Source organism: Pleuronectes platessa, chromosome 23, assembly GCF_947347685.1.
Source record: "Pleuronectes platessa chromosome 23, fPlePla1.1, whole genome shotgun sequence".
NCBI lineage: Eukaryota > Metazoa > Chordata > Actinopteri > Pleuronectiformes > Pleuronectidae > Pleuronectes > Pleuronectes platessa.
The window spans coordinates 10,551,936-10,624,024 of record NC_070648.1 but is presented as its reverse complement, the minus strand read 5'-3'; positions in this window follow the sequence as shown (position 1 = coordinate 10,624,024).

The following is a 72,089-nucleotide window of genomic DNA, read 5'->3' as shown; positions in this document are numbered from 1 at the left end:
CTCGATATCCACTCATAGTGTGTTTTTTTTTGCTGAGTAATGGCGTTTTGCCCAATACATACAAACCAATTCCTTTAATCCATATTGCATTTTGCTGTTGGTCAAAATGGTCTTAAACAACCAAATCAACAAATGTTTTCTGTTCAATTTATCGCTTCAGAAACCAAACTGTTTGGTTTTCATTGCAACAAAGAGGATTTAATAGTTGTGAATTAAACCGTTTTCTTGGTCTTCATTCACCTAGGAAGTGTTCGCGGAGTAATTCTTTTTGCATGACTCTGCGCTCGGTGTGATAGCGGACACACTGTCAGCAGGACGCAATACATCCGTATAATCAAAACGGATTATTGAATTATTTTTTCCTCACATTAAACAAGTCAGGGTAACGCTGTGGGCGCTCCGGCTCAGATGTAACAATTAAAAATGGAAGTTTGTTGTTTCCTTCACAGAACTGACGGGCAGTTATTTCCGTGCCACTTGTTATGCAGCACCTGTCTTGTGTTCCCTGAGTGAGTGAGTGAGTGTGCGGTGTTTCTGTTCGGCGTGTTTGTGTGACTCCTGCCAGTCCCTCTGTGATGATCATCTGTCGTGAGCGCGGCGGCAGCCCGAACACTTGACTGCACCACTGTTAATTTCTCTCTCGCCGCATAAATTAATAGTTCATAAATAAGCAAATAAATTAAAGAGTGGATGGGAGGAGAGAGAGAGAGAGGGAGGGAGGGAGGGAGGAGAGAAACGAGGGCAGGAAAAACTTTCTCATCAGAAAAATTTAATTTCTCACTCCGACACCCACGAGAATGGGGGGTGGGCTTGGGGTGGGGGCTTGGGCGGCGGGTAATGGATGCGAGTGTGTGTTTGTGTGTGTGTATGTGTGTGTGTGTGCACATGTGTGTTTGTGCAAAAGGGATTCATTTTCAACCTTTCTATCACACCCCTCTGAGCACTGACGCGTTGCCATGTTTTTTTTCCCCTCTTTTCCCAAGATCGACATTCGACAAACATCTGTGCCTTTTACTGAACACACACACACACACACACACAAGAAGCCTGACAGAGTTGTTGTCTTTTTGCATTGTGAGGAGCCATGATGTCGATGCTGCAGAAGGGCACTTCACTCGTTAGCTTATTTCCCTGATAACAGTTAAAAGTCCACTGATGTATTATCATTACCACCAATGCACTAATGATAGTTTTGAGCAGGAAAAGGGACAGAGAAAAAAATACAATCATAATGCTATAGCAACTTTGTCATGTTCTTAATCTCTGAATGGAATTGCCAAATAGAAAATGACAAAATAAGATCATCACAGATACACAGTGACATTACTGTGACCAGGGTTTTCTGTGCCGTAAGCTATTTTTCTATTTTATTCGAAGCCAAAACTTGAACTAGAAAAAAAGCATCAATAATGTCACTGTATGAACTCGATAATATCTCACCTGACACCAAAGTACAAAGTTTCAAAAAGAAGGAAGAACACACACATAAGTCATCTTGTCCTCTGTCGTCCTTTCTCTGCTGCTGCTGAGGAGATGGAGGCCTGGTCGAGGAGGGAGCTGCTTTCTCAGTGTGTAGGTTTAATCCACGAGACTTTTAGAAGAATTTAAGGTACGATTGAAACTAAGCTAGCAGTTCCTCTACATAGAGAAGTCGTACCTCCCCCGAGGCTCAACAATCCCCCGATGAAACCACCTTTGAATTCACTAAATCTGGATTTCCATTTGGATCTGCCCCTGTGTAGCAGACTGACGCACAGGAGTGAAAACCTAACCTCCTTGGCTGAGTTAGATAAACCGGATGGGACACTGTGCTTTAACAGTTAAGAATAGGTGAGTGGTGCTGTTCTATATATAGAACTATATATTCTATAATGGTAGGAAAAACCCTGGCTTGTAGTTATGTGGAGCCTTAATGCACTATTGGAGTAATATGGATAAATCGGCCATATTAATTAATCAAAGTCATTTTTTGCTTTTGATATATAGCCAGTTTTAATTTCTTTACTATGATGTCTCCAGCGCTTTCTGGTTCATCTTGTTCTTTCCATAAGCGAGTCGCCGTAGAATCCAATCGGCCCTGAAGAATAAGTCTAGCTCAGTGGGCCTATTATAACCTCTTGTACACACGTTTACGTTCGGCACGCCCCCACCAGCCAGAGAGAACTTCAGTAGAGCATGTTTAAACTCATGTAACTACTGTCTCAAACACTGGGGGATGTGAGGCAGAACAGTTGCTGAAGGTGAACGATGCATTACAAACATCGGACGGGCTCCTTAGCGGTTGTAACAATGTTATTTCAGTCCTAAATTTCCCATTGTGGCAAATCCAGTTCACCTTGATGCAATAGCTCCATTCATAGCGGTTTTACAGTCGAGTCACTGGACTGTATCTTCCTTTAACAACAGCAGTCTCAGTTCCTTAAAGTGACTAAAATGGCTAGTAAAAAGGGTTTGGGGGAGTGGATGGATTTCTTTCTGTTTCAGTCGTACACTGTCTGACCAGAAGCAGAGCGTGTTTACATACCATAGGCTCATAGTTCTGATGAAAGTGATAACCAGCTGATTTCCCCCATGATTTCCCGTAATCACCTTCATCAGCTGATGATAAACCCGTGTGAGTGGTGCTAATGACCTCATGTTCCTGCCTGAGCCATTTTTGGCAGCCAGTCGGACTCCGATGCAAAGACGTCCAGCCTCATGCAACCCTTCCTCTCGAGTTAAAATCTCCTCCTCCGTCGCCCTTTCTTCCTTTCATTTTCAGTACGGCTAAAACTAAAAGCTTATCTGTTCCGTTGAAAATGTCACGTGATTAAATGCAGTGAACTTTAAGTGCAGTTAATAGCTGGTGACAACCTCGTCCAACGTTTCAATCCAGTTGCATCATTAAAGTAACTGTACTCCTGAATGGTCTTGACAACAGTGTCTCCAGAGTCCTGTCAGCTTGAGAGAGGGGGTTTTGGCTGATAATGTCATCTTAGATGGGGAGTGGGTTATGATACATTTTGTGCAAAGTCCTTTTGGATTTGTGTTGCCTGACCACTGTTTCCCGAGCCACACCATGCCCTAACCTTCTTGTTTCCGATGGTAGCTTTTGTATCAGAGGCCGAACGTCAAAGAAAAGCTGTTTGCTCTCGACTTTAATGAGAATAAGTGCTAACGTTTTGATTAGCTGCCTCTCCGAAAATAAATTGCTAGAGTCCGCAATGTGCGATAATATGCACGGCTCCGAATTTCTAATGTGCAAAAGCTGATTTCCTTTGCTAGTCATTAGTGTTTCCAATAAAGCACGGATTGGCCCTGTGCAGATACTTGGCCAGCCGGTTGGGCTTAAGGATGACTCCTTTGGGTTGGAACGTGGCCACGCTGGTGAACAGCTATGTTGGTCTGTTTGTTTTGATCCACTCCTCAGCACAGCATGCTGCTTGGAAGTCTTTCCCGAGGATTACATATACCATGGAAAGTAGATTACTCCTCTAACTGGATCCCGACCAACGACTGCTGGGAGATGAGGTCGGATGAGGTCTGCTAAGGCTGCTCCCATTCAATTATTTATTTTGGCGCCCTGCTTTTGGATGTAGGTCCTTGCGACTGAGTGCATTCCTGAGACGCCTCTTTGACTTTTCATTGTCCTGAACCAAAAATGACTGTATGCTCAGTGGGAAAGAACAGACCAAACTAAACACCTTGAATCAATTACAAAGGCAAAACAAAGGAACTGGATTACCCATTTAGCCAGTCAGCCGTGGAGGAAACAGAATCTAAAAATGCTTTTTTCTTATGGGTGTTCTGCAGCCACGGCTCGGGATGACCTCTCCGTCACACGGAGCTATCTTTGGGATATTTTCTCTGTGCTATGTTTCCAAACTCTTTTCTCTGTGTGATTGTCCTGGCTGTGCCCTTGAAGGGAGCCGCAGACACCACAGAGATCCTCCATGTAAAAGGGTTTTTAATTATTAATGCTGCTCCTCCATATTGGCAGAACTCCAGGCTGCCCCGTGGACGGCCACCATATTTCGTTCAATTGCCGCCATGAATTATTCTCACGGAACGCACTCACAGAAATACAGTACATGCCCGGACACAAACACACACATGCCAGAACGCACACGTTGAAGGTTGAGACCCGCAGTGGGCATACGCATGCAAGTGTGCTCACCTACTTAATAAAATATATACACACATGCACGTAGGTACACACACGCCTCCTGGTGATGAAATGCGTCCAGTATAACACAGGCCATTTGCAGCACTTACTCCTGTAGGTAAACACACAGAGTCACAGTAGTTGTGCAAGAATGTTACACCCACAAACCTGCATACAGAAGCAAGTGTACCCTCCCACACACTCCCATGTTCCTGCTGTATGTTATCTGACACATGGCACACACACACACCACCAGACGCACAATGGATCCCTGAGCACACACGGGCCATTTGCAGTATTTCTTCTATTCAGTTGGTTCTGTCCAGCTGTCAGCGGGCTGTCACTGGGCTCAGTTGCCAGGCAAACGGCCCCGCCCCCTCCCGATAATAAAAAATGCCTTTAAAATGTCACTCGCTCCCGAAAGAGCAAAAGCAGAGGCAACAAATCGATTCACATTAGTTGTTCAATTGACTTTGGCCCCAACTCCCCCCTTTGTCTCCCCTCTTTATTTTTTTTCCGTCAGTCTTTCGCTCTTTATTTATGTCTTTCCCCTCTTGTTTTCTGTCTTTCTTTCAGTCTTTCTCCCTTCTTTCCCTCTTTTCCTTCCTTCATCAAATTTGGTTCTGTTTGTCTGTCTTATTTTCTCTCGGCCTTTCTTTCTAACCCTATGTCCCCCTACAACCGGCTCTTGCTTTGTCCCCTCCCTCCTTGTCACCTACTTCCCCCTGTAGCTGTTTCAATCTACAGGTTCCCAGATATTCCCCCTCTCCCCCATTTTCTCCCCCCAGCTAATCTAAGCGAATGAAAGCGTCGGCGGCAGCTCCGGCACGACTCCTTTTCACTCTCCCCGCCGACCACCGGCGCGGCAGCACTCATTTCAATTTTCACCTCGTTTGAGACTTATCACATTGACATCATTAAGGCTCCCTCTCAGCAGCGCACTCATTCGTTATCCTCTCCATTTTACACCTTTCCATCTCTCTCTCTCCCTCTGTTTATGTACGTCTCCTTTTCTCCCGCTCTCCCATTTCTCTCTCGCTCTCTCGCTCCCCTTATCGCTCTCGCTCATTGTCAGAGGATTTAAAAGGCTCTTTATTTGAGACCAGCGAGTGTCGAGGCTTGGTTTTTCATCCCGGCGACAGAAACCTGTTGGAGTCGCCTTATTCAGAATGAAAGAGTTGGACATTTTCCCCCTTTTTACCGGGGATAGCAGGGAGCAGGGTTTGTCCTTGTAAATCTGAAAAAGTGACACGCGGCTCATTCTGTTTGCTCATTTCAGAAGTGATATTTCTCTTCCCAGTGCAACCTTGGAGGGGGATATTTTTCATTTCAATTTCAAGGGGAACCCAGCAAAGGATTTTGTCAGGGGAAGAAAATGAAAGGAATGATAATTCAGCTTCAGTCTAATATAATCAGTCTGAACTAGCAAACTGTACGCCTATACCACTGTGTTTATACAAGGTGGCCTCCATCAGCTAATGACTGTGACATGTTGCTGGTATCAAAACAGCATTTACTGCTTCTCTCGCTTTTTCCTTGTAAACAGAATATATTCTAACTTTGGTGACATTAAAGAAACACTGGGCCTCATGCAAGAACTCGTATGAAATGTTTTGTTTCTTGAGTGCATAAGAGTCACATTCACAGATTTTGCTAATTTATTTTTCTTACAGATCCGAACAGACCTGTCTGAGTTACGAGAAATTAGTCTGCTGTTATTCAGACGAAATTTTCACTCATGGTTCGTCTATTTCATTAGTTTGGAGCAATTATACACAGATATGTAAATTACATCTCACAATTATGGCCCTATATGGCATTATTGGGGCGTTAATTACACTAATTTGCTGTCCTCGTGCACAATCACTAACATAAAGAGGTGGCATTCATCATGAGGAGGTGTTTTTTGAATCCGATGTGTTGTATGAACTCACCGTACGAACGAATGCAATAGAAATTAAGCATGAGAATACAAATACATGTTCGTGAGGCCCAATGTGAGGACAGCGTCTTTCGGAGACTTAATAATAAACATTATCAGAGATAGTCTTTGACCTGGGGACAGAAAGTGCTTGAAGTGCTCACAAGAAGGGACATTTAAAGCCTAAGCCGAATCCTTCCATCGCTGGGCAAACTCCAGCTACTTCTGATGAAAGCTTGAGATTATTTAATCGACACAATAATCCTCAATTTCAGCTGTGCACAGTTTGAACGGTAGAGACATTGTTTCATCCCGGTTTGGCGAAATCCCCCTTTTAAGCAAAACAATGAACGGAAATTGAAAATGTTGGTTAATCTCTGTAACGATGTGTGTTGTGTCATGTGACAGGTTTAGAGCTCCTCCCGCAGCACTTTACAGTACTCTGTGTTTATGCACACGGGCTTGGAGCTATACAGTATGTTTGCTTGGCTGCTTGCACCAGCTTATCTTCCAGCCGGCAGCATCTTGTTATCTACAACTTGGAAAGAAACGCAGTCATAATGTGTGGTACTTTATTCCTCTTATCTTTGCGTAATGTTTTCTCAACACGCTCTCGCCACAGTGTTGATTCTTGACTCGCCGCGTCCCCTTGTGTTGTCCACATCGGAGGGTGGTTGTCTCCGAGCCCCGCCGCACTTTGCTACACCCGAATGTTGTTGCTTGTTTGGCCCGGCTCTCGCTTCTTTAGCTTATCTGAGCTGCAGTGTTTTCACAGACGGCGTTTGACACGGAGGACCCTACCACTGGCTGGGTGGAGCTGGCAGGTCGGGGGTCAAGTGAAGTGAAACCAGCACAGGCAGAGGTCAGGGGAGTGGAGAGAAGAGAATACAAGGAAGGGAGCTAGAGGTGGAGGGAGGTTAAGACCCCAATGAGAAAGAGCCCATAGCTAATATCCCGCGTCATCCCCTGTGCATTAGCCCAGGACTAAACTAATATGGCCTCTCCTAATGAACAAAAGCCGCCCACATCTGCATTGTTAGTTAGGAATCTGCACTGACATCTTGGATCAATTTAAGGGTAAATAAAATCAGAGTGCCAGGGCCATTTCTGGGTCTCCAGTGTCCCGCTTGCTCCACCGCAGGTTTTCACAAGCTGGGAGTGACAATGTCGGACTGCGTCCCATGGGAAGAAAGGGAAAACTTTTCCACACACACACACACGTGCAGAAAAACACACACAGCGCTCACCTCCCCTCTATAAACAGAGGCCCAGGGTAGGGTGCGGCCCTGTGGCCAGCGTCGGGGTGGTGTTTTGAGGGGGAGAAGGTACAGGTTGGAGGCTGGTGGCGACAGTGGCAGCGCCGCGGTGAAGCCTTACGAGCTTGGCGTCGTGCACCTAGCGTGTCGCACCTCCCTGCCACCGGAGACTGTAAAGACCTTTTTTAAATCCTGCAGCCCTTCTCAACAGGAAACTGAGGTTTGCTGATGGGTTTTGTATTCTTTTTATAAACATCAAAACGAGCGTGTCTTGATTGGCATCCAGTTTGCGCATGCATGGCGGACTGTGCGTGCATGCAAATGTATCCGTCTCGGGGATGTCTCTCCGCGTGTCCAGCGTACGTCCCCACACGTGCACGGCTGCCCACTCAAACCACTGTGTTTTGATTGTGCACGTGTGGGTGTGACGCGGTGATAAAAATCCAAATAAGGGCGCCACATGGGAGCGTTTATCTCGCGACAGACCACTTCTGTCTAATTAGGGTGAAACACAGTAAAGAAATATAGGCAACTGTAATTAAAGCAGGGGATCAAGATGTGTGTGTGTGTGTGTGTGTGTGTGTTGCACATATGGTGGCGTATGTGCGTTTGTCTCGCAGGATGTCTGAGTCCCTGTGGTTTTTCAGGTAAAGCTATCACTCCTGTCAGCGTTAGCGTGCATATGTTCAACCGTTTCATTCGCAGCCCTCGTCTTCTGTATGGAGTAAACTGAAAGATTCGAGATTTTCTGTTTTGGGAGCGAGCCTTAAGCCTTGTTCTCAGACGGGACGATTCAGGGTACGTTCCCATAGAACACACTCGCAGTAGTTTTCACGAACTCCTGAACTCTCTCCCTTCGGTCATCTGTCCAGGTGAGGTCAAAGCTGCTTCACGGCGATTTAACGCAGCTCTCTCTGCGACCCTCCCAGACAACTGCAGCATGTTGTGGTAGCAGCGAGAACATAATATGAACAGGAAATTGCTCCGAAACGCAAGGGTTTATGGGTATATGGAGACAGATTATAACGTCTTAAAGCCAAGTCACTGATGCTTGGAAAGCATAACAGAAAAAATAACCGAGGGCAGGTTTCAGTCTGGGCTGATGCTCGGATTCTGTTTTCCTATGTGTTTTTACAGCAGGGAAGGTTAATTATAAGAGCGCAAACCCATTATGCTAAGCTGAAGTTTAAGGAATTATTTTGTTTTATTCCTCCTCCCCAGGGCCTAATATAGGTTGTATATTTGGCCCTGGGGGGACGAAGAAGTTACTGAAAGCGTAATAAATAGGCTATTTAGTCTGTGTTCCTTTTAACTCTCTTTGAACTTTGGTTCACCTGCATTTAGTAAACAAAGAGGCTGGTATTGGATTTTTGTGGCGAATGCAGATAGAGTTTCGGGGAGAGAATGAAATTTGGAGAAACTAAGCAGTGACTGTTCTAGAAATGCTGCAGCAGTTTCAAGTACAGCGGCTATCCAGTATATTGTCCTTTTTATTGTTCTTGTGCTGGACCTCGTGTGTAGAGCAGTGGTGGGCCGCGCCTGTTAAAGAAAGCCTATGTAAATATGATTAATAAACATAGTTATTTAGATAATATCAGTTTACTCATACAATGAACCTGTGATCATTCAATGGGAATTGTTTTCAAATTGTATTTGGTTTATTTCTGTCTAAAAACGAGAGTGAATTAAACTTTTGGGAACCACGGGACCTGAGGCTGCTCTTTAATTGGTTGTTGCAGATTTTCCACAGGGACACTCCCACTTTTTTATTCAACCAATAGGTATTAATTTACGTTTTTTTTTAAGCTAATTTGATTGGTCAATCCTCAACGCCGTCTCAGGTGCATCTGCCGTCACTCAGTTACATCCGCTGCGAGCTGACCGGCAAAAATATGGCGACTCCAAGTGGAACTGCAGTGAATCAGTCATTTCTTTGCACTAACGCTCCTTCACGAGGCGTTCGCTCGAAGACAGAAAAGGGAGCTTGGTCCGGCCAGACACGATTTTTCAGATTCAGCAGCCGGCAAGTGATCAAGGACAAGCCTCCACCCGGGCTTCTCCTGCTCTCCTTATGAGAAACAGATTTGACTCAGTGGATGTGGTGGAAGTCACGTCTTTTATTGCCTTCCCCGTTTGCTGTTTCAAAGCGTTGGCACAGAGGTACCGTGGACGACGAGGAGGGTGCAAGACCTTAAAACATCTCTCTGACAAAATGCAAACAGCATTAAAGTAGCTGCAGTCACAACTGAGACACAATGAGGCGACATTTTTGCGGCAGGCTTTGCAATGCTCAGCAGCTCGATGAGGGCTACAGGATTGGCATGTTGTGTTGTTTTTGTTGAGTCTGCCCTCAGTTTGTAGTCAGTTGCCCAGGGACTACAAATAGCTAGTAGCTTGATTTTGGACAAAGCGTCTCTTTTTGTTAACTTTTCACCATTCCTAAGTATTCAGTATTATACTGGAGTACGCTGGTGAGTACAGAAACTGAATCCTTGAGTACAATCCTTGAGTACAAAAACTGAATCCTTCCTCTTCTGTGCAAGAACAACTTTAATGAAAAGACAAAGACAACAACTCTAGATGAAAAGACATCATCATGTAAAACAAATCAAACGGTCTGTACTCACCAGCGTACTCCAGTATTTTTAATAATGATGTCCTATATCAGACAACATGGACCCGGATACAAATATATATCTGTGATAGGCCAATATCAGCTGAAAATAATCTAGTCTGGTTTAAAAGCAGATGAATTTTCAGTGGGATTTCAGGTTAATAAAACTAGAACCTGATCGCAGCCTACTGGGCCTGAACAAAGAAGAAATCCAGTGTGGTGCAGCTTTAAGCGGGTTGGGCCGGAGAATACACCTCGACACATCGGTCCTGCAGTTATAGACGATCCACTCTGACTCAGCTCTCCTCCTCTCCTCCTCTCCTCCTCTCCTCCTCTCCTCCTCTCCTCCTCTCTCGTGTTGTGACATTTCGTCTTTGCCTCGTCGTTCCCTTTCCTTGTTGTGATGCACATCGAGATTTGGGGGGGAAACAATTTGTCTCGGCGTAGAATGTGATAAATGAAAGCCATATGTCTTTGCGAGAACAGATTGAGCCCTGTGTGTGTTGACAGTACATTTTGTCCCAGTGGGGCTTCCATCTAAGCCTTGACATTTTCAGACAATATTGCGGTGTTGAGCCACAGTTAGGATTTTTCATAAGAGAGGTGTGTGTGTGGGTGTGTGTGTGCGCACTAACATTACGATCATCTCTCTCCCTGTCTCAGTGTTTCAGTGTGTATGTCACAACACTTATTACTTTCTGCAGGGTGTGTGTGTGTGTGTGTATATACATGTTTGTGTGTTTGCGTACATCTGTCTCTGAATTCCTTTGAATTCCTCTCCCTGTCACTCTGTTTGTCCTTTGTTTTATAGGACTGTCTGCTCGTTGTCTGGGGTAGGAAGACACATTATCTTTCCATATTTATCTGTCTTCCCCCCACCCCCCCCCGGTTTCTCCAGGTGTATTTCTCTTCTTGTTTTTGCACCGTGTCATTAGGGCACGCAGTCTCCCTGGCCTTGATGCTATCTGCCGCATGCTATTTGAACTAATGCTGCACTTTTATACCGTCCCCGGGAGCAATGGCTTGGTAAAAGCAGGCTTGCCTCTCCTCTCAGCTGTCAGTAGGAAGGGCCTGGTAGGAGGCTGAGAGAGGCTCCAGCTTAATATTTCAATATATTTTTCTCTGCTTTACAACAATGAGGAAAGAAATGTCTGCAGTCCTGATGCATGATAGATGCACGAGAAATGCATAAAGTGGGATTTCTGACCGTGTGTACAAGCCTTTACTTTGAGGCTACATCCATGCTCAGGCACGTGCACAGACATTTTGGGGGGCGGGGGCTCAAACCAAAAGAAGGGCACCCATCGCCAAAATTAAAAATAATAATACTGAATAAATAAATAATGGCTCCCCTGGACCAGGTAGGGTTACTGATTCTCCCTCATTTGTTTTACTAGTTGATGGCCTGATCCAAGATAAAAGAGAGAGCTGCTACCCTGAGCTGCTTGCTCCAGTTCCCTGTCCTTCTTCTTTTGGAGTCTCTCTTTTCTTGTTATTATGCTGCAAATTTTGTAAATGAGATAAATCACCGTGTTCATAATAATCAAGAGAGACTTACATAATCTATATAAAGCTGACAACACAGTACACACCCATTTTTACTGTTTTCTGACAGAGTTGAAGCATAAGTAGCATTACTCTAATAATATACCACAATATACCTCACCAGACTGTCATGTAGCTCAACTTAAGACCTTCCTCTCATTTAAATAATTACGATTTTAAATGAAACACAACTAGTGAACTTGCTTGTGAGCGCCGCGGAGCATGTCGGGGTGAATTCTCACAAGAACTCAAATAAATGCCCCGTCAGATATCAAAACACATTTGGGGGGAATTGATGACAGAGAGAGTAATTTTTATTCTTAAATATTGATGAATGAGGAAAAAATGGGGCTCCAGCAGAAGGGCACTTTTCCTCATCCAGGGCAAAAGGGCCAGTAATTGAGCACCACTAGGGTTCTATCTGTGCACGTGTCTGTCCATGCTACTGCTAAAAAGCTCTTTATCAGTTTGAATCCCGGTCCTTCCATACTCACATGCCTGGATCAGACTACGTTGTGATCGTAAAGACCTAATGAGCTAACAGTTGTGAGGGTCTCCAGTAGGAGTAGTGTGAGTGACAGGCGTGGCCATAGCAGAGTTTTCTCTCTTTCAAACGAAAATATAGTCTTATGGATGTTTCGTGCTCGCTCTCTTAATCCTGATATATAACATCCACCAGCCCCACGTGTCACAGCGTCCAAAGCCTTCGCTAGATGGGTCATGAATACACATAGAAAAAAACATGTATAGGAAAAACAAGAGACAAACGGTAACAAACCCAATAAAATCGTAACCACCCCGTTAGTGTATCTTATCCCTCTTCTAGAGCTGCTTGAGCTTATTTAAGTCTGGATCATCTATCAAGATGTCTGTTAAAAGCTTGGCACGTACCATTTAGTCTCTTAAGAGTAAAGCAGAACAATTTAAATACACTTTTATGAAGGATATTTTAATGTGTCACCGTCGAAGCACTGGAGTGAATAGTATAATTAATCAGAATTCTGTTTTCAGGGTCCTCGTGTTGTGCATGCTGTCGTCACCTCTGCCCTCTGTCCTCACTCTCTCTCTCTCCTTTCTGCTTTGTTTCTCTTCCTCCCTCTACCCATCACACACTAATGCCTGCTTTCCTGCTCCTCTCAGACTCCTGAGTGTTCGCCTCTGTACGCCGCCACATCTGCTACGTATCTGCACAGCAACCCTCTCCTGTGCGAGTGAGCTTTATGCACATGTCTATATTTCAAGTGTCGGATTTCTGCGCTGTTCTAGATAGTTTGGGTTCATTCGTGTGCACATGTGACGTGTATCACTGTGTCTGTTCAAAATGAGCAGGGACTGTTTCGACATTGTAAATCTCTGGATGAATATGGTTATATCTGTTGCATGCCTTTTTATTTCCGTGTTTTAATTTTCCGATTTCACCAAAGACCTTTACAATGTGTGTGTGTGTGTGTGTGTGTCTACATACATCTGTCACAAATTTGCATTATGCAGTATGTTGCATGACTTTGATGCTTAATGTAGATTATGTAGACATGTAAATCTGAGTTTTCTGCTTGTCTCGCTAGATTTCTCTTTCGCAACATGAGTTTGCATGTTTGCCGATGTGTGTGTTTGTGTGTGTGTGTGTGTGTGTGTGGGTCTGTGTGTGTGTTTGCCTGCTTGTGTATTAATATGCAAGAGAAACAGCTGGCGTGGCTAATGGCTGTCCCTCCCCACGTCCCTCCCAGATCCATCCTCTCTTGCACACTATGCGCACTCAACTGAACACTGCTTCTGCCTCTTCCTCTTATTCTGCTCCTCTTCTCTCCTCCTCGAGGCTTCAAACAGCAGCAGGTGTGTGAGTGTGTGTGTGCCAGTGTGTGTGTGTGTGTGTGTGTGTGTGTTGAAGGGAAGGACACCGAGGTTTAAAGAGAGCGGGAGCAACTCCTTAAAAAGCGAGAAGGTTGAAAATGGGTGAACATGGGATTGGCGTTGAGGAATTATTTACAGTGATGATGAAAGAACGGAAATTGTTATTATCCCATGGAACTGGAATGTAATCGGCATGCAAATTTAAATTAAACCTAAAAGCACGGCCTTGAAGTCCGGAGAGAATGCAAGTGGAGTGGAGGAGTGGGAGGAAGAGAGAGGTTCAGCATAAGCGAGTTCAATTAGTCGAATTTAGCCTATTAATTTGTGCTATTAGCGACATCACGCTGCGGTGTTACTTACCGTGAGTGCGTGTGTGTGTGTCCGTTTTGAGATTTGACATGAAAGTGATTTAAGAGCCATAAACAAGAGGCTTTTAAATGCCAGAAATGAACACACACACACACACAGTCACACAAATGCAGGTTATGGAGATGTGGTTTGCATTAGCATTTTTGAGTGCATTCCTGCTCCTCGTCATACAATCACACAAACCCTTCCACACAGAGAAGTCGTAGTGTGTGCAGCGGTGCAGGACATTTTACCCTGGAGTGTGTGTGTGTGTGTGTGTGTCTGTGTGTGTGCGAGGCTGTCGTGAAGTGGGCGCAGTTTGGCGTCCTGTGCCTTTATTTCATAAAAACGCCACTCAACTCCTCCACCGAGGAATCAGGAGCAGCTGGCGGCCTTTTCTCTCTTTCCCCTCCTTGTCTTCTCTCTCTCCTTTTCAGGCCGCTCCACTTGCCTCCTCACGAGTCTCTCCCTTCTATTTTTAGTCGCCTGCCTTCATTTGCGCATTTCTCAGTTTATATCCTTTTTCTTTTATTGTTTTTCCTTACTTCTCTCTCTTTTTTTGGTGACTTTTTATTTTTTTCATCGCCCGGTTCCCTGAGTTCCAAGGCCAGGCACTTCTCCTTTCACCAGCCCCACAACGCATGAATCATTTTTATTCATGATCAGACAGGCCTGTGAATGATGCTGCTGGGGGCTCCAGGGGCCAACTGTGCGTCTGAGTTTCTGTGCAATGATCGATGGTGAGAAACAGGCCCCTGTTTTTTTTTTTCTTTTTTTCTTCCAACGGACGTTCTTGAACTATTTTCAAGTTCAGATGAAAATAATTTGCGAGGGTGAGGTCATTATCCCGCCGATGCACTGCCAGCGCACGTACAGGCGTACTGCGTTTCTCCACAATCATACACACATTGGAGTTGAAGGAGCGGGGAGAATGATGATTGTGGGTGGGGGGGGGGGGGGGGGGGAACCAACAAAGGAGACCACCCTCCCTCTCTCCCTCCACCGGCTGGGAAGCTCACCGATGCCCTCTGCTGCCAGGAATTGTCACTTCAGCCGGCCACTTGTTGCCTCCCCTTCACTCAATTGGTTTAATTGTGTTTCTTATTTATATATTTCGTCATTGATTTGTCTGTTGACGCCGACATGGCTCTAATCCACAATGACTGGCTGTCGTGGCGTGATGGATGGAGCAAAACCAGTAAGCAAACACAATGCGAGACAAGTGTGACATGCGTGTGTGTGTCCGTGTGTCAGCGTGAGTCATCCTGTGTGTCTGTGTTTGTGTGTTTGCTCTCGCGTCTCTATCAAAGTGTGTGTGCGTACAGATTTGAGGCACAGTCTGACCGTGTGTGTGTGTGTGTGTGTGTGTTTGTGTGTGTGCGCACGATGAGCATGTGGCGGCTGCTGAAGAAATAAAGACAAGAGGCACGACAATGTGTCATAATTATGTTTTGGGTGTCACCGTGAAAACAGCGTTAAAGCCAGATGAGGTGGTGTTTACCAATATGAACAGACAAATAGAACACCATATTGGTGTCAGCTATCCCCTTCTCTCATCCTCTCACTCACATACACACACACACGCACACAACCCTCTTCTCCCCCTCCGTGTGGTTACGCTTCCCTTGTCTGTCACTTCCTGTGTGTATTTATGGGTGTGTGCCAGTACAGTAAATGTATGCAGCGTCTGCCCCATTTCTTCCCCTTGCTTCTGATATGATGGAGAGGAGAAGGGGGGGGGGGGGGCGAGCAAATGAGAAACAAGTCCCGCAACAGATCCAGGCCTGGAAAGAAGGTCAGTGTACGAGGGAGAGAGAGTGGAACATATGAACCAGAAGTAAAAGAGACAAGAGAGAGAGAGAATAAAACCCAGGTAACATCGAGATGATCATATCAACTTTCATGAGCTTCAAGAGAGTCAAAGCTCAGTTCAGCCATGTTCTGAATGTTTGCACAGGAAGCTCTGTCTCATAGAAATTACCACTGAACTGTTTTGCCCGGTTATGTAAATCACTGCTTGGATTTCAATTGATCATCTCTCTTTTTTTTAATGAAGCACTACATTTACAGTATGAATGGCAGCAGAGTTGTGGCCACAGACTGAAGTCAACATGTGTGTCCTGTGTGAGGTTTAAGGTTCTTTTTTTTAGTTGTATAGTTAAAACAAGAAATACGAAACAAATCATACAGTATTTAACTTTTTTTCGTCTGTAATACTGCTGCAAATGGCTGCAATCTTCTAGTAAAGTACATTTTCAAAAGTAAATCAGAAAATTGATTACGGGGCTTGATGACTTTTCAGGATGTCTTGTGAATTTGGCCGCGTATCCGCTGTTATAAAAACACCTGTGGCATTTGTTATTACAATGTGGATACCCAACCCGGTGGGTCTGCATGGGTTTGGAGGAAAAATTTGAAATAATATACAGGTTTGGGTTTTTTTCACGCTGCACATGTCTGTAATTCTGGAAAACAACAGGCTCGGGTCGGGTTTGGACGCAAAAAAACAGAACCTCTGTCTGGCTCGGATCAGTTTTCCCTCGGGCTCAGTCGGGTTCAGACACACAGAAACACAGACACACACAAAAAATTCCTCACACACATGAAGTTCTGCATGTGCTGTAACTGCATACACATGCGTGCCAAATCAAAAGGCCCATACCGAAAAGGTTCCCTACAAGTATCTGCACCCTTTTTCTTGAAACTGAAACCAGTAACAAAGCTGCCCATCAAATCCGGATTCTTGTGAGTCCCACAATGCATCAATGTATTTAGCTTTTAATTTAAAAAGAGAAATGATCATGCCCACGTGTAGATATGGTTGAAAGCAAGTTATTTACATTACATATAATTTGACTGCAAACCCAGAACAGCAAGAATCAAGTAAGTACAATAAGCTTCAAAAACGCCAAATCAAAAGTGCTACATGTAAGTGAAATATATAAGCGCAACTAAATTTAATATTTTTTAAATCTTATTTTTATCAAGCTAAACACTCGAGTTGACGATGGTTATTAGACATCATCTTCTTAACCAAGTTGGAAGAGATGTGTGTTTAGTCTGCGGCAGAAGATGTGTAGACCTCCTGCTGTCCTGATGTCAATGGGGAACTGGTTCCACCATTTGGGAGCCAGGACAGAAAACAGTCGTGATTTTGTTGAGTGGCTAGCTGTCCCTCGCAGTGAGGGAGCAGCTTGCTGATTGGCCGATGCAGAGCGGAGTCGACGGGCTGGGTTGTGAGGTTTAACCATGTCCTGGATGTAGACTGGGTCGTTCCGTTCACAGCACAGTACACAAGTACTTTATTGTATTCACTTAAATTAGTTGTAGTTGTAATAATCTGAAACCTGTGTGCCTTTTTAAAAGCTGCGAAGGTGATGGTCCGGTCCAACTTAAAAATAAGCCCTGTATTGTGGATGGTACAGTTAAAAAATAGCAAGGAAAGCAAGATGTTCTATTGTTACCCTCCCAGTGTAATGAATCTAGATATTCTGACGACACGGAACCAGATCTAAGATGGAACCAAGAACGAAGACACCGGGTAGAGAGTGCAGATGCATTAGTGAAGGACAGAGGCAGGAGAGGGCAGACTAAAACGGGAGATAGGAGCCTCTAGAGATAGATGGAAGTCTGAGAAAGAGGATGAGAGGACAAACAGAAGAGATTTGATTTCCAACATTGCAATTCAATCAACGTTATTCCTCCCAGGAAGGAAAATAGCCGCAGGAATCCACCATAAACTTATCAAAACGTCACAAAGAGTATATTATGCTCTCCAAAGGTCAGGATTGATTCAAGATAGTATGCTACACCTATACTATATAATGTCAATGCAAAATGTTTAAGTGAATGAATGCATAGAGAGGAGTCGGCTGACGATAGAGGAATAGACAAACGTGTGTTTATATGTGTGTGTGTGTGTTGGTGTGTGTGATGAATGAGAGTTGGCAAAATGGGAAGATTGACAAAAAGGCAGAGATGGGATGTGAAAAAAGGGCCGTACTTAGCAAACGGAGACAGGAAAATGCTTGTTAAGAGGATGGAGCGATAAAAAAAGCTGATAAAGGGAGAGAAATATGCTTCAGCCGGAGTCTGTGCGAGCGAGAAATTATCTAAAATGATATAAAAGGGCTTTATGAATGCTCACATAAAGGAAAGAACGCGCTTAATGTGTGGTGCGCACTTTCCTTCCCTAAATCTCCGGCAGAAGAAAAAACAGATCTTTAAACGTCCCCCTCTTTTGTCGTTTACTTTCAGGCTCCAAATATAAAAGGCGAGTGCGCAACTGTGATTTAAATGGATGTTATCATCTGTCAGAGTGTGTGTGTGTGTGTGTGTGTGTGTGTGTGTGTGTGTGTGTGTGTGTGTGTGTGTGTGTGTGTGTGTGTGTGTGTGTGTGTGTGTGTGTGTGTGTGTGTGTGTGTGTGTGTGTGTGTGTGTGTGTGTGTGTGTGTGTGTGTGAGGATCTGCATGTGTGCAGTAAGTGATGTTTGCTATAAGCACTCAGCCGTCCATGACAGTGAAGTGGTGTAGTCCATCCAATATCCAATATCACCCTAATTCCACTATTGAGCTACATGGCTGCCAGCTAGTACTGAGTAATACCATACACACACACACACACACACCAAAGGCCACGGCGAAAGTGTAGTTTGAGGGTTTTTTAGGCCGTAAATGAAACGGTTGGATCCCATATGTTTCTGTTTAACTAAAGCAAGCACACATTTTAATTTACTGGTGAATACCATCCTCACCCTAAACTTGAACACTCAATCCTAAAAAAAACGTCATTTTTCCAATAAACCGCAGGATGAAGGGCTCCCAGGAGACTATTCTTTAGGGTTATCCACTCCCTCGGGAGCATTACTTGGCGTCACAGGATAGTAACGACCCGGTCCGCTCACACTTACACAAACATCCACAGACACGGCACAATAAAGCCGATTTATGACGGCTCGGTTTATGCTGTAGTTCCACGCACAGCCACACACGGCTCCTCGTGGGGTCATGTTTGTCCCATACTTCATCCCATTGCGCTCCCTTCACAGTGTGTAGAGGAGGAGCAGCGTTAAATTGAGCCATAAAGTGAATCAGTCTCTGATGTCACGCTGCATTCTCATAAACACGGTTGCACAGGCTGAGTTCAGCTGTTTGGATATGAGGCCGCCGAGGGGAGTCTGAAGGCCTGGTCATTTTGTTGTGATAGCTTCATGAGTTTTTGTTGGGCTATTTCTGATACCAGTACTAGGTGGTGGCGGTGGACTAGTGGAAGAAACTTGGACTATGGGTAGAAAAGGTCTCTGGTTCGTCTCTGGTTCGACGCCACGGAGAAACAACAAAAAGACGAACCTGGATTGATCTGTCCAAAAATTCAAGAGGACTCTCCCTGCCCTGTCTAGTGCCCCTGAGCAAGGCACTTTACACCCCCAACATCTGCTCCCCGGGCGCCGTACATGGCTGCTCACTGCTCTGTGTTAAATTTCCCTACCTGCATGAGTGTGCCTGTGCATGTCTGTGCATGTGTTTGGGATAAATAAATGCATCTTAAAAGATACAGTTTTACAGATATCGATACCAAAATCCTCACCGATTGTCTCCCCGATGCTGAGGCCAGGGACGAGAACAGTCAAACCCAGAGCCCCCCCTCCAATGTCTCCCCCACCAGGTGCTTCCTTAAGTTTGTTGTGTTCCTTCCTTTACACTGAATTTGCTGCATTTCAATGTCGTAATCCTTTTCGCATGAAATACACTCACATCTTCATCCATTTACATTTAGGTATTTTGTTGTCGTATCGACTTGAGTTGAGGTTGCTAATATAGCTAACTGCAGGCTAACGTTACGTGTGTGTTGCCATCAGAGCTTAATTTTTACTCATGGTGATTTTATGTTGCTTGTAAACAGGGCAAATATTTCCGCACCAACATGAGGCCATATAATCTGCATTTGGATTGGGCCCTGTAGGTACCGGTGCCTGAGTGGCAACTGATTGTGGTAACCCAGCCGGCTCATGAGGCGATGAGACCAGCGGGCGATGGTTATCTCCTCTCTGATATCATAATGAATCAAAGCTTTGTGTCCGTCCAGCCCCACGTGAGGCTTATGAGATTGCCCAGCATTCCGACTCCCAGTGAGCTCGCTGTGAGCTCACCTGCTCCTGTTTAATAACTGCATAGTGGCACAGTCCCATCAAACTGTTGCTTTAGTGCAAAGCAAAGCAGTAAACCAATATTGGTTTGCAACAATTTATACTGGTCCGTCGTCTTCAAAGGTTCGCCCGCAGTGGGTGCCTTGAAACAACAACTGCACAAATGAGAACCATTTTCCCTCTGATTACTTTCTGTGGAGCCAGGTAGGCCAGATACCCGGCCTGCTGTTTTAGGTTTTCTTTTTTGCGCTGGTGTAAATAAACTTTTGTCGGAATTCTCAGTTGTCTGGGATTTAATGGTGGAAGCAAAAAGAAAAACAAACCCGACATTGCAGTCGAGGTTTCACGACGCGATTTATGCAGCGATGCAGTGGAAAATGGACACGTCTGGGCATCCGGAGACTCGTAACAACCCCGTGTAACCAAAATTCAATTTCTTCCTCTTCCCCCCTTAAAACAACACTGTCTCCATATAACTTGCATCTGTTTGATGATACTCTCTATGATGTAGACGATGAATTTATCTCATAAATATTCATGTCAGCCTCCAAAGGCGGGTGAAATCTATTCCGCAAGAAATGTAAACTGAGATCAGCCAGGTTTATTTTGGTGCGTGCAAAATGTATCAAAAGCTGGAGTGGCTGCGACGGCCACAGAAAAGAACACGGCAAATTATTTCTTTTAAAAAGGCCACAGCGGGCTGCAGCCAGACCTTTTCCCTCTGTGTGGTCTTTTTTCTCTGATTGAATAGTGCCATTACTTCTAGTTTTAGACAGAGAGAGAGGCCCTGGGTGTCTCAAAGAGCACATATTGTATGAGTGGTAAAAGGGCTTCGAGAGCGAGGGAGAGATAGATTTGCACACATCTGGCTTTGGCCTTTAAGAGGCGGAAGCTGTCTCTGGTTTGTCATTTAGTGATGAGCGCGTGGACAGAATATAGGGTTGTGACTTAAGCAGAGCGCAGACATAGACGGAGGAGCGGGGCGAGAGAGATGGATGGAGGGAGAGAAAGAGGGAGGAATGGAGGAGAGAGAGGAGGATAAAAGAGGACAGTTAAGGGCAGGACGCACTCATTGCAATGGAGGAAGAGGAGGACAAGAGGAGGAATGGGCGGTAAACAAAAGGATGGATGGTGTTGATAGGAGGATGTTGGATGGTGCTTCTGGACATTATATTTCACCCCATGGATTCGGTTGGGGCCAAGATGGGTTGGTGTGTGTGTGTGTGTGTGTGAGAGAGAGAGAGAGAGAGAGTGAGTGAGCGTCTGTGAATTAACAGCTCAATGATTGATCAATAGTATCATCAAGAGACAGATGTGAGTTCACACCCATATATCGGAACACCAACACGCTGAATCTGTATGCCACACACACACACACACACACACACACACACAAAGGCACGCACACACATTTTATGAGCTCACGTGTGCACAGTCTTGTCCTCTCTCATCCTTCCAGCCACATACTGTAGTCCTTACTCTATCACCCTCTGTTTCTCACTCTTTCTTTCTTTCTCTCACACACACACGCACACACGCACACACACACACACACACACACAATCAAATGAAAGAACATAGCGAGTGTCCCACAGCTGGACACTGATGAGTGAGAGAGAGACAAACAGACAGACGGAGAGAGAGAGAGAGAGAGAGGGAGAGAGGGGTCGTTTGACCTGCTGTGTGAACAGCCAGTATTTCCATACAAATCAATGGAGCGTCAGGCTAAGCTCGGGGACGCATCAGGGGACAAGCCTGGTCACACACGCGATGAAGCTTCACATACCCTTTACACTGCGTCACACACACACTGACACAGGCAGCCAGCTGGCAGGAGTTAGCACATCCAGAGGGTGGGTGTACAGACAAGGTTACATCCATAATAAAATCTACTGCGCTGATTGCTGCTCTGGAAACCTCAGATGGAGCGACACCAAAATGAATGAGCATTACACTATAAGCCAAAACCATGGGCACGCAGGAGTTTAAGTAAGGCCCTTTCGTTCCAATTAAAGTTTTTTTGGGGGATTCTATTCATTGTTTCTTTCTTGGCTTGGACTTTCCGATCAGAAGACGGATATTCTGTATTTCCCAATTCGTTCATTTTGTTGTAGATATCTTAGCTCTACAGTCTACACTGATATCTTAGACGGTTGTGTGCTTCCAATTTGGTTTGCATGGTGGCAGTGCCATGCTGCTGAATACCAGCCAGGCCTTGTTGCCCAACACCAGTGGCCAACCTCATTAATTTTCTTGTCACTGAATGTCAGCAAACGGTCGACGTGTCCAGCTTTCACGTAATGTTTGTGTACTTTTGGTTCTGGTCGCTTCCAGAAACTAATATGCTCTAAACCCACAGCCGGCCTTTTACCCTTTTCCTTATGGGATCTAACATGAAGAAGGTTTGGTTTCTTAACGACTGGTACCTGAATCACAATAGATTTTGGTGCCGTAGACACATGTGTAGTTAACATTACACTTACCTCTGGTGGCAACACACTCTGTACGTGGCTCTGGCAGCACATTATGTTACAACTATTCTGTCTACATCTAGGTCGTAGTAGGGTCACATGTTTGAAAACAATTCTATGTAAAGGGAGGAACACCAGGAAGCACCGATACATTTGAAAGCAGAGGGATGCTCCATTTGACTGCTTGCTTGACCCCATGTCAAACACATCAGCAGTGGGAGAGTCCCAGTGGGAGACAGTTGGGAACTGGACTATTTTACTGTTTCAAGCACCAACACTGTTATTTACTGTTAAATTACTGTAGCTGGGGTTTGGTTTAATTTATTGTCAAGGGTTTGAGATAATGTGATATTTGTGTTTTTAAGTTGAGCCTACCTTAAATTGTCTGTATGTTAATAATCAACTTCCAATTTGCTTTAGCAGTAAAAAAAAGAAGCAATTTGTTATTGGTAACCATAGATTTGGTGTTTTAAAATTTCCATTTAGCACTGGTTTTGGAAAAAACCCTAACATTACCTAGCTCTCACCATTAAAGTGTGTAATGTATATGCAGTAAATATAGTTTGTTTCCAGTGTTGCTCTATCTGCTCTCATCTCCCTAACTTATAGCCACTTGCACTGAACAAGTAAATCCGCTTGCTGAGAACCAAATGAGATATGATCCGCGCTTTTATTAGTTTCCACCTGTGTGGCTATCGCTTCTTCTTTTTCAACTTCTTCTTCTTCTCCTTTTCCTTTGCCATCATTTATTTTTGCTCGGAATAGGGGTTTGTGTCATCTGCAAACCACAAATAGCATCTTTGGAGAAAAAAAAATCACTTTCTTCACTTTTTAATCTTTTATGGCCTGAGGATTGTCAAATGTAAAACGAATTTCATCCCAAATACAGTCTAATGGAAATGGAAATGCCAAAAGAAAAAAAAAAATACTCATCAGTAAACCCATAATGTTAAAACCTCAGTGCGCACCCGTTTCCTCTGCTACCCGCCTTTCTTCGTGACGGGGAACAGGAATTAAATATCACATTAGAGTAAGCATATTAAAAAGGATAAGAGAGTCGCTACAAGCTCCAACAAATCGTCCAGTGAAGAGGAGAGAAGAGGACAGAGGGAGCAGAGAGGATGGAAAAAGGTGAATGCTTTAAAAATGATGAAGAAGGAGAGTTGGGGGGGCAGAAGGAGAAAAGGAGGAGGCCTGATACTGAAGAAGGTTGAATTACCCTGGGTGCCAGGACGAACAAAGACGAGAGCCCGTGTGAGAGCCGTTCACCGACGACTGTTTGGCGAAATAAAACGCGTGGACGGGCGAAAGAAAGGGCGAGCTGAAGAACAGAGGGGGGAGGGGGTGATCAAACAAGTGGGCAGAGGGGGAAATGAGAAAGAAAGCAGAGACAATTCATTATTAAAGTGGGCAGACCGGACAACCAGGGTCTGGCGGGATGAACGGGAAAGAAAAATAAAGTTGAGGGCAGGGAGAGAGAGAGAAAGTGGGAGAGAGCCATAGGAAATGAAAACAAACAGGCCGTCGTCCATTCCATCCGTCTATTGTTGCTCAGCTCCCCTTAAAGGTCGCGGTGCTTTTCTTCTACAGGAGTGTCGACAGGAGGGAGGGAAGGACATCGACAGAGCGGAGAAAGGAGGGAGGGAAATGGTGAAGATTTATCTCTCGAGGAGGAGGAGGAGGAGGAGGAGGAGGAGCGGCGGGGACGGCGGCGGCGGCGCTTCAGAATTCTTGATCATCGCCACAGCGACCAGTCACCTGGCAACCGGGTACACAATGGCTGCGGTAGCCTTGGCAACAGCGTGGTCTCTGTCGGCTACACGGGGAGGATGATGAGGCGGGCAGGCAGGGAGACAGGTAGACAGATGGAGTGATAGGGAGAGAGGTGTGAGATGGAGGGCAGGAGGGTGAGATGGAGCGGTGGAGGGAGGAACTGGAGGAGGAGGAGGAGGAGGAGGAGGAGGAGGAGGAGGAGGAGGAGGTGTAAGCAGAGAGCTGGTACATCACACCTCAACAGGTGCAGAGCATCGGCCAACTGTGTGTAAAGACATAATGAGAAATGTAATGAGCTACTGAGAAGGAGAATGGCGCACCATATGTGACCCTTCATGAAGGCAGGGTATGTTTGTGTACCTGTGTGTGTGCGTGAGTGTATGTGTGTGTGTGTGTCCATGCATGTTTAAATACAGGGCAAGAGATGGCTCGCTTGTTTCCCAGTGTACACATGCACACACCTTTCTTCTTCAGAGCACTTTTCTTTTCGTGTTTTATTTGTGTGCGTGTGTTTTATCCCCCCCCCCTTTGGCGATGAGCTTGATTCTCAGAATTTAAAGCAACTCCCACTCAAATGATTCAAGAGCGCTTCGGGAAGAGCACAAAAACTTGATGAGTCACGTTGGTCCCAAAAAAACCAGAGTAATGCATCAGACCCGTCTTTCATTTTTTTTCTCTAGCGGTGTTTCGCGCGTCCGTCACATGTTGTTGTGTAGCATATCCCTGTGAAACGCCCACACACGTTCGCACACGTTGTGACGCAACACCGATGCAAACCGTGATGACTAAACGTGGTGCGACAACAACACAACGGCATACCCTACATACACACACACACAAGCATGCATCTGAATGGATTAAAGTGATTAAAAACATGGTGGAGCAATACATCACCGACACACTCCAACTCCAAATTAGTGAGTTTTTAATTTCACATTCTGCATGGACATGATTTAATAGTTAACATTTCAGATTGGACTTATTGAGGCCTTGGGGCCTGGCGTTGACTAAATTTAGTTATTTTGTGTGTGTGCGTTAGTTAGAGCAAATGAGATTGAGTTTGTGTTTCTATTGTGTGTGTGTGTGTGTACTGTAGTACAGCCTATAAGCCCATTAGCCCCAGGTTAAGTGATTTACAGCTTCAGATTTAAGCCCCTCCTGCAATCTCATCCCCAACGTCCCTGTCTATCTGCTCTATCTGCCTACCTTATCTAGGAGATTACACACACACACACACACACACACATACACCTGCCAGTCTGCTTGTGTAGACGCACTGCCAGACACAACTCGGAACACATGCGAGCTCTCGGTGTACACAGAAAAAATTTAAGACAAGAAATTGACTATTACACATATGCAGGCACACACACCTTTTGCAGGGGGCTCCTCATTAGGAGGTGCTCTGCTCCTGGAGCCAGACACAAAGGAGGTGTTTCATCTGCTCTGGATGTTTGTTCTCATTGTGGATTCGCTTTGATACGGGCGTCCTCATCAATGCGTCTAATAGCGCTATACACACCGTCTCTCTCTTTCTATGATGGCGAGTGTGTGTGTGTCCTGTGTGTTTCGGTGTGAAAGAGAGAAAAAGAAAGAGAAAAAGTGTGTGTGTGTGCAGGATCAAGCTATTAAACTTCACAGCTGCTCTCTCACAGAGCCACTTTTACTAGAGCGGCGAGCAGCCTCTAACCTTCCGAGACAAAAGGAAGTGTAGAAAGCCGCTCTGAGGACAGATAAAAGCAGGAGCACCAAGTGCTAAACGACTGCTAGCTCCTGCATCAGCAAACCCTTCCCTTCCCTCCGCACCTACCAACCATACATCCTCCTCTTCTTCTCCCTCTTCTTCTTCCTCTGCCCATCTGCTGGCCCCCTTCTTTTAAAAAAAATTCTCTATTTCAAAGGGACAAAGAGAGAAAAAAGGGGAAACCAACAGCGGCAAAAGCAGCAACTCCACTTACAAATGCGCAGGCATCATAATGAGGCGGCCGCGGCGTTGCCACGACAACACACAGGGAGGTGAGGGGGGGGATACGGTGACATCGAGGCAGAGAGGGGAGAGAGGAGGAGGAGGAGGAGGAGGAGGAGGGGGCAGAGTAGTTGGCAATAAAGGAGGAAAGAGAGAAAAGAGAGATGGAGGTTGTTATCTTGGATGTATTTACCTGTAGCTCTTGTGGCTGTTTGGCAGATGCGTCTCCTTTCGTGTCGCCACTGATCTGCCGTCAGTCAGCGAGTCGATGTGTTTATTGCGCCGCGGTTTATCACACGGTGAGGACGGCAGACAGAGTGCAAGCTGCACATCTGAACTCGGGAGGCGTAATCACCACCTGAGCTTTAACAGCGGCAGCCGCAGCGATATTTTTAGTCTGAGTCGATTGAACAGTTTGTTATCATCCGCGTTGCTCTGTGAAAGCTACTTGTTGGCGTGTCGCCGACAGCTGCGTTGTTTCCCAGGAAATATTTTAATGTGGAATGAGTACAAATCTGACAGGCTGAAAAAATAGACTGAGACTTTTGGAGGCTTTCTGGAATGTTGACCGAAATACCTCCATGGAAAAAAGTTTCAACAATTTTCAAAGCTTCAGAGTTTGTTGTTCTGAAAATACTTTATGCAGGAGCCGTGTCTAAATGTATTTATATTCACGCCATTTATTAGTCATTCTATAAGGCGGGTGACATCAGATACTGTCATTGACCTCATCCTCCTCTCAATAGCATATGGGCATTACATTTCTGTTCGTTTTCTGATTATATTTAGTTTCAGTGAACCAGGTTTTTTTTAATGTTTTGGCTGCGAGTCTGTCAAACTGCCCTGTGTGGTTAAACATAGAAAAGTGGTGGAAAAAAAGGTTACAGGTCAAACCCATTCTAAAGATGTTTAGCCACCTCACTGTATGTTGTGGGTCTTTGTAAACACAGGGTACAGAAACAAGTGGTCGGGAGCAGCAGATGTAAGTTCAGACCGGACGATCCTGCAGCGGGCCATGTGACCTCCAGGGCCCTGTGTAAGGCTGTGGAGGCTGTGGTTTACAATTCATCCGACCTTCATGTAAGAGACCGGAGAAATATGTTTTCGTCTCAATATGTCTTTACCTTACCCTGGTTGTGTTCACTTTCCTCAAATTTTGTGAGCGATATAAAAAATTTGCCAGACTTCCTGTCTGGTGATGCGGTCGTTCTAGCAGATCTCAGTACAGCAAGTTTACATCATCAGACTGTGCTATGACTGTCTGTCTGTCTGTCTCGATACTAGAAGAAAGAAAAACAACTCCAACGGGATCCCACCTGGATGTTTTGGCTCAAGCTGAACGTGTGTCCCACGTGTTGCAACCTGCTACCTGCTCCATTCAGGGCAGCGGTGCTTTAGCTGATGATGATGTCAGTCAACGCTGCGACGTGGGAGTCTGTTGTAGGCGGAGAGTCTGAGTCAATGGTGTCTCTCCTTTTTCCTCTCGGTGCTCGGCAGCAGACGGGCGAGTCCGGAAAGGGAAAGAATCCAGGTAGAGGAAGGATGTAGCTCTCGTACATCATGTCCAGTACAAGTGTGTAATACGCTTAAACGTGATTTAAAGGATTAAAAGCATTCAGCATTTAAAAAGTACACACGTACTTTCATCTATCAACATCTAAATGCTTCGTTTTCAGTCTTTTTGATAATGTAAAATTTGCAGTGAGTATTAAGGCCTGGCATAAAAAAAAGATAAGGTATATCTCATCTTATCTTATTGGGGCCAGGCATAAGGGAAAAAAATGAGAGGAGACATTTTTGTTATTTAGCATCTTGAGAATAAAGTTTGAATGTTGAGAATGAAGTCAACTCCTCTGATCCATTAAAGTTAGATGAGTGACTGACAGTGATAAAACCTCCCAGAGAGTTTTTTATTTCACATGTAAAGGATAATAGTTTGCTGTAATATTTTGCTGTAATAATAGCTGTAATCATCGCAATATAATTTCCATCAAAAGCAAAATAAGAAAGGTTGAATATACGTTGATATATTACTAATACATTGTGCAAGCAGAGTGGGTGTAACACATAATTGTTCCACTTCAGATTTGAAAATGTCTTGCTGTTTAAAAAAAGGATTTAACACTCTCTGCAAATAAACAAGAGTTTTAGTCTTTAAACTTTTACTCCACTACTTGTGTTTTGTTCTCATGCCTGGCCCCATGTAACGCTAGAGCTGAGTTTCACAAAGTTAAATATGGCTGCAACACACCTGTCGATAACGGAAGGCAAAAGGAGTGAAAGGTGGACGGTGTTGGGTATTGATAGTCTGCGCATGGATCAAAGACCGACAGGGGCCGCGTTGACGGAGACAAACCGGAGATGAGCGCGATGTCTGAATGTCAAGTCAAGGCTGTCAGAGGGTCAGAGGAGTCAATGATGGAACCACTTGAATCAATAACGGAAGGAGGGGATACTGCTCGGGGTGAGCCGGCGAGCGGCTGGGGAGAGGGAGAGGCACCAACATCATGACCAACATGCACCCTCGTGTCGGAGCAATGATTCAGAGGAGGAGTTTTGGAGCGAGAGGGAGTAGGAGTGCAGGAGGAGGCAGATGGAGCCGGTTAAATCCTTGTCCTGAGCATTGTACCAATTGTGGCAGAGACGCAGACACAATAGCTGAGCGGTCTCCTGTCGCTTCCACAAACAAGATAAATTGATGGCGCTCCCCCGCCCACTAGCTTCCATAGTTTGTTTTTATTGCCTTCCAAGAGAACAGAGTGGAAACCAACTCTGGTAAAAAAAACAAAAAAGAAGCCCTCTGCTAAATATTCCTTCCCCGCCCTCCCTGGCTCTCTCAATGGCATCATGGCTGAGTGGCAGCATTTGATGCCATTGTCTCATATGAGTAGCTTTGGCTTACATTAGGAGCCGTCTCTCTCTCTCTCGCTCGCTCTCTCTCTCCTCAGTCTGGCTGCCACGACGCTGAGAACCAACTAAAAGGGATGTAATTCAATGAGTTGGGTTTAAAAAGCGACATCTTTTAAATATGATTTGATTAAAAAAAAATGTTTGACTCCACGTACACAAAACATGATGGAGCATAACCGGTATTGATTTTGACTCGACTCCTCATCTTCAACCCCAGGGGTTGTTTTCCTCTGACGAATATTTCATAATGATGGACAGACAAGTTTTATAGAGACGTCGCGGGCGTGAGGGAACACAAAGCCAAACATTCAAAATGGGATTTGCCAGGCAGAGAGCAGAGAGATTACAATATCCCACTGCACACACGAGTGGAGTGCGATGGATGAAGCGCGGGAGAATGAATAACGTAAAGACATGTTTATTAAACTGGCTCTGTGTCTCTCGCAGTATTTACCCTGTGCTTGTCTACTTGTTGATGTGGTGTTGTTAGCGGTGATCTATGCTGCCTTCAGCGGAGTCCCTGATTTACTGTGAGCTCCGACTCTGACACGGGCCGGGGGGAGGGGCGGGTGTGTGGGTCACACATTTAATGGCTGTCTGACCACCATCCATCTTCCCTCCCAATCAATGCCTCCATTCAGGCAGATTTGTATCCAATCAACGCAGCCCTATGTGACACGCTGGGTCGTGAATGATGCAGAAAGTCCGGAGAAGTGTAGGCACCATGAGGACCAGGCACCACACTGTAATACACCTACCAGTAATGCAAAGCAGAGCTCTGACACGGCTCCAACTCAGTAAAATACACTCGGATAGCAGCGAATCATAAACAGCACACAACCGCTTGAGTGCTGTTCCAAGCAGCGTTCTCAACCTGTGCACCAGAAGTTCATACTTGTTGTTTAAATGTCAGATTGCGTCACTTTCTAAATGAAATCCCTTTCATAAGCCCCGATCAGATACGTAATACATCAAAATTGCACATTTAATTCACCTCGTAAAACCACGGCTCGTTGTTATTCATCCATTCAGCAGATGTTTGAACTCTCTTTCTACTTGCATACGACTTTCACACTGACGTGAGCCCACTCGAGTCCGACCTGTGCCTTGTTTAGACTGTCACACAAACCCAATCAGGGACTTCTGAATGCTCCGTCATGAGACTGACCCAAAGTGCCGTGACATCGACTTAACAAGTAAATGTAGTTACGCCTGGAAGGGACAAGATTGTAGGTCCCAGATATAGACTCTGGTGAGCTGCAAGGATTTGTCAGTGAATCGATTTGCTGATCAACAATATTCTTTTGTTGTAATCGATTAGGAAATAACCTTTTCTGTTATGTCTTCAAGGAAAAGGCCACATTCTGGCTCCGGGTTCTCGGTGAAAAGATGAATATGTAACCCTGGACAAAGTATGAAGTGTGTTGCTGTTACGCGACCTACCCTCTTTCCAACACCAGCGTTTCTCTGAATGTACTAAAAGGGAAACAAATTATATAAGCAGACCTGCACTGGGAGAGATGTGGGGAATCACTCTCCAGCCTTACAGTGTTTATTGGAAAATGGTCAGCACTGATGTGAAGTATATGTGATTTGTAGTTAATGGACTGAAATGTGCAAAAGTGCCAGTATGGTCTTTTAAGCTAATAACCCCGCTGAAAGACGCCCTTGTCAATCGCGCGCCCATAATCCATCTGTGAGCTCCAAATGGCTCCTCTATTATTGATGGGAAAGTTTCCCGGTTCCTTTCAGGTGATTTCGCTCGCTGCGAGGTTTCTGCTCGGGTTTGTTTCAGTGGCCTCAGTGGAGAAGCATTTATATGGGAGCAGACGTCATTTTTGGACGTCTATACTGTGCTTTAAGATGTTGTGTAAAATGTGTGCTATAGTACAAAGTGTATAAACACTAATTAAAGGCACATCCAAAAAAGAAAGTGACAAATGATTGGCTTTTTTGGCAAATTAAATACAGATTAATTGAGACAAATCCTTTCTCACACACAGGATTGTTGCCCGGTGCCCTCTTTTCAAGACAAAGAATCCTTCCCCTTCACAGTCGAGCATTAACCAGAGAAGCACATGGTCAGAATTGCAAATAAATCATGAAGTCGGGCCCCGATGTCCCACCAGGAGGAAGACACACACACATCTAACAGAAGATGATTTGTGCGCGTCTAAGCCAGGCTCCTATGGAGGAGCGAGAAGCTGGCTGCTGATGAATGAGAGTCTGTGGTTTAATGAAGTGTGTTTATTACCTGGTGATCAGTGGTTAACGGACAGACCTCCCCCGGCTTTAGACTAAGAGCACAGGACCGCACACAGGATGACGGAGAGAAGGAGGGAGACACACTTAAGGGATTGGGAGGAAAGCTGTTTTAGGAGAAAAGGTGTGGGGGGGAGGTAAGAGGGTAAGAAGAAGAAGAAATCTCAGTGGATACAGACGTGACTATTATACATTTTCAAAATGCTGGATGAATATTGGAGGCTTAAGATAAGATGTGGAAAAACATGAAATTTTTAATTCTAATAGAAGTGTTTGTGAATTCAGAAAATAAAACAATACTTTGTACTAAGTCTGAAAATAGAAAACAAAAGAAATTGATATAATATAAGTAAGTTAGGTGAGACTGTAAACTAATATTAAACTAAAGTTGATCATAATAGGACTAAGTATTATGGAATATTGCACATGATATTGAGCATATGTCATAGAAGACATAGTAATAGTGCAAATTTAAAGTACTATTGCTCTTGAACATTGATATTGCACTTGACTAGTAATATTGCAAATTAATAGAATCATTGCACATGAAAACTTATGTTACAAATGAATAGTAATATTGCACAGTGTTGGTGAAAGGCCACACCGCCTGAAAAGGAGTTTCCATATCACTGTAAGAAATATGAGGAATCACCGCACATAGAATACTGCGCAGCCTCACATTACACACTTGCCAATACACACAAAACCCCTCCGTCAGCTTGTCACTTTCAGTTTTCATTGCTGGTTTATGTACAAGCAGTAGTGGGGGTTCCTCTCAAGGTCATCTTAATAGACTTGTGCTTTCTCACACACAGCCGCTCACACAACCATACACATGCCCCGAGCGCCATAAATCACATTCACCCTCACACGCACATCCATCACCGCGAGCGCGTCAGAATGACAAATAATACCCCCAACAATAGGAGCTATTCATCAATGTGGCCATATGCTTTTCAACAGTGAAAAATGCCGGAATAATGGAGCAAAGAACGTATTCAAAACAAATGCTCGTGACGAATGTTTGAAAAACTTCATCAGCTTGAGTCGGAGCAGACCATTCCTGGCAGTAGGGAGCCGTTCATATTTCATGTGGGTTGTGTTATTGTCACTCAAATAAAGCAAATTTAACTCTGGATAAAATTGGATTGTGTTATTTTGTAGAAGTTATAATATAATAGTAATATTGTTGCCAATTTGATTTCACATTGTGACAGTAGGGCCCCAAGTTGAAATAAAACACAATTACCCATAAAGATTCTTATAAGACATAAAAAAATGCCTGTCTGCAGAAAGTACGTTATGTGATTTCAAGCAATTAATGATATATCCAAAGAAATGCAGATTCATAAAACCTGCAAAGTTAATGTGATCTACTCGATGTCTCTTATGTAGCTCGATAAATTCAGCATCTGTAACGGCTAAAAATAAACCTGTCGCTCATCTGCAGTATATTGTTATCGCCACCATGCTGCACAGTTAATTATATTGTTATACCCAAGCTCAAAATCACAAACCTGCCTTAATGAGCGTTATAATCTTTACAGTTTAGGACCCATTCTATCCTCAGACAGTCAGTGTTAAATACCTCTACCCCAAAAATACCCTTTCAGGATGAAGAGAATAATTCCCTTCCAGGATGGACTGGCAAGCAACAGATGTCATTGGTAGTCAAAGGACATAATAAACTGTGGTAATAGCACAATATACTGCAACATAAGGACAATATTAAGTAACTAGTCTATAATATCTAATGTATTCCCAAGATGGAACGCACACAGTCATTTTGAAAATAAGGGTTTTATTTATTCCCCCTAAAAAATTACCAGGCAACACAGTTTGGGGTTACAAAAGCAAAAGCCAGCTAACGCCTGATCTGATGCAACAAAACTCAAATGAGTTACAAGAGGCAAGACAAAGGGTGAATGGGTGATCAACACAAATACACACAATCAAGGTTAAACATAAAACACATTAACTAACAAAAGAAACCAAACAGCACAGGCGATCTAAAACTCGCAATAAACATTCAATGAATAAAAGCAATTAAAAAAAACTTAAACCTCAGGAAACCCCTTTGGCAATGATGAAACTGAAAAGATAATTGCAATGTTGTGTTTAATTTTTTTGTGTAAAAAGAATGGTGTGCCTCAATTTCTGTGTGTGTGTGTGTGTGTGTGTGTGTGTGTGTGTGTGTGTGTGTGTGTGTGTGTGTGTGTGTGTGTGTGTGTGTGTGTGTGTGTGTGTGTGTGTGTGTGTGTGTGTGTGTGTGTGTGTGTGTGTGTTGTACGTGTGTATCACATCATGGAGACATTTTAAGGTGAAGACATCTTTTAAGGTTAAGGTTTAGGTAAAGGTTAAGGTAAGAGTTAGGGTTTGGAAAGTAGTCACTATATTTAAGCTTTGAGTAAGTCTCCAGGAAATCAATGTATGTGTCCTCTGAAGTCATGGAAACACTTGTTGACTTGTTGTATTGAATTGCGTTATAGAAAGAGGTGTTGTTAATATTCTGCTCCTCTAATGTATATAAATGTAGAGGCCAAAACACCTCTCAATATTATGCTATATATTCTACTACCACCTTTAAATATTTAATACATAATAAACATTCAGTTGAGTTTACACACCATCAACTGAGCACTGCACATTTTGCAACGAAATTAATTAAAAATCTTTTTTGGAACAGAGACACATCGAGGTGATTTTTGGTTTCAGTTGAGCAACCATGTGACCTCCTTTTAGAATCTATTTGAAAAAGCTCCAGCAGAAATGTACGAGGCCAGATTTGGGCTCTGATGAGGTCCATAGTGTTAAGGCCACTCGCCATCCAGCCCCGTTAACAATCTGCATTCAGGCACAATACAGACTGATTACTAATCAGAGACACTGAGGAACAGCCAGCTTTACACACAACCACACAACCACACGCACACACACACACACACATATACACACACACACACATACAGCCAAAAATCAGGGATTGAATCCTGGTAAGGAAGCAAGAATAATGCTCATGATGCTCACACACACATACTACTTCTTTCTTTTTCTGTGTGTTTCTCTCTCTCTCTCTCACACACACACACACAGACACACACACACACACACACTCACACACTCACACACACACTCACGCAGACCTCTAACAGCCTCCAATCAGCAGCAGTTCCATGCAGAGACGAGAGGACCACACCTCGTTCTGAAAACAACTGAAATCAGTTTAAGGACACGTATTACCACAGCAGCGCTCCTTGTGTGCCTTCCTCCTCCTCACCCTTTCTCCCTCCTCTTCACCCCCTCCCCCCCTCTCTCCCCCTCCCTTCCTCTTCGTCTTTCTCCAACTCCTGTTTTTTTTCTCTTTTTCATTGTGTACCACCTGAGCTCTTCAAGGTTGCCGCCACAATTTGGGTCATTCAGCTCGGCCCCATTTCTTTCGACCCCGAAACAGGCGCGCACACACACACACACACACACACACACACACACACACACACACACACACACGCAATAACACACCTCCCCCTCTGTGTATTACCTGACACCGCCAGGTGGGAGAGACTCTATTACTAAGTTGAACTCTGACCCTGCTTCGACTGCCCGGCCGGGGAAGAGAGAGATGCTGTGTGTGTGTGTGTCTGTGTATGTTTGTGTATGAGAGAGAGAGACAGAGAAAAAGAGAGAAGAGAGGCAAGCAACTAAAATGAGGCCAGCCTCCATGTATGTGTGTTGTTTGTGCGTGTGTGTGTGTGTGTGTGTGTGTGTGTGAGAAGGGGGTGTGTGTGTTGGAGGGTGGTGCATGTCTCAAATGACACCCCTGGCCATTATTAAGTCCATTTTATTCTCCAGTCTCTGGCATATTTTCTCCTCTCCATATGTTCACATTTTTCTCCTGAACCCAGTTCCATAACAATGCTTGTTGGGTACACACACACACACTAACACACACACACTATCATCTTATTAATATTTAAGAAATCCAGGTAGGGTCTAACTTTGGGAGTTGGCTCACATCCGCAAGTGCCAAATCTCTGTCACATAAACCTGGACAAGCGTAAAGTTTGAATATGATTTTCCACAATATATCAGCAAACTGCTTCAAAGTTTCACCTAATTAGTTGCTTTTTGGTGATAAGTGCTGTGTCAAGTGAGAACAGTGTATAATTTGCTCGCTCATTCGTACACACCAGGACGTTGCACTTGAAGGATCTAGTAAACAAAGAAGTGAAAACAGAAAACACATTTTCTCACTTAACCGCTGGTGATGCCAGGCGAGGCAGATTGATTTAGTTAAAACCCACTGTAATGGAAGGAACTGGATCTTTCCTCGTTTTCACTGATGTTTGTTCTCTTGGGGTTAGAGACATAAATCTTCACCCTAAATACTTATGTGAGAAATATTCAATTAATTGTTATTCAATGACAAATTAAAATTTTGTATTGTTTTGTAATTCTTGTTATGTTACTAATGCAGGGCCTGCTTTAATCCTGCCTCTTTGGAAAGGACTGTCTGTTAATATCTGTGTTAATCCAATACTGTGACTTTGACCCATTTGGTGACCGCTCCAGTTGTTAATCTGAGAATTTAGAATACATGTTCCCCTCGGTCCACACACTGAGGACACACTGCCCCGCACTCTAGTCACCTGTTTATGAACAGTTTGACACATATGCATTCCCCAGACAGATAGATGTTTGTACAATTTGTAAGTAGATATTATTTATTGACATTAACAATAACTGCATTGATAGTATTATATTTATTTCTATAATCTGAATTTGTTTCACCTGTTGATAGAACCAATCGTCACTTTGTACTACGTCAAGCTTTTTCCCTCGCTGTTTGCTGTAGTCGGATGTTTTCAGATATGATGGAAGGGATAAACAAGACAAAGTGGGAGTAAGGAAAGAGTGGTGATAAACGCTACGGCTGAACAGCAGAGATGGAGAGAACGTCCCCCTAAAGAAGCTCAGATTTCACAAGTAGAAACCCTCAGGAGAAAGTCATGGCAGTAGGCAACTGCCATCACTGCTTGACTGACGAGCAGAGACCGGGATGCCAACAGCACAGCTTTCTTTAGTTTAGTGCCAAGGATGGAGGGGAAAAACAAAAACCACAGATATCACGTATTACCAATCTAATCAGGACGGGAGCTGCCAGCCAAGATGTTATGCCTCTCTGTGTAACACAGCACTCCTCAACTCTGCGTACAACAGAAACCCCCTAAGCAGCACACCATGGTATGGGAAGGAGAAGACAAGACAAGTGGAATTTTGGCTAATGTGTACTGAGGAGTGTGGGGGAGTTTCTGCTCCTCTTTCATCCTGGATTTTGAGGCATTGAGGCTTCAGGCGTCTCCTGGTGTGAGCTCTCCATCGAAGCACAGCAACAGCCCCCTTCTGTTTTCTAAATGTGGCCTCCTGCCTCTCTCTACAGCATGCCAGGGCTGCCGTGGTGGGCGGAGAGAGGGAGAAGGGTTTCCTCTCTCTCTCTCTCTCTGTTTGTGTGTGTGTGTGTGTGTGTGTGTGTGTGTGTGTGTGTGTGTGTGTGTGTGTGTGTGTGTGTGTGTGTGTGTGTGTGTGTGTGTGTGTGTGTGTGTGTGTGTGTGTGTGTGTGTGTGTGTGTGTGTGTGTGTGTGTGTGTGTGTGTGTGTGTGTGTGTCAGGAAAAGCAAAATCTGGAGAGATATATGGGTGTATCTCTACATTGTCTTTTTCATTATGCATTCTGCATCTTCGACTGCATGTGCATTTGTGTTTTGTGTGTGTGTGTGTGTGTTCGAAGTTGGGGGAGGGGGCTGTGTGACAGTGCATTTGACAGAGGCAGGCAGAATGGTAGTCAGATCAGTCGTTGTGGTAATTGGACGCTCTTGATGTTGTCATTTGCCGCGCCTGGTGGTTCCCTTTGTGTGTGTGTGTGCACATAATCTGTGCGTGTTTTTTATACAGTATGTCTTGACTGACGTTTCACATTCGGCACCCCCCCCACTACTTGAATAGAGCGCATCTATGTATAGCTCTTACTTTAACAAGGATGCCTACGGTCTGTTTGTGTGTTTGCACATGTGTTGATGCAGATCTGTTAACAAACAAGTGCATCAATATTTAATGATGAGCCCACGTGCCCCCCTGATCTTCTTAAAGCGTTTTGACACCTGAAAGTTCATGTTTTTGTGAAATGATTTTTTTTGACAGACATACATCCTGTCGCCATCACCTCCTTGCACTGTGTCTTTCCATACTTGACGTTTATTAGTTTGTAGACAGGTGTTGGTCTGACGTCAGCATATTTTCCATTTGGTGATGAGTAGTCTTCAGGTGCAGGACTTGACACAAGTTCAAGTGCGCTGAATGAATGTCTTTATAGACAGAGACCACCTCTTTTATGCATTTTTTTCTGTATCAGTTTACGTATGAATAAAACAAGCAGAGTCACTTACTGTGGCCAAGCCTGTCTCTGTGAAAACCCTGTCAAGTCAGCCACTGCCTGAAATGCGATGCTTGTCTATTTGAGTTGTTACGGTAGTGCCCAAAAAGGGTTAAGTAAAAACGCATTTTGGGGTTTGCTCGTTTCCTAATCAAAATCCATGGTCGCCCACTTCCTTATATTTCTGGTGTGAGTCCTTTGTAGTTGTGTTGTCACTTTTCCTTTAATTTGATTGTGTGTGATGTCTCAGCCACAGTATGTATGTGCATTTGTGTACACATACCTTGTAAGCTTGCCCCATCTCTCCCTAAGAGATAGTGTTGGTGTGTTTGTGTTTGCTCATATCCATTAGAATGATATTAAGGCTTTAATCCATCTGGAGACTTTTCCTGCATTGATCGGCACTATCAAATCACTTCCTACCTTGTCTCTGTGCTTGGCTGCCTCCGTGCTGTTTCTCCCTACACACAATACACCCAGTGCAATCACAGACACCGCTTTTCCCACCAACATTTGCATATGCACCAGCAGACACACGCACACACACAGACACACACACAGACGAGATACACTTTCTCATTCCCCACAGCTCTGGGTCTCTCTTCTCCACCAGCCCTCCGCCCCTCCCTATATCTATGTGCTTTATAATGTGTGTGTTGAGTTGACATTTTACCGCTCTCTCAGTGCCGGCCGGCATCTCTTGCTCACCCCCCCCCCCCCCCCCAGTAATTTCCCCACTGACTGTCTGCTATCTGCCTTGCCCTGCTCTCTCCCTCTATCTCTGCTCTCCTATATGAGATGGTATGCCCGAATCACCTCCATTTTGTCGCCATGACCTCAATATAGTTTGTCCACCACCACCCATATTCCTACTGTGTGGCCTCCCTGGTTATGCAGTGGGTCTGTCTGCCACTCCAGCCCACTGTCTCGACTGGTAATGAGCCTTCATCAATTTATTACTTTTGCTGACCTTTACAGACACAGGCTGTTAGTCTGGCGTCACTGGACGGAGAGGAATCGATAGTTCCCCATTAATGATTGAATATGAAAAAAGCAAGAGAGCAGGGTTCAACTGCTGTGTTTAATAGCCAATACCAAAGCAGCCAATATTAAATCAGCACTGCTTACACAACTTGGGTTAAACTTGGGATTCAAACTTTGTGTTAGGATATTGACATTTAGAAATTGTTTAACCAACTCCCTTAATCCAGAGATTTAGAGCTACTTAGTTGTTTAATTGTGTTATTCTGGGATTTAAGTTGCATGTGCAGCCCAGTATGCTGTCATCCTCTGGATCAGTTGATGTGTCCAACAGTCTACACCACTACGTGATCTTTGCTGTGTTTGAAGAAGTAAAGTTTTTCTTAAAAGGATTTTTATTAAATAACTTCGTACTCATTTTGTGCAGTTTTCCTGGAGAAAAAGGACTTATCAAATTGGATGAAATAGATAAAGGAAGAATGGAGATCCAATATTCGCTCCTGTTTTGTTCCTCAGCGCTTCTTTTGTTGAATCATCTTGAGAAGCAAATTGAAAGATCGGAGTCTGAGGGCCGGAAACAAAAGAGTAACTCTGACAGCGGACGCATGCAAATGGGTTAAACGCTCATTCAGTTGACCTGCGTCACACAAATAACTGCTGTTGTGGAAAGGCTTTCAAGAAATGTGCCGGTGCTGGGTCTGTGAAGCCAGTCGAGATGCTGGGCTATAAAAATGAATCTGACTAGACAATGTTGTTCTCGTCAATACAAATGTGTAATCAATAATGGAAATTGTGCATCAGCTGGTGATAAAGATACCATAGAAAAGAGTGACTCATATCAGGGGAACCGATAAGGAGTCGGAGCTCAGCAGAGTGAAGCTCGCTTTGTTGTTACGTCTTTGGCGTTGTGTGCTCGTGAAATCTTAAACCCTCTAGTTCCCATCTCTTTTTTCTTTCTAGTGTGGTTAGATGTATTTGCTCCTCTCCCCATTTGTCTCCGTCTGTTTGCATCCTGCCATTCTTACTCTCTGTTTATTGACCTTTCGCTTTCTGTCTGTCTGCTCATCTGTCTCCCCCGGTTGTCGTCTTACCCCCCCCCCCCCCCCCCCCTGTCTGTCTGGCTCCAATTTACTTTCTATATCTGTACCAACCCATCACACACCTTCACATTCACACATGCCCTGCACCTATTTTCCGGTGGGGATGAACCCACACACTGGTCTGCTGCCATGAATCAGTGGTGTGTGTGTGTGCTGGTGTGTACTTGGGCATCCATTGTTAATTAACCCCCTCACCCCACCCCAGCCCCCCAGGAGTGGCTGAGCTCGCTCCCTGAGCCCCAGCCTGCTAATCCACACCTGAGTCTCCCGCCCACAATCACACAAACACAGACAGATCTCATCGCCAGTGGTTTAAGGTGTGAAAGATATGTAACTTGTATAAATCTGTCCTTGTGCGAGAACACAAAAGCCTATCAGCACCACAACACCTGTGTAACGGCGGCTGTTGTGTGGGTCTGTGTGTGTGATATCACACACAGTCTGAGCTGGAGAACATTATACACACCTGGAAGGGTTCCAGACTTACGCTTGTGTGCCACATTGCTACACACCCAATCACAGAGAGAGGAGACATACGCACACACCACAACTATGCAGACGCACAAACATGCTCGGTCCCGGCCAGGTGCACCTCTCCAGGACTTGAGCGCTCGCACTCTGTCTGTCGCTGTGGCACGTCGCGCCAGAGAAAGCGATGCTGATGCGCGCTATTACGCAACCCACTGAGGATGATGACTGTGTGTCTTGATGATACACACTATGCACACACACTCACCAAGGGCTGGGCCTGGGTTACCGCTTACTCCCTCTCTGTGTGGATACCAGAAACAGGTACCATGCTGCCAAGGCAAATGCCAACCCAGATGCCAACCTGTGTGCGTCTTTGTCTTTGTGTGTGTGTGTTTGTGGGTGGGTGGACAGAAGAGTGACGGCCACCGTGCACGCACAAGTGGCTTGTGTTTGACTGGTGAGCAAACAAGTAGACTGGCGTGCACACATCCAGCCGGCGGCAATGCATGCACCGTCTGACACGTACAAACGCACACATTTGAGTTTGGCACATGCATGCACATTCATACAAGCTATCCCATAAACATAGAAAATCCCACACGCTCTCTCTTTCTCTCAAACACACACTCCCACACACTTCATTGTGGCTTTATGTGCAGGAGCTAATTGTCTCTCTGGTGCTTTTTGTTTTGCCATTATGTGCTTTCTCCCTCTACTCCCCTGTTTAAATGGAGATACTGTCCAACACCGTGTGTGTGTGTGTGTGCCTGTGCAAATGAGTGTGTGCGCGAGTGCAAGCGTGTGTGCCATTTCAATCCCCTCACTTGGACGCCCACAAAAAACGCTTGTCCTGAAAGAGTCCTGCTGTTGATGTGATTGTTTTATGGCTGTTTCCATATTTGGGCAGATTCAATATTCTCTTCTACTGTCTCGCTTGCCAGCAGCCTTGACCACGCTATTTACCTTTTCGCTGTCATTCAGGAATGCTCAGACCCAATTCAAACTTAAACACAGCTTGTGTTTATACCGGCCGCCTCCTGAAACACTGGGCCTGTTAATACACTTGAGAATTATTCTAAAACAAATAACTTTCAATCGTCAAGGTCAGGGGACTATGAAAATATGTGATCCCTGCGTTCCTCGCCCCTCCCAGTGGCGATGTGGAACGTTATGAGCTGGGCTGGCAGCGGAGCATTTTATGGAGGCCATATTAGGGTTGGACGGTGATCAGGATGTTATTGAATGTGTGTCTGGGCTGCTAAATCCGTAGACTGAATGAAAGAGCCAACACCGTCAGAGAGGGCTAAACGCTGCTCAGAAGTAGATCTCGCTGAGCCATAGCGCTCTCTACACTCAATTTCACATCATCTCAGAGCTGCGCCAGCACAACCGAAAAGTCATTGTCGGGGGGGAACACAGGAGTTCTTTTGTAGCCAATCGCAGTCCGGGGGGGCCGAGTCTCTGGGAAACTGTCCTCTGTTGAACCGGCACTGACCAGGCGCAGGTGGCCAAGTTTTAATGACGACGGTGTCAATGTGGGGGCTGCTGGAAAATACAGAGAGGGACCTGACAGGGTTTGATGCTCACCTTTTCACCCCCCCACGGAGCACATGGTCCCCTCAGTAGGAAAAAGTACAGACCAACCTCTCTTATTAAGGGGTACAAGGAGCCATGTACCAGTAAAGATGATTTTTCATCTAGATCCCAGATTGAATTGTTTCTGCTTGACATTCATTCAATATCATCTCATAACCACATTTCTGCCATTTAATAATGATGCTAATAATAACAACAACAATTATAACCGTAATAATGGCTCCAGCCCCCACAACCCTCAAAAGATAAGTGGTACTTTTATTACTATTATTATTATTATTGTTATTATTATTAAGGCATGTTATAAATTGAATGCAGTATCATAAAATATCATCTCCTCAGGAGGATGATACCTTTTGTTTATATTGAGTCATGTTGGAGGCTGTAATTTGTGGTGCTGTTGTACCGGAACTTCCCATTTATATGAATTGAAGTTGACAAAATATTAGGAGTTTGACCAAAATGTTTCCAACTTTGAAGGTGCCTGAGATTTACCACAGGCATGATCACACCAGGATTAAACCAAAGTAGTCCTGTGGCACTAGACACAAGACTGTGCTTTCCATATGCAATATAGGTAATAGTGAAATGAAAAATTAGTCTGTGCACGTTTTGAAACTGGAGCTATGTTTCCACACTTTGATTTGGAACAGTCTTCTATGTGATGCTCTGTTTTCAAATTCATTGACCAGTCTTTTGAACACTTACACTTTCTTGCGTTTTCAGCATCCGATCATGATAGTCTTTTTTAGTATTGGGTATAAACCAAGATAATGTCCTACCTGATACTCTTATTGACTTCAATCACATATTGATTATATAAACGGTTTATTCAATAAATACAAGATACAGACTGTCATGTCACACACCTCATTCTGTTCACCCTATCATCAAATAAATAATTGAATTCAAATGTACCTGTAAAATGAGCACTTGAACATACTGCTTATCAGTGTGATTATAACTACCCTTAAATGACAGAAACCATACTGGAGAAAAAACTTTTCCCATCCACTAACATGGATCGGTGAGGTTTGTGACCTATAATGCAGCCAGCCACCAGGGGGCAATCAGCACATTCTGGCCTCTCTTTTGGTGACCCATCATGTCGTCCATCTTTATGGCTCAATGAACCGCTGTGAACTACTCATTTAAAAAAAACAGGCATTGCTTTATAATCATTTCTTCTTCCCCTTATTTCAAAGGTGCTCTATCAAGAAGAAGATGGTTGAAGAAGGTCCACGTGCTTCCAATGCTCCAACGCTTCAGAGGGAATTGAACGGGTCAGTCTCCATTTTTATGAACAGTCTTGAACAGTGTTAGTACAGAGTTTTGGTTCCTCTTTCATAAGCTTGCAAAGAGCACACACAACAAGTTAATCAGTGACTGACGGATCATGTCACATACTGATTTTGTCGACTTGAACCCTGAATGCAACGCTCTGCATCGGCTCAACACAAAGGAGCTGCTGCCTGCCCTCCTTCTCATTCCCATGAATGCGATAACTCAAGAATGCCTCGAGGGAGTTGAAATATTTACCCTGAAGCTGCACTGGTTGGCGGAGGCGTACAACAACAGAGCTGTAACTCTAGTTAACACTGAGTCGCAGGTGATTATTAGCGCTGGAGCTTAGTGGATCTGAGTTTGTTTTCCACCTCAGTGTCTGAACTCATATTTATACAAGCTGAAAAGATGCTCCTCGGTAGAGTAGAGTATGAACACCGAGCAGTACTCAGTTCTAAGAGCTTGAAAGAAGTATGCTCGGTCTGTTTAGACACAGGATATCACCGGTCCTTTCTGAAGTCACTTTCTTTTACTTACTTCGTTTTTTCTTTGTAAACAACCAGCACACAGGATGAGGTGTATTAGGAAGCACTTAGCCACTTAGCGGTAATAGCTGAGCCGCTCCCGAGCTGCGCTTTAACATAGTTACCGAATATTGGACAATACATTACAGGGAAGGGCCCTGACTGTGTTGCTCTGAAATAGTTCTCGTTAAAAATGGCACCAGCTTGTCTAACATGTCTGCAAGTATGTGCAAAACACACACACACACACACACACACACACACACACACACACAATCTAAAGTTTCTTACCTTAACTTAATACTCGCAACTAAGTACCTAATGCCTAACCCTAACCTAAATCTAAAACCAGAAAACCCAAGTCTCAACCCTGAAAAGCCCTTTAAAGCAGCGTGACCAGAATTGGTCTCATAACCATAAAGACACACACACATACACACTGTCACATACTTATTCGCACAGAGGTAAAATACAATACATATTGTCATAAGCACTTGTGCTTTCGTAACATACTGAGTGCATGTGTTTAGTTGTCGTGACCTCCTCCATTCCCCTATGGAAGTGCTGACTGCCCTATATTGTGATCTTTGCATTACAAATGTGTGTGTGGCCCTGACTTGTGGGTTCACATAATGACTGCTATGATAATGAAGCAGCAATTTCCCCCAGACCCCATGCTGCTCTCAGGTAATTGGAGTGTTTACAGAAAGAAATGGTATGAAGTGTGTGTGTGCGTACGCGTGTCTTTGTGTGTGAGTAAGAATGTGTGTGTGGACAGGTGGGCGGCAGTGTTTGGACAGTTGACAGCTGAGTGTGACAGATGATGTCTCTATCCTACCATTATAGAGAGATGAGAGCGAAGGACGAATGTTTGTTTGTCCATGTGATTTACTGGAGGTGGGAGGGTGGCTTTCAACTATCTCTCTCTCTCACTCTCTCACTCTCACACCCTACACACACACACACACACACACACACACACACACACATACCTTTTAGATAGCGTGCATTTGGGGATGCCTGCGCACGCGCTGGTGTACATGTGCATTTTGGTGTATCAAGGGGCGTCAGCTGACAACCGTGACAGATGATGTCTTTATCCAGCTGTTTCATGAGACTCTTGCTCTTTATGTAAGTGTGTGAGTGTGTTAGTTAGTGTGTGTGTGTGTGTGTGTGTGTGAGAGTTTCAGGGTCATATCTGCCCCCAGGCATTTTGGACCTGATTCTACTAGAGCGGGATGAAGAGGGAGGCGTCGTTACAATTCACACCCCAGGAATGTTTGTACTCCTGACTTCTCTGGGAATTTCTTTTCTCTCGCCCCTCTCCCGTCCTCCCCCCACTCTCCCTCACTTATTCCACCATCCCTGAGGTGACAGGGAGAGGAAGGAGGGAACATCAGAAGCACACCTGGTTTATTTTTTCGTGAAGGCTGAGGGATGGAGGGAAACAGAGAAAGATAGACAACGCAGAGAGATAGTCCTTGAGTCAGTCCTCTGCTTCAGTGTTTTTTTTATTCAGTATTCGCTGCATACGTGTGTGTGTGTGTGTGTCATGCTCAGTGTCCTTGTGGGTTTGTGCATCACTGCATTTTCTTGTGTGTGTTATCTATCTTGCATGCATAGACAATATATATGCATAATATGCCATTTGGTGATGATCTGCTATGCGGTCGTATGAATGCATACAATTTCCCAAGAGTTTAAGCATGAAGTAGATCTCAGAGCGTTTACAGAAGCAAAGTACACATTCACATTTAGTGGGAAGATTTGAAGTTTGGGAATTTTTATCCTGGATCACATCATGATCATCATCTGAAAAGTGCGGGGATTGGCTGTAATGATGATTCAATCAACTGTATGGGAAGGTTTCATGGTTTTGTGTTTGCCATCATCACCATCTTGAGTCTGCACAGAGCCTGAATGGGGTTCAACAATAATCAAATTCCCTCCATCAAAGCCTACAGGTGGGTGGGTGGGTGAGGTAGAGGCGCGGCTGATCAAATATTAATGGGGCTGGAAGACATTCCACAATTCTGAATGATGTAGTTTGAATTTTATAAAGCGTATCTGCAGGTAAACCCAGCTGCTGCTCACTTCTTCTTCGGTTAACAATGCAGGAAAGACTCCTCGGTGATAGATAGACTCCTCCTACATTTACATTTACATACAAACCACTGTATGCAAAAAAACGCAAAAGATGGTGGCTCTGTTTTGACTTGCTGAACGGTCAACCAAGACAAATGCAACCCCCCCACAGCCGTTGACAGTTCTGCACGACATCCATGTGCTGCTTCTCATTTTACACTGGTCCCACACAGTGATGGATATATTACAGTAGATCTACACAGACTATAAGGGAGAGAGGGAATGCAACAAGGGTACTCAGCCAGACTCTACCAATACCCAGTCGTATATTGCCAGTTGTGATATTAATCATGAATACCTGCTTGAAGTGCATGCCCTGCTTCCCTGTCTCTTTTTTCATATTGGCAGTCAAACAGCCTAACTTTCAACCAAAGCTGGGACTTTAAAGAAAGAAAAGAGAAGAAAAAATGAATTGTTTGACATGTTCTTTGTACGTCTGAACAATTGGGTGTGGACACCTTAAGGAGTTTGCCTTTCGCATATTAAGAAAATATCTGGAAATTTCAGGCGAGGGGCTGAAAATGCAGGAAGCAGAACACTATGTACAAATTGTGCTGCTGCTCTCGATTATCCTCATCTTTCCGAGTTTACATCTTCAATGGCGTCTTCTATATCTATAAAACCTAAGAGATTTTCCTGCTGTCTCACATTTTTCGGAAATTTGATATGGGGGCCGGCAAGAAAGCCCCTCCAGATGATTTCAGGAAAATGTCCGGACTTCATTGAAAGTCTTAGAGCAGTTTCTTTGTCTCAATCCTTCGCAGAGTTGTGATGTTCTGGAAGCAACCGAAAAAGAAAAAAAAATCTATTTCAAAATGTCAAACCAAATAAGCCAGCTGCCAGTTTGTGGTAGCAATCATTTCCTTACTTCCTTTTAATGGCTCGCTGAACATTTTAACTACATCTTAACACGCGGCCTGTCAACATACCTGTAATGGAAATTTGGAGCGGGCTGATGTAAAACCTGTAGGAAGCTGTGAAACCTGCGATCAGACATTCCACTGATGGACACACCGCTCTCAGCTCTGAAGACAAACGGCTCCGGGGGTCAGCCACACGACCCCCGACACATAGAAACATCGCTTCCCTCTGTGATGGCCACCTTTCACCAGAACCATGAGGCTGCAGGGGACTGGCGGTGCGTCAGCTGTCATGATCCATGAGATTTTCATTTCATGGCCGTGAATTGCCAGCGAAGACGTGAAAATTTGAGTTTTCTTAGTTTTTGAAAAACTCCACAGGTAAGTTCATACTGGGAGCTGAGTGTGTGTGGCGTGTGGGGATGCTCTGTGGGGTACTGAGGCTGTATCTATATGTTTACATGGGGAGCGTGTGCTTCTGTGATTTGCATTAGGGGAAATAGAGCCAGAGGCATATTTACATATTGGTAAAGGTGCAGGTGTACCTTAAGCTATCCTGTCTGTTCTGTTTATGCAGTCTACATCAGATACAGTAAATTACTCAAAGGTCACTCTTCTTACTTTTTACCGGCCTGCTACGTTACAACAATTTCTGCTTAAGTTTTAGCGTGTAGCACGAGGCCTGATGATTCACTGGTGACACATAAATGAGGCTGTGGTTTATGGATTTGTCTCTGACCAAAAAATGTGACCTCGAAGAAAAAGCTGTGATTAAAAAAATATATTCTATCTGGCTACACGGCACCACAAGATTTACATTGTGATCATATTTATAGCCGAGGAGCTCACGTTGGAACATGTCTGTGGAGTGGCGGAGCAGAGTCCCTGTGTTTTCTTTGTGCTGATAAGTGGCCGGGCCTTGGGCACTTGTATTTTAATTAGCATCAGGTTGTGTGTACTCGAAGTGTATGAAATGAACAGTGTACGATCTGTCCTTCTCGCTGAATGCCTCGTGAAGAGGCAAAATGGCCAAGGCAGCTGAAGGAGAAAGAGCTTTGAGCAGGAGAGAACCGCCTGAAATGGCGGCGACTGCCGGGTTCACGGCCAGAGCAAGAGTGTGTGTGTGTGTTGAGCAGGAGAGGTACAGGGAAAGAGTAGTAGTAGGGTGAGGGGAGGGGGGGAGGGACTAAACACAAGGCTGCAGAAAAATACAACCTGACAAACACAAGTATTGATTTGAATGTCCTCCTCATGTCTCTCTTTTCTATCTCGCTCTTCCCCCTTCTCTCCTTTGCCCTCGTCATCCCCTCAGCTTTCATTCCCTTGTGTCTCTGCCTCCTTTTTTTCTTCATGTAGAGAGCCACTGGAGGACTTTATTTTCCATCCATCTTGAAGTGCTATAAGGATGGAGGGGTGGAAAAGAGGACGGAGGCAAAAAACGGGCTGAGGAAGAAAAGTGGAAATGGAGAGAGGGAGAGAAAGAGAGAGAGAGAGAGAGAGAGAGAGAAATGAGGCCGGTAGTTGTTGAAATGAGTGCAACCGGTGCAGCTGAGATGGAAAGTGATGGTTAAAGTAGAAAAGCTGCAGACATAAATAGGAGGAGAAGAACAAGAAGAAGTTGGGGTGGGGGGGGGGGAGAGACTTGAGAAGGACAGAGGGAGGGGGGGGAAGAGGAGGAGAAAGGGGGAAGGAGAAGAAGTCTAAAGTGGAGAAGGAAGAGGAGCAGACGCGAGGAGCACAGGAGCAAAGGATGCTGGGAGAGTTAAAGTGGTCTTGTCTCCGTCCCCCACTCCCCCCCCCCCCAACCCCTGCTCCCCCTCAACACCCCCTCGTTATCTCCATTAGCACCTGCTGGGCTAACGAGGACCTCGCTCCCCGTTGCCAAGGCAACGCCTCGCCGCCAACCTTCGCTCATTCTTTCTCCAATTCTCTTCTCGCCAACCCCCCCCCAACCCCAACCCCGATTACACACACACACACACCACACGCACACACACACCCACCTCTAACTCTTGCAACCACTAACTACCTTCAATCTCAACCCCTCCCTCCCTCCTCCCCTCCGCCGCTGCCTCTCCAGGTAATGAAAGGAAGATATGAAGCGGCGGGGGTGAGGGGAGGAAGGAGGGGGAGAGAAAGAAGATTTGAAGAGAACATGCATTATACCCTGATTCCCTTCCCTCCGCCATTTAATCTGCCGCTGTATCCCATTGCCTATTCAATGCATTCGGATGGTGCACTCAGTGACATAATGGTTGGCTGTGGAGTGGACAATGATTTCGGTTGCTTTACAGGAAACCAGGAGAAAAGGCCGTAAAAATAGGGACAGTGCTAATTCACTGCGTGTTGCCTTCACCGAGGCACGTTTCACTCCTCTGAGCTCAACTGGTTCTGAAGGTTATTTTGAGCATAATGGTTAGTGCACCTGTTGTCTCCCGAGAACCTTGATGACACACAGTTAGTGTCACGAGTAGCAGAAGTGGTGTTCAGATCCTTTTATTGAGACAGAAGTACTCAGACCTCTGCGTAGAAATACTTAATTATAGGGATGCCCCGATATGGAAATTCTTGGCCGATACCGACACCGATGTTTGAAACAACAATCTAGCCGAAAGCCGATACCGATGTTTGTTTATTTAGTTTTTGTTGTTATTCATTCATCCTTTTGTGCCAGGAAAAAAATTAAATCATTGTTTAAAAAGCACTATTTTAAATTATTTCAGCCCTTTATAACTCTTATCTTTTAAGAATTATATTTATGAAACAATCTTTGGGTTAACTAAACTTTATTTAACGGAGACATATTGTGCCCATTTTACCACAAGTGCCACAAGATAGGTTCCTTGGGGTCTTAATGCAATGTCTGTAACAGATTTTGGTCAAAATACCACAAAAACGCCCTCCTCAGATTGACCTGTATTGATACATCGGTGCACCAGTACTTAATTACAAGTACAAGTATTTGATATTCTGGAAACAGCTGTGGGTGATGGATCGGTTAAGAACAAGCTTCACGATCAGGGAGGCCTTTGAGGTCAAGCCACCTGAAAAGAGTTTTCACACCTGAAAGTCCGGACCATGGACTGAACTAAGGTTCTGGAGGAGGTGTATGTGTGAAGACCAAATGTCCGAGAGAGAGCTTCCGGAGTGTCCGCCTGGCTCTTTGGTGTTTAGTCCAGAGGGACCTCGGAGGAGCCGACGTGAGAAAACAGCAGGAGATCCTCCGCAGGGTTCACCTCAAGCGAGTGGCTTAGGAATCTGCGTGTGCGGTGATAAGAGCCGACGCTGGTGTCCATGTGCTGTAAACAGAAAACATGTCGTCTTCTTCACGTATTCAGAATCACTCTATTTGTGTCAATTACCTGTTTGCAAAATGGCGGAAAAAATTGTAAATGACATAGCTTAATTATATGTATCATCAGATCGCACAGCCCATTGCACCAGAAATTGTCCAGATGTGTAAGAAGTATTCTACCGTCATATGTGGGCTAAGAAACCAGGAATATATTAAGCCTACAGAAAGACAAATATGTGGCCTTAGTATTTGCCGGAGTATTTCTGCTCTCTATCCAGGGAGAGAGGCCTTGTTGCTACTGCTCACAAAAGACCATTTAGTTTTCTCGTTCTTTTTTTCCCTTCCTCCTTTTATTTTCTCATGGTCCTTCTTGATCGCTCAATACCTCATCGTGCTCCCCGAGAGATGATTTTAACAGCCGTTGTCATTAATTCATGAATGCGCTGCCAGTGAAAGGGCTCACGGTATCTGTTGTGTATCTACAGAGAACACAAGTACATATGAACTTTAAGGTCCAGTGAGTAAGATCTAGGTGAAAGGGATCTATTGGCAGAAATTGAATAGAAAATAATCCTAGTGATGGTTTCCTAGGTGTGTTTCATCTAAATTGAATGAATTGTTTTCTTTAACCTAGAATGAGCCCTTTTTATGATTAAATAAATGTTATGATTACATCAGGAGTGGGTCCTCTGTATTGAGGCCACCATGTTTTTTACATTCGTCTAAACTGGATAACCAAACTACTTTTGAGTTTTTATGAGAACTGAAGGCTACCACAGGCTCTCTTTCATGTTTGGATGGGGAGGATGAGGTGAGGGGTATTGCTGCAACATGCAATTTAGACACTACTGAATTCTAAACACTGAACCTTTTAAGGACAGATAAATAAACAAGGTTAGGACTTCATTCAATAGTTTTATATTAGAATAAACTCTCCTGTCCGGAGAGTGGATTTTGAAGGCAAGCAAACCCCAAATAACCAGATGGATAGTCAATTTGAAAATCCCTCCTGGACAACGTTTGGAAAAGCAATGTGCTCGATACGGCGCAACACACAATCTCCGGCCGCAGCCGCCCACACACAGACGGAAGCGGTTGTGAATTCAGCGCATGTCCAGTAAGTGCTGATAATGAAGCTGTCTGCGGTGATCAATAGAGATCAGCTCCCGTCACTTCTCGCCGCGCAGACCCTCTGCCGCCTTATCGCGGTCCTCCCTCTCCTTTCCCCTCTGCACCTCCTCACTCCTCCGCTCCATCGTACTCGCTCCATCATCGCTCACTCTCCTCCTCTGTCTCCACTCATAGCTTGGAGCTGCTAGACTGCAAAGGGAAACTCCTGTCTTAAGGGGATTGCTTTTTTTTTTTTACCTTTAGCTGCCCACATGTGGCTAAAAATGAATGAATCAAAACAGAGAAAAAATTGCTTCTTTTTTTTACAGTGCATTTTGAAAAGTGGCATTTTGGTAATTATTGATGTTTGGAAGTTAACACAATAAAAATACAAGATATCAAAAGACCTTTTGTATTTTTAAAGAATCAGTATATTGAGCTTTTACCTTAAGTGTTATGAATGGACAGCGTTCTCACTTCCAAATAAAATATAGATATTGATAAAGTATCACAAAATTTCTTGACAGTTAAACCTGTAAATACATTATGTAGCTTAAAACTAACCTGAGCTTAAGGACAAACACAGGCTTTGACCAGGAAGTCTCACTTTATTCAACTGTGGCGTTTTGACCAACCAGTAAGGAAAATGAACTGGGTAACTGGGTATAATAATATTTTTACATCATTACTAATTAATACATTTGCTATAATGTAACTCAGTAGAGTGCATGCCTGCGCCAAGGCCCAACAGTCCCCTTTAATAAATTCAAGCCTAATAGTTAAACCAACTAAATAAATGCATGGGTTTTTATTTGGATCTGCATCAAATTGCTAACTATAATAGAAATCAGTCCCCTAAATAAACCTTAGTATTTAAATTCATGATGATTTATTCTCTGTGGGATCACTGATTTGTCCAAAAAGAAAGTGATCCGCCAATAAAACGATCAAACCAACCACCAGACCTATGGACAGGGGTGACACAACATCCTTGGCTAAAAACACCAGCTTGACCAGGAAATGAGCCTAAATCAAATCAATGCCGGCCATCGGTACCTGGAAAGTCCAGTTAGTCCTAGGCTCAAAATGTCAAACAGCTGCCCTCTTCCATCTACTCCCTTAATCTCCCTCCCTCTCCCCTCCTCTGCATGCTCTCTGCACCCTCCCTCTCAGCTCCCCGTGAAGATCCCGGCTGATTGCTGTGGTTGATGGCTGCGAGGAGAGGAGCAAAGAGGCGAGATGGGGAAGCAAGATGAGCGGGTGCGGCAGAGAAATGACGGGGTGCTGTTTGCCCCGTCGCACAGATTTCGGATTTGGGGTTTTTCAGAGGTTCACACCGCTGCAGCTGGGAGATGAATGAGAGAGGGAGAGGGAGAGAAATGGAGGAGTAGAATGGAAAAGTGCGAAGAAATAACAAACTGACGTAAAAACCCAGAGTGGTAGCAAAAATAATAACAGTGGTAGCAGGCACTGCAATTGCTGGAGGTGGTGGTGAAGGTTGGGGATATTTTTCTTTGCTGCATGCTGTTGTTCCCGTGGTTTGCGTATATTTTTCGTATGTATCTCTCCGGCCGGTATCACTGTGGTATAGGTGGTTATTACTGGGAAGTGTTTGTGGCTTCTGGTTCTGGATGGATGCTGTGGTTGCGGGGGTTGTCGCCCTTGGTGTTGCATGCGGCCGCTGGTGGTCTCGGCCTTTTCTTTTCGTGCAGATGTCTTGGTTGTTTGTGTTTGTTGTTCTCATTGGAGCAACTGTTGTCATAGTTGTCACTGCTGTGGCGGTGGTTTGTTGTTGTTGTTGCTCTGACTCTGCTATTTTTCATCCGTGTTGATCCAGCCAGCTGGCGGCTCATTCTGTGGCTCTGTGTCAACAGATAGGCCTGAGATGAATGCCCACTGGTCTTTTGTTGGAGAGAAGGAAAGAGGGAGAGAAAGAGCCCCACCCACTGGGGGACCCCCTCCTTTTAACATGTGCAGTCTCTCTTTTTCTTTTCTTCTTTTTCAGCCTTTTACTTTGTCCTTTGAGTCTTTCTGCTGCTGTGGAAGGGAAGGAGGTAACTGCGGGGTAGATGCATGTTAAGGGAAGGGAAGAAAAGAGGGGATGAAGAGAGGAAGGTAGAGAGAGAAACAGGGAACATCTCCCGGTAAATAAAGGGATATGAGTTGGGCAGTTGCAGTTTGTCAGGCCAAACACACCGTTCTTCTCTCTCTGTGTGTGTGTGTGTGTGTGTGTGTGTGTGTGTGTGTGTGTGTGTGTGTGTGTGTGTGTGTGTGTGTGTGTGTGTGTGTGTGTGTGTGTGTGTGTGTGTGTGTGTGTGTGTGTGTGTGTGTGTGTGTGTGTCTACATATGGATGTGTACGTGCGCACAAACCTGGTCTGTAAATCTGCATAATGCAGGCAAGAATATTGTTTGTGTGTGTGATAAAACACTTTACTGTGCATCCTCTCACAGATGGACTGCTGCAAACACACAGCAGGCTTCATTTATATTAATGAGCCAAATCTATACAATGAAAATTTAATGTTAACTATTTGGGAGTGGGTGCCCAGTATAAATCATTGGGCACAATTAGTGGAGGGATTGGTATATGGGCGAGGGTGTGTTCTGTATTTGAAGTACGCAGTCTATGTATATGTATGGTCCTTATAATTGCTTTTGGTTTGTTTAGGTCGACTTATAGTTTGATCAAACTTTTAAAGAGAAGTTTTTTATGTGCAATATTGTGCTGTGTAGTTTTTATGAAAATGTATATTATAATTCTCAACAATAACTCAATAAAAACGATAAATAAAAGCGATAAGAAGACAGCTTCACAGAGGCAGTATTTACAGATAAAAACCAACGGGACAAAAAAGAAGACAACATTACCTAAAAGGAAATAAGTACAACAAATTAGGATGTTGCAGATTATACATCACTGTATTTCAAGTTACATTTTTTTATTTTATATTATTTACTAATTTAATCCACTCAATCACCGGATGACAACAGTACAAAATCTCGAAAATGTATCATGTTTAGAACTCAAAATGGATCTGGATTAGCAACAACCGAGTTGTGTTGGAATTTGGGTGACTCTTACAAAAAAAATGCTGCAACATTGCCAAAGCAATAGTAATTACACGTATCTGTTATATTAGATATTGTTTCACATATTGTTAAGGCTTGTAAGCAGCAGGTTCATTGCCCGGACCGGAGATCCCTGGGCTGAAATTTAACAGTGCTACTGTCCTGCTCAGCATGTGGCCACATTTATTCTGAGAAAATGAATCCTCCCCATTATCAGTATATCATTATATGTCCCCTCAAAGTCTCCTTAAGTTCTACATGCACTAATATCCTCAATGTCCTTGTTTTGTTTGACTCTAAATCTCCATAATTTTATGGGCTTTATTAAATGACCCTTTGATTAACTCCCCTGTTGGCCCCGCAGCCAGTTGGTACCAGCACTTTGGTACCAGTGTGTGTCCGTGTGTGTGTGCGTGTCTATCTGCAAGTAGTGTGCATGTGTGCATATACTCATGCAGGGTTTTATTACATTTTCCTGTTCTTTCCCATACGGCCTCAGCTATGTGTCACTGAGAACCATCTTTCTCCCCCTCTCTATGCAACAATACCACAGTACCACCCAAAATAAACTGTCAGAGTTCCTCAGATGAAGAAATGCGGCCCGAAAATAGTGTGTGTGTGTGTGTGTGTGTGTGTGTGTGTGTGTGTGTGTGTGTGTGTGTGTGTGTGTGTGTGTGTGTGTGTGTGTGTGTGTGTGTGTGTGTGTGTGTGTGTGTGTGTGTGTGTGTGTGTGTGTGTGTGTGTGTGTGTGTGAACGAAGGAGAGAGAGAGAAAGAGAGAGCGGTGGTGGAAGCATACCTTTTGCGTTTGTTCACGCCGATGTGTCACACCACGGTGCGCTTATGCAGTTATTTGGCAGTGATTGTCGCTTCCATTTCAAAACAGGCACACACACACACACACACACACACACACAAACACGATACCCAGTCCAATATCAGTGGAAATGAGACAGGAGGACCACTCTTACACTGGGTACACACAGCATTCATTGTGACTGTCCCTGCAGGAGGAGAGAGGGTGAGGAAGCAGAGTCAACAAGACTCCCCAAACAGGGAAAAGAGGGAAGGACAGAGGAAAAGAGGAAGAGGAGGGCAGAGGAGTGGTGGATACTGCTCATTGCCATTGTTATTTCCCCCTGCAGAAAATGGCTACCTCCATTAAGTCACTAATGATCCCTGCATTGTGCCATGCCAGTGTCGGAGAGCGAGACCATAATGTCTGAGCGAGAGAGAGAGAGAGAGAGAGAGTGGAGCCAGGGAGTGATGCAGAGAGGAGGGGAAATGATGGAGTGAGTGATGGAGAGGGAAAGAAACAAGGAAAGACAGAGGAAGGGGGAAGGAGAGGGTAAAAAAGAGTAAGTAGTATAAAAGTATACTACTGTGTGCGGGGGTGGGGGGGGCTGATAAATGAAAGAAGCGGTGCAGTAGAGTGAAGGACGGCGCTGCAGGGGGACTGAGTGAACGTATATGTGTGACATGCATTTTCCATATTGTGCGACTTTGTGACGTGGATTCTCTCTTCCTCTGTGCCGTGCCGACGTCTGATCCGACCCGTCATTTACTCGGCGCCACTGGGGCGCGACGTTAATGGACACGCATGGTGCAGCCGGGCGCATGAGAGCAGATACAGAGACCTACCTGTACACTCATTCGCACATGCAGTCACAACCAGTGAGGCGCTGTATGAGCAGACATGCAAATGCATTTTTTAGACACACTCTCCCTCACATGCTCACGCACATGACACACGGAGCGTAAACACATGCCTCACGATCATGGGAGAACTAAAGGAGGACTAAATTCACTCCTGGAATATGAAGCATGGTGGATGCAAGTGGCGAGGCCGACTTGTTTCGGACTCCGCTTGAAAGTTCTGCGCGCACACCTGCTCACCTGTGTGTTTGCAACTCCCCCTAAATATCCCGAGATTAATCTCCTCCCACCATGCCTCACTGAACACTGTAGTCACACTTGCCCCGTCCTCTTGCCAATCACCGGCGGGATCGGCTCGTCGAGGAGCGGGCGAACGCCACGGCTAGTTGTTTGATTTGAATTTGAATTTTAAAACATCTCTCTCATTACATTTTCCATTATTTAAATCAATTATTCATGAAATCCACAAGCGAGCAAGGGTGCTTGGGTTGCCGAGCAAGCACTTGGAAAGCCTTGAACTTGATTCACTGTTTCTCCTTCATAACCTCCAAGTATAAGAGCCCCTGCCTCGTCCACAAGTGTCTCCTGAGGACACCCGGAGAGACTTGGGGTGTGGGGGGGGTTGTCTGTCAGCAGAGAGGGCTGCTGTAGACAAAGGGACCCAGTTAGAGGGATGGTAGCAGAAGGGGATGCGGGTGGCAGATGGAGGAGGATGAGAAGTGGGGCGCCTGGGACGGGCAGAAGGATGGCGGAGAGAGAAGAAGACGAGAGGAAGCGAAACACAGGGACGAGGAGGAAGACAGGCAGACGGCAAGGCAGAGGGCAAACTGAGTTAAAGCAACCAAGGCAACCGGCAGCATCTGCGATCACTAATATGTACCCAATGTGCGCTAGGCAGAGCGGAGTAGCAGCCGACCATAGGCCTTGGATGTTGTTCATCACTGACAGCCACAGAAACACACACAACGCCGGCTGGGACAGGATATTGTGCTTAAACGATAAACACTTCTTCTCCCTTCTCGTCACATCACTCGGTCTTTTTGTCTCATCCTTCCCTCTGTGTCTGTGCTGGCAAGATAAACACAGACTTGATGTAATGAGAAATCTTACAACCTTGTGAGAAGCAGCCATTGTGTTCTTATATTACAAGTCGTGAATAGAAAAAAAGGGCAAAGACAAACAGGCTCTTGGGTAAAATAAAAGGTGGAACGGGAGGGGGGGGGGGGGGCTCAAGGATATTGAAAAGGCTACAAATTCATCTCTTCCCCCGTCTTCCGTTGCTCCCCGGGTTTCATTCTCTGCGTCCTCTTCTGCCACCTCCCTCTTTCCCACTCACTCACCGGCTAATGGTTATTTACCTTGCTGGAAAGGGCTTCACTTTCTCACCGGAGAGATCCACAACAGGACGCGGGCAAAAAGGGCGAGCAGCCCTCGAAGACGAGAGCGCGCAGAGAGGAGCGAGGAGGAGAGGGCAGGAACGGGAGAAGAGAAGGAGAAATATATCATTCATGTCGGTCTCCCCGGTGACACCGACTCTCCCTCCCACTCTCCCTCACAGCTGTAATGGAAGTAAAGGTTGGACAACAGACAGAGAGGGGAGAGAGAGAGAAAAAAGAATTATAAGTCAATATTTGTTCCCACTGGCAGCCCGGACAGAAACAGATACATTACATTCTCTTAGACTTTTCCTCCTAAAGCCATTTCAAGAGCTCTACCTTTGTTTGGGATGGTGGGTCGCCTGGGAGAAAGCAGACGCGGTGAGACAGTGAACGAAGGGACCAGGGAGAGGGATGTGAGCACTGGAGAGAGGGTGAGAGGATGATTAACGCTGACAAACAGTGATTTTAAGGTCACGGAATGAGAAGCGGCGGAGAGTAGACATTTCCCATCGCAAGGCGTTGGAATACAAACAGTGAGTCAAATTATTGTCCAGGGTAACTTCTTCCATCTCATTGACTACAGGCTGTTTTACCCATATTGAGCTTCACATCCTCCCTTTCTTGGAATCTGTATTGACGATACAGCTGACAAATTTCTTTCATTGTACTCAGCAAGGACAGGGCCAGGAGCGGATATGTTTTCTGCTCTTGGTGTTGGACTCTCATGCCTACTGTTGCTGGACAGGAGGAAAGTTTGCTTTGCTACAAATGTTTTTTTGAGGCCCACAGATAGACTGGAGTCTTCTGCTGGAGAGAAATACACCAGTGAAGCAGAGATCACAGCTATAACTTAGCAAGTGAAAATGGAAAAGTTGGCTTCTCTCGTCTATATCTATACACACATTCATGTGATTTGGAGTGTAGGTTAAGCAAAAAGCCTGATGGATCAGACTAGGATCTATCGGTCATATATTCTCAAAATGATGCCGGCTTTAGGATTACCAACCTCAGCTTTAACATCACTATTTCGACTGTGGCAGTGTGCATGCTGTGTGCTTGCATGCTGTCATTGGCTCGAAACACAAAGTTTGGAGTGGGATCAGACTTTAAGATCATAAACTAGAATTAAACATGAATGTCAATCCCTCCTGAGAAGAGTGCACCACATGTATTGGCAGTATATCCAATATTGGTTTAGAGATTTGGTTCAGAACCACAAATATGAGCTCACGGTCACGCTGGAAGATGAATCATAGCATCAACAAATGGGATTTATCATCAGGTAACCATGAACCATAATTGGTGTTTCACTCCATTTTGACGTTCAGATAATATACTTCTTTGGCATCTTATTTTATGTTGACCTGCAGATGGCAGGTACTGTATATATGGAAAAAGTCAGAGAATCGTCAAATCAATTTTCAATTTTCCTCAGGGAGTTTTAAACATCTGCATCAATTTGTATTGCAATCCACCCTGTAGTTGTCAAGATATTTCATTCCGAACCACAAATGTCAGTAGGCACCAGAGGAAAAGTCAGGGGTCATCAAAATCAGTGGGATTGATCCTCTGTAATCCCACCAATAGTTCCTGAGATATTCATGGTGTGGCAGAAGCTGAGTGACAGACCAACACTGTTATCCCTGGGGACTCTGCTAGCTTTGCTAAAAGCCATCGGCCATTTTCTGTGCAACGAGAACAAACACAATGCAACAAAAGTCTGCCTCGAATGGGATTTGTATTTTGGCATCCTGGTAGTTATTTAGCACCACCGGAGTTTAAGGCCAAGCAAATAGGACCAAAGCCATAAAGTTTACTGCTCTATCCTTGCTGAACACCAACACATCACGCGCATGCTCTCATTTACCACAGAGGACACCGGTAGCAAAGGGTGAAGCTGGCTGAAGCCCTGCCGGGCGCAGCGGATTGACAACCTCACAATGTCACACTCAATATTTCATTACGTTAATACACAGCACTCTACATGAGGCCCCAGAGCTTGTTGAACAGAGTTTAGAAGTCAGTGTGTATGTCAGGATTGATGACGTTTGTGACGCCAGCTAATTAATTGGCCAGAGGCGGTCGGCCTTTTCTATCCAGCACCATTTGTAAAGGCTTGCTGTGCTTACAAACAGCACTTACAAATCAATGCGGGGCTATCTAGCAACGCTTACAGCCATTCCAGCAATATTGAATAAGACACATGCTGTTAAGGTCATCTGCAGTCGTACAGTGGGAGCAGCCGATGTCTGCTTTAATTGTGTGTCCCTGTCGCACTGGGCAATCATTTACAAAGCTGCTGAGATATCTGGAGCCACAGAACAACTCGGGGAAGAAGTCATAAAGATGGCGTTGAAGACCCTTTAGTGCAGGTTTACCGTCACATGTTGTGTCGTAACTCTCATATTATTAACTGCACAGTTTTTTTTCTTTTCAGTCACCATTTTCAGTGCCAGCACTAACTTCCTCTGTACCTTGGAACCTTTTCATCATTCAGAAGTCACGTTTTTGGATCCAAATGAGAAAACAAAACAACAATGAGGTTGATTGTCACTGAGGCAACAATTCCTGTACAACACCAGGCTTTTGATTCTGAGATTAGAGTGGCAGGCATTTGACACAAACTGAATAACGGGTAATTGTGGCTGTATCTAAAATAAATAACATTGTATTCTAGCTAATTTGTTTGGAACAGGTTACCTGTTTAACATCATAGCAATTTGCTTTTTGCACAGGACAGCATCACCTCGGGCTGCCTCGAGATCAGCAGTAATTTCACAAGTCTGCCTTCTTAATCCTGTGTGAATCTGCCAGGTCTGTAATCTGTGAAATTACATTGTGAATTACCATACTCTGCCAAAGACAGTGATTATTTGATAATTTGTGAAACGTGTATCTACGTCTCCATCTTTTATTTGGAGCCATTTTTTCATTTTTTGATCTTCCACACTATGTCTCGGTCTTTTGGTTGAGTATATTTAGTATAAATGCTGCAGTGGAAATCATAATGAAACCTCAACCCTAGCTATAGGATGGAGACCCATTATGTTTCTGCCGTCTCCAGAGATAATCCATGGGATTAAATTAAAGTGAAACACTGACTTTATTTATCTGGTGTAAAGGCACGCATGAAACACAGATGTGGATTAGATTCCTAAATCATCCGAGGTCCCCATTGTCCCTCAGAATAAGGCAAAATCCCACATATGGAAAGCAATCACATTAAATTTCAGATGTGAACTACTCCGAGGCTGAGTAATGCAGCAAAGTAGTTCAAATACTGAGAGAGATTGTCAGTGGGAGGCGGCTTTTGGCACAAAATCAGTCATCAGTGCGATTGATTGTGTTGTGAACGGATCCCTGCAGCTCCAATTACATTCAAGTGGCATGGTACAGTCAGACTAGAGGAGCATTCGTTTACGATAGCATTTCCCAGTTTCAGGATTGTCTCGACTTCTCATGAGAAAAAATGTGTGCTGAAATATATGCCCACATTGTATTAAACACCAAACTGTACCTGAGGATGGGCAAAGTGAATAATCATCACCGACTGACACCTCCACATTGAGTCAGAGCCAACAGTGGTGGTCTGGTGCTTTGGCTAAATGTGGAACTACTGTATCTGCATGCACTTCTGAAAGCCCCTCATTCTGGGACAGGGTGGCCTTTTTAAATAATGTAACCTTCAGAGTGTGAGAGGTGACTGCTTGTGCTATTCACTGTACTCATTTTAAATGCTCACTTCAAAACATGCCCCCAGGGGCCTCATTTGAGTACGGATGGCGCTTCACAGTCAACATTTGACCTTTAAAGCCCCAAATGGTTTTACCTCCGTTATTTCACTGTTGCATATGCACGTTATCCCCAAAGGATATGGATTGCAGATGGCAAATAGCTTTTTGGATTGTTTTCATTTAGATTTTCCCCCAGTGCTCTCAGTCCAGTTCGAAACCTGATTTGTAACCCACTGTTTTCAAAATAAGACAAATCGAAAGCAGACCTCTCTAACTTCCAAAAATAATTCAAACCCATGAGTCAGTTTTCCTTGCCGTCAGTGCCGCTTGTAAGAGGGCGTGCAAATCATTCTGAAAAAGAAATCGCTCCACATGTTGTTTTTATCATCTGTGACATGGTCATGCTTCTGCTGCTTCCCACACCGTGTGAGCTACTTGCTCTTTGTCTTATCTTGTCTGTTCCTGTTACTTTCTCAGTTTGTTCCTGTAATGTCATTGCAGCCATTCAGGATGATCATAAAACAGAAACTAGTTTACCAAGCACACACTGGAGAGGATATGGCCACATGGAAGCTGTAATGTCTCTCTGAAAAGTCACATCATCCTTTTTCTGTTTTGGACGGAGATTGACCTCGTCAACCCTCCTTGGCATTTTTGTAGGAAATAACTTTTTGGGCTTATCACCTCTGCCCTAAAGAGATTTGATCGCTGGGCTAATGCAGCCATATGATTTCGATCTCACTCGATACACTGATAAGTATAAAAGAAAATCCTACATTACACTTTATATTGCAGTGTGCTGAAGCTATCGCATAATACTATAAGATGAATATCCCGATATTTGGGGGGAAAAAACAATCTTCACAAGGGAATAACTAGTTCTCATAGGGAAAGAAGGTGTTTATTACAGATATGCAAGGGGGAAAATGGATTTACAACAGCCATGGATGATTCTGTGTGCTAATTCGTCTCACTGTGATAGCGTATAAGGCATTCCCACACATTCTGTGACACAAATATCCTACTCCTCCTGATGGGTATTGATGTACTCTGCGCACTTTAAAAATAGCAACCCTTCACATCCCAGGCAGAGTTCATGAGGTAAACACATGAAGATTTATGGACGACAAAAAGCACAGATAAACATAGTGTCACAGAGAATTATCCAAGGCAGGAAGAAGTGCATGCCTTTGATTAAAATGTGTATATGTGTGGTATGACCTGTCAGAAAGTTGCCAAGTTTTCCGTGTTGTGAGGCTGGAGAGGGAGGTGCCGCGGGGTTTCAGGGTTGAAATGGGCAGTTCAATGGATTTTCTTAAATATCAAATTTTCTCTTTGACCTTTTATTTATGCTGATAGTTTTCACTTTATCTGCTGAGGTTTTGAGATGTGCACCTCTGAGATTTCTGACTGCACCCACATTACAATAGAAGTGACTTTTTATCAATGAAACAGGGCATGAAGAAAAATCTAAACTCAGAAGCAACACCTAGAAGAATATTTTGAATGGAACTACTTTCTGACTAGAAGAGCACTCGGTGAAGTGCGTACCTCCACTAACTCTTAACAGTCTCGTTCCATGGTCTGGATTTTTATTTGGCTCTGCACCAAATTGCACACGTTTATAAATTTCAGTCCCCGATTTATTCAAATTTATTCTCTGAGAAATCAATGAAAACGTTAAAGAAGCCCACTATGTTGAAATGTTTTCTTTTCTGTAAACTTTATGAAATATTATAAAAACAATAAAGCCAGAATACTTCACCCTACCTAATGCCTTTCACCTTTCCTGCTAGTTGTTCATCGAATCGACCTGCATGTCATCAGTCACAGGTCTGGAATATCATGATATTGTGGAAGCACACGTCTCATCCAGCTCTATGTACATACACACATGTATGTTGCATTAGTTCAAAATGGGTTAAAGAAAGTGAAAAATGTCTTGAATCTACCCTCTCACCCAAATTTGAATGGGTACCCCTTCAGGTCATACCCCATCCCTTCACAACAATTTCATGAAAAATCAGTTAAGTGCTTTATTGTGTAATCTTACTAACTATCTTACAAACAAATACAGACCAAAACATAACCTCCCTGTCAGAGGTAATGAGGAAATGGCTCACTGTGGTCTGTGGGTGACAAAGATACTTTTCTGGAAAGCTATGTTTTTTTAAATGTCTTATTTTCAGAGCTGTACAGAACTGCAAACACTATTTCAGTTGCCTTCATGGTGTCGGGGTGGGAGCAGACAGATTTGTCAAGCATGGCTTGATACAACTCAAGTTAAATGAGAAAATGTTTTCTTTCTTTTTTTGTAATTTGGGTGAATCGACCCTTTAACTACAGGTCAGTTACTTTCCACTGATTGTCAGCGTTATTTCAAAGCTCAGGTGCCATGTGACAAATGACTGATTGCACTCCTCTGATAAATTTGCCCCAACAAAGAGTTATCGAAACGTATTGCCTATAGAATAACACTGATTGGCAGACTTATTAAGGAGCTCAGGTGCGTGGCAGTAGTCTGCTTAATGAATGGGCCCGGGTGGTGTCAGATGCCCATCAGGGTACAATAGAGGGGGGTGACAGCGCTGGGCTGTCCCATCAGTCACAGCGCGGCAGGGGGTCAGAGGTGACCCTGGCACCCCATCTGGTTCAGAATTCACTGATAGGGGAGAGGAGGGGTGTGTGTGTTTGTGTGTGTGTGTGTGTGTGTGTGTGTGTGTGTGTGTGTCAGGGTCAGGCACGCTTACTGCTGATAAAGATGGATACAGATATATGGGGCCTGATGCAAGCACATGAATGCGTACATGTTCATCGGCAGACACGTGAACACATGGTACATCTGTAGTGTGTAAGTGCAGGGGCCTACACACGCACACACACACACACATGTCATATTCTTTCCCAGAGGGGTAGGGTCAGGGGTGATCTGTCACACGATGCACTTTGATTGTAACAGATGAACGCACACACACACACACACACACACCCTTCCACACACACAGTCTTGCGTCCCAGTGAGGCTGGCAGGGTCCTGACCTGCGAAACCAGGCTCGCCGACCAGGCAGGCATATGGGCCAGGAGCCTGGGGGCAGCGAGATAGACAAAGAGCTGATTGGCACTGTTAGAGGATAAACACACTTTGTTTACCCAGCTTTTAAGTCAGGAAATGAAGTGCACACACCTTTTTTTTTTTTGTGCAGCAAAATTGTTTTTGTTCTCCGAGAAGATAAGTTCTTTGCAATTACTATCTACCTTGTGTTTGCGACACGCAATTATTGTTCTCTTAAAAAGAAAAAAAAGTCAAGCATAACCTGATGCTGATAGGAAAGTGTTTTTGTTTGTTCGGGCAGGAGCTGAGAGGAAGCAGGTGCTGGGGTTAGTTGGCATTGTGAGCTTGGACGAGGAAGGACATACACCGGTAGGCATGGCTGGGTCCAAATTAACATGGGTTGGCTCACCCGCTGCAAACTGTGTAATTTATATCCCACATCACTGAGTCTAATTCCTTTGTACTTATTTTATGTATAGCCATTTTGTTTTTGCCGAGGGGTGCTTAAATTGGCAGATGGCTTAAAACAATCTGTACAAAGCACGAGCCCCTCCTTCTGTCTGTGTCGCTCACCTAAAGATGCATAATGCACACAGACAAACAGCAGTGCAGGAGCAGTTGTTAGATATATCATACCTCAAAAAGTTAAAGGAATAATGTCGTAAAACAACCAGTCCTGGAAAGACCCCCCTTGGGTTTTATGACTCTTTATGATCCAAAAGATTTACCTAGACTGAGAAAGACCTGTGACTAATTTCCCCAGACTGTGATGCAAACTGTCTACCCATTAAAGGAATAGTGTGACATTCTGGGAAATCGGCTTATTTGTTTTCTTACCGCGAGTTAAGTGAAAAGACTGATACCATCATCATGTCAGCAAACTAAAAACAAAATTTGAATCTTTTCATTGTTTAAAAATGAAACCAAAATCTCCTGCACAAGGATCATTTGGAGAGTCCATCGATCTCAAGTCAGTCTCGGCTGTTAACAGTGATTTCTCACCCAATTTATAGCATCAATTAACCGATTAAAACAAACTTTAGCGTAAGAAATAACACCTCATCATACATCGGTGTAATAAGAACAACTAGAATTTATTCAACAGCTACTTTGACTTTTTCAGTTTTGTCCTTGTTCCATCAACTAACATAGAAAAGGTGGGGTTTATGAACTTCAGTCTTTGCTGCAAAGACGGGAAACCATCTTGTCTGGCTCTTTACATCTGGTATCTGCCCAACAGGACCTCTCACCATGACCATGGTCACCCCGAGCTGTTTGAACCACCAGCACAGGTGGCCGGTTGAGAGTCGGTGCAGAAGCAACCATGTCTGAGGAGCACATTGGTCCCAGGTGACTGTCTCAGTCTGCAATTCGACCAGTGTGTGGGTGTGTGTGAGACAGCTGAGAGGCCAGAGAGGACAGGGGACATGTCTGTATGGCAGATGATGTGCTGGTTTAGGGGTTTAGTTTCAGCATAGATTTGACTGGTGGCGGTGGGGGACACCCCCCTTAAATTGGAGTGTTGACTATTTGGCCCTGCAAGGTCCAAGATGGTTTGAAGCTCTTCACGGCGTTATGAGCCATGTTCAACCCATAAAAGTAGATTGTTTAGTTCTTTTATAAATTGGTTAATAACATGTGATATTTAAACCATGTATTTCATCAAGGAACAGTAAAAATGAAGTCTACAGCTTATAAAACATTTAACACAACTGTTTCATGTTTACAAGTTGTGGTTTTATGGGATCTGACTCTATGAGGAGCAGTGTAACCAGGTTACTGTGGCGACTGTCTTTTTAAGCATCCGCCGTAGATCACAGAAACATTCAGGACGGCAAGTTGTCGTGTTTGATTCGATGAGTATAAATGTGATTTGCATCGGCTGCTATGAGAGAGTTCCAGATTGCGCTACAAGAGCACATTTGCATTTACACAAACCTGTGAGTCTTGGCAATAAAACCTAAACAGACTCTGAATTGAGCTTTGTCACCAGCAGTTATATGATCTTGGCCTTCAAGACTACAAATTTGTTACATTATAAAGAGTGAAAGACATGGACATTCAATCTGAGTTGTGTTATAGGAAGTGTAGTGCCTTTAGGGAGGCCAGACGATTTCTAGGCCTCTGTGGTTGAGTCCTAACATTTTGAAGGGCAGAACCAATCTCACACGTCGCTGTAGAGCTCATTTTATCTGCTTTCATTTGTACGTCGCATTCCCAAGTGTCTCTTGCTCGGATAGTTTTTTAGGAAACCGAACCGGCCTGCATCCTCCCGATCGATTCTACATCAGCAACCTTCACCTGTGATCTTTCCTGTCTTATCAATAGAGATTAGCCTTCCCCTGCTATTTACCATCTATCACTCCATCTTTTCTCTTTCTCCCACACAAACACCTGCAGCGACACAAACACACACACTTATCGCCACTCGTGATACACACACAGTCGATCAGCTTGAGTTGAAATCTCTTCACTCCCCATTTACTCCTGAGTCCATGTGTATGCATGCATGCATACAGACGCACACACATACACACACAGACCTGTGAAATGTGCACAGGAACAAATCACCAGCTGCCAGCGTTAAATGAAGATATAACCACTCCTGGCCGCCATGTACCTTCACCAGTGCCACTTAATCCTGCCATAGGATCTAATGTGGATGGACACTCAGTGATAGAGAGGGACACGCACTAACAAACACATCCACTCAGACTAACAGTGATTGACACAAGCCTGCACAAAAGTCTCTCTTTCCTTTACACACCGACACACACACCTTAACAGGCATACATGCAGAAACATACAAGCACAGACACACATAAGCACACAGACACGCATGCAAAAGAAGACGCACAATAATATATCTATGTGAATTTCACTCAAAACCTCAAATGTCAACAAGATTCATCCTCTGGGGACCATGAACTAAATTGTTTTAGTCCATCCGTCCAATAAGTCTTCAGATGGATCATTGTGGACTAAAGTTTTGGACTGACAGTCAAACGTTGTCAAGCCGAAAGCTATGCCGCTAGCATGGCTTAAAAAAAAACTCACATGGTCCCTCCTGTCCAAAATCTCTCTCTCTCTCTCTCTCTCTCTCTCTCTCTCTCTCTCTCTCTCTCTCTCTTTCTCTCTCTCTTTCTCTCACTCTCTCTCTCTCCCTCCCTCCCTCCCTCCCTCCGTCAACCTCCGTTGTTCCCGTCCTCCCTCTGTCGGGGTCTGTCACCATTGCCTCCATCTGCTGAGAGCAGTGATCATCGTTAATGACGGGCGGGCTTTAATTAGCCCACAGTAAACAATTAACACAACAGCGGAAAAAAAAATTCAATGCAAATCACATCCCTCAATGACAAAGTGCTGCAACAATATCAATGAATATATTTGCCTGTAATTAGAAATACCTTCTATGTCATTTCTGCTTGCGTGTGTGTGTGCGTGTGTGTGTGTGTGTGTGTGTGTGTGCGCGCCTGCAAATGGCTGTATATAAGTGTTGTCTTAATAAATTCCTTTAAAACTGTTTTCCCTTCCTCTCTGCTGGCCTTTTGTGTATCTCGCTCATTAACGCTCATAGAGTTGCTGTTTCAGTAATTGAAAGTAAAGCCACGGAAGCCACAATCAAGCAAGGCTGATGAATGAATGATGAATAGGGAAATAGGATCCAGTGAAATGGCCTCCTCCGCACGTCTGTCTCTCTTTACTTGACACGTTTTTAAAACATCCTGTTTATTCCTTTTCAATGTAAAGGACATCGGTATCTGCACGGGATCAAACAGACGTGACGGTTCATGACGGAGTGCTGAGAACTACAGTGTGGCAGTCTGCCAAGAATACCACACAATGACACCGGTTGCATTGTGTTCATAAAGTGCTTCCAGCCTTGAGTCGCATTGTTAGGAGCAGGACAAAGAATTAGAGGCAGCATGGAATTAAGTCGTATTAGTCCATCTGCCATTTATGGGTTGTCAGACTCCGGAGAGCATCTTCTCTCTGTTGGTGATTTGGTATGGCGAGCCTCTCCATATGCATCACACTCCCCAGATCCCTCAGTCACAGATGAGATACTCCAACGCCATCATCCCAACAGTGTAAAAAGATGTCTGGCGAACAAACCACCAGCGGACAAATGGCATCGATCCTTGAATGCATTGGCTGGGTGTGAATAGCCACAGAGTAAGTAATAGGTCTTGGCCCAATCTCCGCTGGAGGCTGTTTGTTCGGAACTGATCAGAAGTTTCCACTCGGGACTGCACTGGTGTTTCTTCACACTCAGGCTTGCCTTAAACAAGTAGGCTTCAGTGAATGGTACGGGGGGGAAATGTTGCTGTTGACACAATAAATAATTTGTCCTCTCCGGCAGCGATGATGTACGCTTTGCTGGGAGTGACCTGAAATGCCTTCTGGGCTGGAACAACTTCCCTGCTGGTGTGTTGCCAGCCGGGCGACAGCAGAAGTGTTGTTTCCAGCGAATGGGGCTGTAGCTATCTGGGTCAACTGGAACAAATATGTCACCTTGTTGTGACCTGTAATTGCTGAGACAAAGAAAATAAATGAGGTAACTCAACAAACAGAAAAACACAAAGTCTGGTATTTATTGTGAGGAAAAAAAAGATGTGCATACCTTCACGCTTGCTTTGCACCATGTGTTCCTCTTCATTTGAATGGTTTCATTACATCATGGCTTTCAGCAGCAGTGACATTCATGGTTGTATGAAAAAAACATCTCTTTCCACGAGCCTTACAGTGTCCCAGCATGTGTAAATCATTTGGAATGGTCACCCACCCAAAATATCCAGTATTGTGGGAATCAGAAAACCATAAATTTGACCCACTTATGTCATTAGTTTTATTAGTGGGCTGTAATGGGACTCAACACACAATATATACCGACACATATGGCTGTGCGTAACACCATGGACATTGCCAGTGCCAGATCAGGAACAGAATGGGTCTGGGTTATGTTCAAACAAGACTAAACAAGGGAGTGTCGACATTAATCTAGGAATAATTTTGGGAATGGGTGTTTGGCCCGCGTGCACGCAGACACTTTCCCAATGAGTCAGATGTGTAAATCTTGCCGTGACGATTTCAGCTTTTGTGCGTGTGCAGATGTTTGGTGCTCGAAGCATCTGGTCCCAGACAAAAGAACAGGAGTGAGGTGCGTCATTCAGCAGATCTGAAAAGCTCCAACGCAATACGAGCAAAAAAAAATACACCGATGAAGTCTGAAATGTTCCAAATGAAGTCCATTTTAATATGAAGAGGTTTATAATGTTCCATTTTGAGCCAAACCTCTGTTGTGTGGATCCCCGAGCCTCCAAATGGATTTCACATTGTCAAAATTACCACTTTGATTTTAGCTCATATTGACTCCATCCCTGTAAGGGCTGAAATCACTCTCCCTCTCTCTCTCTCTCTCTCTCTCTCTCCATCCTCCTATTTATTGCACATTGCCGAGGCATCTCCATTTTGGCCCTGTTCTCCCGTTTTGATTCCCACCCCTCTCTCTCTCCTCTGTCTCCCCTTCTCTCTTTCCCCCATTCTCTGGAGTAATTGCATTGATAGTGAACAGTGCCGCTAATTAATTATGCAACAGCCGAAAATTGAGGTGAGAACGAGGGATGAGAGGAGGAGAGATGAGGTTTGTGCCAAATGGTCTACAGTAGAGAGGAGAGATTGAGAGAGAGAGCGAGAGCATGAAGTACTTTGAGGGGGGGGGGGGGGGGGAGCCAGATGGGAAGCAGAACAAAGGAAAAAAGCACAAGAAAATGAGGAAAGGAGGAAGATGAGAGGTGAAGAACGTAGCAGCTGAGAGGTTGTGTTTGTAACAAGGATCTGTCAAAATGTGAAGATCAACTGTGCGGCGGGCGAATCATGGCGCTCCTACAGAGGGAGATCACAAGCCGGGATGCAAACACTGGAGGAGAAGTCAAAGGGAAACATCAGCTCTCCCCGCTAGTCTCTGGTGAGAGGCACAGATGTGTTTCTCATACTTAACATATGTCCCTTTACTCCCCAGAGACAATCCTGTGGGACCGAGAGATCTGATGAACTCGGCGGGGTCGGGCGGAAAAGCACTGACGCTGATTTAAAATATATTGCAGGAGAAAATGAAGGCTGAGATAAGACTCGTCTTTCATGAAGAATCTTTTTTTTTTATTCCCCCCCCGCTCAAATGATTAGCAGAGGTGCTCGTGGCTTAGCTGCAATTTCCACCATAGCATGTGATGGTTTAACTATTAAACCTACTCATTAATTTATGCAGCCCCAGCAGCAGAAATAGGCTTTTTATATTAATTAACTGTTTCACTTACTACCGCTCACACTGAAGACAAATGCCTTTATAATTTAAAAGAAAGAGTTAACGCTAGAAATATTAACGATGTTAGTAAGACGTTTTAAAATGTGAAATAAAATGAACATTGTCCTTCGTATTTCAATACATATTTAGTGAAAGGTTTTTCTAGAAAAAACATGGTCTTTCTTTTTTTTCATTATACAATTCAAATATTTGGCAAAACACTTTAAAGTCTGACAGACGCTGTAAACATTCAGTCCTGTTTTATTTTCCATTTGGGCTTTTTGGTCAGATTTCCTCCAGCTTAGTTTGAAGATTTCTGATTAGTTGCCCGAACAATGAATGACAACAAAGAATCAGGTGACTCTCCGGCTTGTCAGACTTTTGATCGGCTGTTGTGTGTTCTGTTGTTCCACATTTCTCCGCTATCTGTACTTTGCTCGAAGAGATTAGCATTTTTTACATGTTTGCGCTACGTATTCAAACTGTTGCATTATTAAAAGTAATTATTAACGAGAGTGGAATCGGTCCACTGATCCAATCAGAGTGGACAGGTATCAGTAGAACCCGCCCCCTTCAATAAGAGCAGAGCCCCATGAAGCAAAACAGTATTCTGGTGATGGGGGAACACGTCATCTTATCTTGTGCTGTCCTTAGAAGAGCAGTGACGTGCTGTGGTTCTGAAAGGACAGTTTAAATGTGCAGTGTGAGTTTAACACAAATTAAAATATCAATACATAAATGTTCTCTTATTTTGCTGCTTTTGGATGTCTCACATGGTCTTCATCACGGGGGGGGGGGGGGGGGGGGGGGCTCAGTTATCATGAAACCGCAGATGTTGAAATTCCACATTAGCTGGTTGTGTGACAGCCACGGTTTTTACTTTTGAATAAAGAAAAACAAAAACCCACGAGGCGGGCCTTGCTCTACAGCAGGTTGCATATTTGAAATGCTAAACTGTGACAGCCTTAATGACAAGTGAGCAAACAGCATCTACTCCGAGATGGCGGGACACAGTCAGGTGCTCAGAAATGAGCCGGTAAGTGAACCTTGAGATTGTTTTTTCAACTGCTGCTTCCAAGGTCAAGAATGAGCTGTCAAGCTCGGCTTCAGTATAACAATATAATTGGCATTTACTTCGTCTTTTTTCTACCAGTGGCAGCTCGGCTGTGGCTAAATCATTTCCACTGTGGTGTAGCTTTGCCACATTTTAGTGTAGCGACCATTAGAATAAAATCATAAAATCATAAAACCACACTTTTTTTGCATTAATTCGATTTGAAGTTGACTTAGTCACCTTGTGCACATCCCCATTCAGTAATTCCTTGCTGAGTGTTATTGAAAAAGTTTCATACTTCTTTTTCCAAAAAAGTCACGTATAACCTTTCTGAAATGGAGTGGGCGCGCTATAACCTATAAACCTAAACTATAACCTGCTGAGTCCATTCTGAGTGAAACATCCTGAAGTGGAATCAACCTCTTGTCTCTTCTTCACCCCGACGCTTCACACCTTCTCTGCTTTTCAATATTTTATCAATCAGAAATAATAATATTCAGTATTGTCGCCCGGACATCAATATTCCACACGCCCGTCTCTCTTCTTCTGCTCTTTCACTTCCTCCCACTTCACGCCCCACCTTCGTCCTTGCAGACGCAGACTTCCTCCTCCACGTTTCCTCTCAGCCTCCCCCCCTCCCCCTCCCCCCCCCCCCCCCCCCCCCCCCCACTGTCTTCTCCATCTCTGCTGCCCTCTCCAGCTCGAGTGCCGGCTCGACTAATTAAAAGCCTTAATCAGGATTCATAATTAGGTCTAATCAGTTCCTTGTACATCAATCCCTTGCATTCTCCCCCCCCCACTTCGCTGGTGGTGGAGGCCGAGACGCTTATGAAATAATTCAGGCA